Genomic DNA, 72,089 nt, shown 5'->3' with positions numbered 1-72,089 from the left:
CAGTATATTGACGACCTATTGGTGGCGTCAAAGACACATGAGGCCTGTGAAACAGACACCATAGCTTTGTTAAATCATTTGGCAGATGGAGGACTGAAGGTATCTCCAACAAAATTGCAATACTGTAAGAAGGAAGTGACATACTTGGGTCATAATATCGAAAAAGGCCTGAGAAAAGTAACCATAGACAGGATCAGAATCATTAGAGGAATGAGAGCTCCAATGACCCAAAGAGAGGTGAAAATGTTCTTCGGAATGGTTGGTTACTGTCGTCAGTGGATAAGTAATTTTTCCCTGATTGCCAAACCATTGGTGAAATTGACAAAAAGTGAGGTAAAAGACCCCCTTGAACTGAACAAAGAAGAATTGGCAGCATTTAAACAGTTGAAGAACAGTCTTTGTGAAGCCCCTGCGCTGGGTATGCCAGACTATGAAAAAGAGTTTGAGCTATATTGTAGTGAGCGAAACGGATGCGCACTTTCAGTGTTAATACAGAAACATGGAAGGCAAAGGAGACCAGTGGCATATTTCTCGTCAATGTTAGATCCAGTGGCGATAGGTCTACCAGGATGTCTGAAAGCAGTAGCGGCTACATGCCGAAGCCTAGAGCAGAGTGAGGGAATCGTGATGGGATATCCAGTAAGAGTGTTTGTACCCCATAGTGTGGCGATCCTTTTAACAAGGAGTCGAACACAGTTCATGTCACATAGTCGGCTGACTAAGTATGAAAAGGTCATTCTAGGTGCAACCAATGTGAGTCTGGAAAGATGTGTGAATGTGAATCCAGCTACACTTTTGCCTGATGCAGAGAGAGTGGAGATAAGAGAAGAGGTTGATCATGATTGTCTGGATGTGCTTGACTACTGCACAAAACCTCGACCTGATATAAGAGATCTGCCACTGCCAGAAAGTGATTATGTGTTTTTTGTGGATGGATCCTGTTTGAGAACAGATGAAGGAGTGTTGAGCGCAGCCTATGCAGTATGCACAGTTTCAGCAGTTATAGAAGCATCGCCTTTGAAAGGAGTTAAATCCGCTCAAGTAGCAGAAATAGTGGCATTGACCAAAGCACGCAAAATTGGGAGGAATGCAAGAGTGACTGTGATGACTGATAGCCAGTATGGCTTCGGAGTTGTCCACGACTTCGGCCAATTATGGCTGCAGAGAGGTTTCCTGACCTCAAGTGGAACTCCCATAAGGAATGCAGAAGTGGTTGGAAAATTGCTTGAGGCAATACAGATGCCCAAAGAATTGGCTGTGGTAAAATGTGCTGCTCATGGACAAGGTAGTGATTACATCACTACCGGAAACCGTTTTGCAAACGACATGGCTCAGTATTGTGCCCGAAACAAATACTCAATTAATCGGTCAAAAGAAAGGGAAATGTCTTCTTGCTCCATAATGTTTACTAACGTTGTGGGAACATGGGATGAAGTGAGGCAGTTGCAGGATGAAGCAGTTGATGAGGAAATGAGGCAGTGGGTAAAAGCAGGATGTGCACCCAGGGAAAAGGATCATGTGTGGGTCTATCGGGATGGAAGACCAGTAATGCCTGATAGCATGATGTCAACCATGGCACGGATGTATCATGGCCAAGGACATCTGGGAAGAGATGCCATGATAAGGGCTTTTAAGCAGACCTGGTACAACCCAAAATTCAGGTTGATAGCAGAAAGTCTCTGTCAGAGATGCCTGACATGTCAGCAGTACAACCCTGGAAGGAAAACTGTGGTGAGTCTAGGCACCATAGGCCGGGAGGGAGGACCTTTCACCAGAATGCAAGTAGATTTCATTGAAATGCCCCCTTTTAACAAACTGAGGTATGTTTTGGTGGTAGTTTGTCTGTTCTCTAGGTGGGTGGAAGCATACCCGACCAGAAGAAATGATGGAATCACAGTGGCCAAGCTATTGTTGAGGGAATTCATCCCAAGGTACGGGTTCCCAATAACCATAGAATCAGATAGAGGAGGTCATTTCTACAATGAGATCATGAAATTGATTTGTGAAGCATTGGGTGTACAACAAAAACTGCATTGTGCCTACCGACCAGAGGCTTCTGGTGTGGTCGAGCAAATGAATGGTACTATCAAAAACAGAATTGGGAAAATGTGTTTAGCCACAGGTATGAAATGGCCTGATGTCTTGCCTCTGGTTTTGATGACCATTAGGTCTACTCCAGACAGAACTACAGGTTTGAGTCCACACGAGATCATCATGGGACGCGCCATGAGACACGTGTTTGTACCAGTCAACAAGCTGATGACTATAACTGATGACATGATTTTGGATTACTGTAAAGGCCTGGCTGATGCAGTTCATTCTGTGTTTCACCAGGTTGGAGCGGATGCCACCACACTTGAAAAGAAACCAGCCCATGATTTGAGCCCAGGGGACTGGGTGAGGATAAAAGTCCACAGAAGAAGAAATTGCCTGGTCCCAAGGTGGGGAAGGCCAAGGCAAGTCATCTTGACCACAACAACTGCCGTGAAGTGTGCTGGACTGAAAAACTGGATACATGCAAGTCACACTTTGAGAGTTCCAAATCCAGCAGACGGCATTGGAAAAGAATACTTTGACGAATCAGAATCAAGTGATGAGTCAAGCAATGAGAATATAAAGTCAAAGGAAAATCCTGAAAGGGAGAAAATGAGCCAAGACTAGTTCAGACTCCCAGAGAAGAAATTCCAAGGAAAAGATTGCAGATTTCAGATGGTTCAGAATCTGGGGATGAGCAAAACGCCAATGGTGAACACAGAAAGAAGAAAAGAAAAGAAAAGAATGTCCAGTCAGAAGTAACATTTACACCAAAGAAGAGAGTAGAAGAAGTTCCACCTGAGAAAATACTGGAAGAAGAAGAAGGGACAGTCACAGAAAGAGAGGGACAGATTGCGGAAAAACCCCGAGGAGGTGTAGGGAACTGCAACACCCAGCTAGGTGAAGGGACAAGTAGTCAGCAGGGAGATTGCGTGCCGGAGACCCGAGGAGGGACAGAAGTAGGGCCAACCCAAGAGGTGGAAAAAGAGATTACTGAAAAGGAAAAGGCAAACGAGACAGAATCTGAGGACAGTGAAACGGAAATAGCAGAGGGTCGAGTTCTAAGAAAGAGAACTTGGATTGAGGAAAGAAACGGCAAAACAAGAAGAAATGCTAAAGGTGATCTTTGGCCAAACAAAATTAAGAAGCTGAGATATCGATTGACACGAGTTAAACCCTCAGAGGCTGAACAAGTGAATGAAGTAACCAGTCAGCATCCAGAGAAAGAGGGAGAAGCAGAAGTGTCAGAAGTAAACAAACGAGCAAGAAAACCAAACCAGAAGTATAAGTCGCCTGAATGGACGTACGTGGCACTGCCTGAACAAAAAGAAGAGGCAGATAGTCAAGGAAATCCAGAAGAGACTTTACTGAGATTTATAAAAGAAGAAGAAACAGGGGAAATCCTGAGAGTTATCTTATCCGACATTGGAGAAGAAGCGGAAGATTAGGAAATCCTGTATGTGGATGACGAGAAAGAAGTGAAAAACGATGAAAGGCCAAGCTGAGTAAATTAAATCGATCCTTGTAGGAATACACAGGATTGAATAAGAAATTGAAGTATTTAGATCACCTGATAAGGTCTTAGATCTTGTAGGAAAGCTACAAGAGGAGGAGTAGAAGAGGCTAAGTCAAAAGACACGGTTAATTCTAACAAGATGGCTAATATAGATGATAGCAAGAGTAGATGTACCTTCATGAGAAGATGGTGCAAGACATGTTGTTGTTGTACAGGACTATTAATGCTTCTTTGGAGCGTACTCGCTCTTTTGATCTCTTTCAAAGTAACTTTAGATACACTAGCAGGACATACTGAGAATATGACTAACATAGTGAAAGGCTCGCAAAAAGTAATACCAGTTAGAACAAGCACAGAGCATATGCATCAAGATAGGTCAATAACTGATTTTTCTAGCAATGTGTTTTCAAAATTATTGTATGAATATGTAAAAACAATGGACGTAAGGGATTGCTACGCATGTATGTAATTACCTGCATCTGTTTCAGAAGGGGTGACTTATCATCACCTCCCAGCAACTTATGGAATAACATGTAGCGTTTTAACTAGTATATTTTATCAAGTAGGAAAATTAGAGTATAATTTGTCTAATATAGATAATATTCTTGGACGATTGCCCATGAATAAAGAATTAAATCCAGCTAAAGATGCTAATGTATTAGGAGAAAATTTTATAGAAACTAAAGGTCTAACTCTAGAATATATTTTTAAGAACAATTTAACTTGCAGTTTGAAAACAGAAGAGAAAACATTTTTGGATATGGTTGAAGAGAGAAGACTAAAAATACACCAGAATGCAGAGGGACATAAAGAAGGGGAAAACATTTGGGAAATAGATGGAAAAAAGGAGACACAGGGTGGAGTTAGACCAACAATAGCTATAGACTCACCCCAGAAAGGCAAATTATGCATTATGAGGGAAAGATCCCAATATGATTATATTTATATAGGGACAAGTGAGTGTCATGATACATATTTCATTGCATCCGGATGGGGATTTAGAGGTGGAGAAGATCCAGTTTTCCCTGGACTGTACTATATTTGTGGGAACAAGGCTTACTACAGGTTGCCCGACCATTGGTATGGCACATGTTATGTTGGCCTGGTCTTTCCAAAGATCTTTCACATGGATAGAGTAGAAAACAGTGGACCAAATAACCTACTAATGCGTAGCAGAAGAGAAATTTGCCCGTAGGTACACGGGGAAAACGTGTGACAATTGAAGTTGCGCGTCGCATTGTCTGGGTTCGATTCGGTGACATCGCTGTGTGTTACCATTAGAGACACTTTCTGTGTGAGAGAAGTGCGAATGATAGCAAAGGGTTACCTGTGAAATTTTGGTCTTAGGTACCAGGAAACCAATTGGTATGCCGATAACGCTTATCACTGAAAAGGTAGCAGGTGTTCTCTGAGCTTGTTAGAAGGATGAAGTAGAGGTAAGCGCTGCTTCGTTAATGTATGTTATAATTCTGTAGTAGGACAGACTGATCGCTGTTCTCGGGAAAGCAGGATTCTGTGTGAATGAACTATATTTTCTTGTGTAAAAATGCGTGAATGAAATAGCATTCGGATTGATTGTGGAACTCTGGTTTTATATCTCAGGAGCATTGCGTTTCCACCTATGTGTTTTAATTCTGGAGAAAACAGTTAATTGATGCTTGAAAGAAGGGTGAAGTAGAGGGATTCGCTATTTTGCCAACGGGCGTATTAATTCTGTAGTAGGGCAAAGGTAAGCGCTGCTCTCGGGAAAAAACAGAATTCTAGTGGGAAAGGTCTTTTTCTATTCTGTGGTTAGCGGAACAGACAATGGAGATGTTTGTATGTTGTAACTAAACAGTATTGTAAAAATTGAAATCAATCAATCAATCAAGCCATTTATAAAGCGCACTACTCACCCGGAGGGTCTCAAGGCGCTTGGGGGGGGGGGGGGGTGCCGCTACTGCTCGAACAGCCAGGTCTTGAGCTTCTTCCTGAAGGAGAGGTGGTCTTGGGTCAGGCGCAGGTCGGGAGGGAGGGAGTTCCAGGACTTGGCGGCCAGGTAGGAGAAGGACCTTCCTCCTGTTGTCGCTCTTCGGATGCGGGGGACGGCGGCGAGGGCGTGGCTGGTTGATCGGAGATGGCGTTTGGGGGCGTAGAAGTTGAGGCGGTTGTTGAGGTAGCTCGGGCCTTGGTCGTGTAGGGCTTTGTGTGCGTGGGTGAGGAGACGGAAGGTGATTCTCTTGTTGACGGGGAGCCAGTGTAGGTCTCTCAGATGTCCGGAGATGTGGCTGCTTCGGGGGATGTCGAGGATGAGTCTGGCTGAGGTGTTCTGTATCCGCTGGAGTCTCTTCTGGAGCTTGGCGGTGGTTCCGGCGTAGAGGGCGTTGCCGTAGTCCAGTCGGCTGGTGACAAGGGCCTGGGTGACCGTCTTCCTGGTCTCGGTGGGGATCCACCGGAAGATCTTCCGTAGCATGCGCAGGATGTTGAAGCAGGACGAGGAGACGGCGTTGACTTGTCTGGTCATGGAGAGGGAGGAGTCCAGGATGAAGCCCAAGTTTTGTGCGTGGTCTGTCGGTTTGGGTGCGGTGCCCAGGGCGGGGGGCCACCAGGAGTCGTCCCAGGCGGAAGGCGAGGAGCCCAGGATGAGGACTTCCGTCTTGTCTGAGTTCAGTTTCAGGCGGCTGGTCATCATCCACTCGGCTACGTCTTTCATCCCTTCGTGGAGGTTGGCTCTGGCGGCGGCGGGGTCGTTGGTCAGGGAGAGGATCAGCTGGGTGTCGTCTGCGTAGGAGATGATGTTGAGGTTGTGTTGGCGTGCGATGGCCGCAAGGGGGCTCATGTAGACGTTGAAGAGGGTGGGGCTCAGTGATGATCCTTGGGGGACGCCGCAGATGACTTTGGTGGCCTCTGACTTGTACGGTGGTAGGCGGACTCTCTGTGTTCTTCCGTCGAGGAAGGAGATGATCCATTCCAGTGCCTTCTCCTGGATTCCGACATTGCTGAGGCGCTGCACTAGGGTGCGGTGGCAGACAGTGTCGAATGCCGCGGAGAGGTCTAGGAGGATGAGGGCCGCTGTTTCTCCGTTGTCCAGCAGGGCTCGGATGTCATCGGTGGCAGCGATGAGGGCGGTTTCGGTGCTGTGGTTGGCTCGGAAGCCAGACTGTGAGGGGTCGAGGGATCCATTCGTCTCGAGGAAGGCGGCCAGCTGCTTGTTGACGGTCTTCTCGATGACTTTGGCTGGAAATGGGAGGAGCGAGATGGGGCGGTAATTCTTGAGTTCGGTGGGGTCCGCTGTTGGTTTCTTTAGTAGAGCGCTGAGTTCGGCGTGCTTCCAGCTCTCAGGGAAGGTGGCGGCGTCGAAGGAGGTGTTGATGATGTCCCGCAGGTGGGGTGCGATGACAGCGTCGGCCTTGTTGAATACGTGGTGAGGGCAGGGGTCGGTCGGAGAACCGGAGTGGATAGAGTTCATCGTGCGGATGGTGTCTTCTGTGTTGATCGGGGTCCAGGCGCTGAGGGTGGTGGTGGGGGGCGTTGGTGCGGTCGTGGGGGGCGTTGTTTGTGGGATGAAGCTGTTGTGTATGTCCGCGATCTTGTTGTGGAAGTAGGAGGCGAGGGAGTTGCAGAGGTCTTGCGACGAGGTGATGTCGTTGTTTCCGGCGTTGGGGTTGGAGAGCTCTTTCACGATGTTGAAGAGTTCCTTGCAGTTGTGTGCGTTGTTATCCAGCCGGTCCTTGAATGCAGTTTTCTTGGTGGCGTGGATCAGTTGATGGTGCTTCCGGGTGACGAGCTTGAGGTTGGTCATGTTGTCCGGTGTTGGCTCCCTTCTCCAGGTTTTCTTGAGGGCTCGGCAGTTCTTCTTGGCGCTCTTGAGTAGTTTTGTAAAGGAGGAGTAGATTGTAGACAGGAGTTAGGAGCAGGAGCTGCTGCAGCGACTGTTGACGTCAGAAGGACCGCACTGGCATTGGACAGTTAGTCAGTGACGTAGACGCTCCAGGATTGGTGCGTTAGTGTGAGTCGCACAAGGATTGGAGGTTGTGACAGTGACGTAGACGCTCCAGGATTGGTGCGTTAGTGTGAGTCGCGCAAGGATTGGAGGTTGTGACAGTGACGTAGACGCGCCGAGATTGGTGCAGGAGTAAGAGTCGCGTTGCTATTGGACTAAAGATCGTACCGTTGCAGTAAAGATTAAAAGGTTCACGAAAGAAAGGAAAATGTATTATCATTCACCCGAAAAGAAGAAAAAATCTTTATTTAGTAAAATGAGGAATTGGTTTGTGAAAGACAAAGAGATTGTGACTAGGGAAGGACAGTTACTTCCCCCAGCGAAAACCCCCGCATCCTTCATGGTTGCAAAATATGGGTACCATACGTGCATCTGGTTAGACAATTGGGCAAAGTATACAAAGGAAGACGGAGTTCTAGCGTTTCCAGAGGATGGGTCCTTTAATTTGGCAATATTGAGGAACTTACGGGAGAGGATGATGAGCTTAGATCCGTGACCTAGGCCTACGCAGTTTGAGGCATTAATCGAATGGGAAGATGAGATGCATGAGCGAGAGAAACAGAGAAATGGCAGTAGGTATCGGTACATGTTCGGACGGCCAAATGATCGCGAAACTCATTGTGATCGAATGAGAAGGTGGCGAGATGCTAGTATGACTGAAGGATTGTTTCCCGTTAGAACAGAAGGAGAAAGTGGAGGAAGGAAATGCCTAGAAAAGAAAAATCATGTAGAAACCCGGACGTATGGGGCCAACGAAACGGACGACGATGTCCTAGATGATATATTTTACAAAAGTCCAATTCTATACAGGCAGGAACCAGAAACGCCAACCGCAGATACACCAGTGAGGGAGACTCTGAGAATCATTAAAACAGAAGTTGTGACTCCAGAAGTAAAAAGAAGAAATTCTCTTAAGGAAAAGGGAAAGGAAAATAGGACAGAGAGTGAAAATTCTAGGGAACTAGCAAAAACCACATTAGAACTGACAGAGAAAATAAGAGAATTGACGAAAAATCTAGAAGCAGTTACAGTCCCTGTGACCATAGGTCCTGTTATGCCCATCTTTGAGAAGCAGAAAGACAGTGAGCACGGACTAACAGTCCCGTATGTGAACAATAGACAGGAAGAACAACCCCTGATGAGAGCAAAAGAGAATTCCTGGGGACATACTATGGGTAAAGGTGAATTGCATGTGTCAAAGAATCCATATTATTGTCCTGATACTGCCGAGAGAAGCAGAATGGTAGGAGGATCAATATTAGAACCACAGAGATTGACAGAAGCAGGGAATGTAGAGAAATCAGTGAGCATAACTACTGAAGAATTGAATGAATGGCTGAAAGGCTTGCAGGATAAAGAAAAAGAATCTCATACCGTTGATGTGGCGAAATTACGGATGGTGTTAGAAGAGTTGATTGTAGGGACCATCCCCACAGAAAAGCTGAAAAAATACCAAGATGAGGAATTACTGTTCTTATGCAAAAGTGTCACTTGGAGAGCGAAGAATTTACATGACAGACTAGCAGAAATAGCGAGTGAAATGGGAATTGACATGGACAAGGTAAAAGCTTTACAGAAGCCATATCGAGTGGATTTCACAGAAAAAGACATTGAGAATCTGAACGCTGCAGGAGGAATAGGGCAGATTAGGGACATAATCACGGTATTGAGGAAATGGGGAGATGTGGACAAATGGAAGAGCAGGTGGTATAGGAAGCAGGATGACACCTCAGACAGAACATTTCCAGCGTTTCCTGTGAGAGAAAAGGAGAAGGTGGTGATGGAGTTCCCTATGAGAGAGATTCCAGGAGGGGGATATGTGCATGTCCCATGGACCAGACAGGACATTTTGTCATTTACAAATGACTTCCCTCGATTACGGGAAAAGCCGGTCGAGTGGTACAGACAGGTAGACAGATTTGTGAAATTGTCAAAAGTGCTGTGGATTGATCTGAATAGTCTGTTTGATATAATAGTGCCAGCAGACTTGTGGGCAGAATGTAAGATTGTCATAGATTGGCCAACCAAAGAATACCCGAGAGATCCCAAAACAGGAGCCCCAGACCCAGAGGTAATGAAGAAATATGAACAGGTCATGGTATTCTTGAAAAACAAAGTGCCTCCAAAAGAAACAGACTGGGTTAAAATAGATCAAACACATCAGGAAGCGAAAGAGTCAGTCCACGCATACTATGAGAGGCTAATTTTGGCTTTCAAACAGTTTAGTGGGGATGACAGTCTGGGAGAGAAGGACCTGAGTCATTTTGTGTACAGATTTGTGTATGGTCTGCGTCCCGAGATTGGGGACATGATTAAGCAGCACACCGTGGACTGGCAGAGCAAGAAAATAGATGAGATCCTGAGGCATGCTAAATACTTTAGTGATGAGATTGAGGCAAAGCAGCGAAAACTAAAAGAAAAGGCAATGTGGGCTCAAGTGAAGGTTGCAGAGAGACAGGAAGCTCAGCTGGTAGAACAAGCTAATAATCCAGGCATTAAATCAAGATTTGGCCTAGGAAAAGGAAAGGGTAATATAGAAGAAGCAAAGAAAAAGTTCCCATGTCACAATTGCGGAAGATTAGGGCACTGGAAATCCGAGTGTAAATATCCACCAGGTACTAACAATGAAAATCCGTCATTGAATCCACAGGTGCAGTGTGAGGGGAGTGGCCCATCGCCGCAACAGCAGAAGGCTGTTAATCCACAGAATCAGGTGCCAAAACCGCCCTTACCACAGAGCCGGAGCACACAGAAGTATAGTAAAGAGACGGGATTCTACAATGAAGAACAGGCAAACAAACCGCAACGCGCGAACGCTGTGTCACAGTATTGGCTGCAAAATGACGAAAGTGAGCCAGAAGAGATTTATTGACGGTGCCGAAAAAAGGAAGCAGGGTGCGTACTTGGCGCATCTCTAGAAATAGATCAGACAGGACCATTTGTGGATGGGAAAGTTAATGATGAAAACATTACTTTTCTAGTAGACACTGGAGCTACACGATCCACTGTCAGATCAGCAGATGTGAAAAATCTTCCTCTTTCGGATGAAATAATCCAAGTAGTTGGTGTGTCTAACACCCAGATTAAAACGTACCTTACTGATCCTGTAAAGGTCAGAATAGGAAAGTTTTCAGACATGCATCGATATGTGGTGTGTGACACCAGTCCTGTGAATTTACTAGGTAGGGATTTGTTGTGCAAGATGAATTGCACCATATTCTGTACACCAGACAGAATAGCCTTTGAAACACCAGATGAGGATGTTCTGTATAAAATGACCATAGCTAACAGAGAGTGTGAGGTTGCTGGAACCTATGCAGTATTCAATCCAGATGAATTGCCCCCAGAATTGAAACAGACAGTGAAAGCAGCAGTCTGGGATTTCACTGGAGAAGATGTAGGCCTGATGAGAAATGTAGACCGAGTGAGAATCGCTGTAAAGGAAGGAGCAGTTTACTCAAACATTCCACAATACAGACTGACACCTGAAATAATAGCAGGAGTAACCCCTTTGATTGAGAAAATGATCCAGCAAGGAGTGTTGAGGGAGATAATGAGCAGTCCATGTAATTCGCCTATCATGGGACTGAAAAAGCCAAGTGGGAAATTCAGGATTGTGCAAGATTTGAGAAAGATTAACAAGATTGTTGTCTCATGTTGTCCCATTGTTCCGAATCCCTCAGTAATTTTGTATCAGATTCCACATGATGCAGAATGGTACACAGTAATTGATTTGTGTCATGCTTTCTTTTCCATTCCGATGCATCATGACAGCCAGCCGCTTTTTGCATTTCGGTTTGGAGACCGTATTTTGGCATGGTGCCGAATCCCACAGGGGTACACAGAGAGCCCCTCCATTTTCAATCAATTGTTAAAGAAATCCCTGGAAAGTCTTACTATGCCTGAGAGTTCAGTTTTAGTCCAGTATATTGACGACCTATTGGTGGCGTCAAAGACACATGAGGCCTGTGAAACAGACACCATAGCTTTGTTAAATCATTTGGCAGATGGAGGACTGAAGGTATCTCCAACAAAATTGCAATACTGTAAGAAGGAAGTGACATACTTGGGTCATAATATCGAAAAAGGCCTGAGAAAAGTAACCATAGACAGGATCAGAATCATTAGAGGAATGAGAGCTCCAATGACCCAAAGAGAGGTGAAAATGTTCTTCGGAATGGTTGGTTACTGTCGTCAGTGGATAAGTAATTTTTCCCTGATTGCCAAACCATTGGTGAAATTGACAAAAAGTGAGGTAAAAGACCCCCTTGAACTGAACAAAGAAGAATTGGCAGCATTTAAACAGTTGAAGAACAGTCTTTGTGAAGCCCCTGCGCTGGGTATGCCAGACTATGAAAAAGAGTTTGAGCTATATTGTAGTGAGCGAAACGGATGCGCACTTTCAGTGTTAATACAGAAACATGGAAGGCAAAGGAGACCAGTGGCATATTTCTCGTCAATGTTAGATCCAGTGGCGATAGGTCTACCAGGATGTCTGAAAGCAGTAGCGGCTACATGCCGAAGCCTAGAGCAGAGTGAGGGAATCGTGATGGGGTATCCAGTAAGAGTGTTTGTACCCCATAGTGTGGCGATCCTTTTAACAAGGAGTCGAACACAGTTCATGTCACATAGTCGGCTGACTAAGTATGAAAAGGTCATTCTAGGTGCAACCAATGTGAGTCTGGAAAGATGTGTGAATGTGAATCCAGTTACACTTTTGCCTGATGCAGAGAGAGTGGAGATAAGAGAAGAGGTTGATCATGATTGTCTGGATGTGCTTGACTACTGCACAAAACCTCGACCTGATCTAAGAGATCTGCCACTGCCAGAAAGTGATTATGTGTTTTTTGTGGATGGATCCTGTTTGAGAACAGATGAAGGAGTGTTGAGCGCAGCCTATGCAGTATGCACAGTTTCAGCAGTTATAGAAGCATCGCCTTTGAAAGGAGTTAAATCCGCTCAAGTAGCAGAAATAGTGGCATTGACCAAAGCATGCAAAATTGGGAGGAATGCGAGAGTGACTGTGATGACTGATAGCCAGTATGGCTTCGGAGTTGTCCACGACTTCGGCCAATTATGGCTACAGAGAGGTTTCCTGACCTCAAGTGGAACTCCCATAAGGAATGCAGAAGTGGGTGGAAAATTGCTTGAGGCAATACAGATGCCCAAAGAATTGGCTGTGGTAAAATGTGCTGCTCATGGACAAGGTAGTGATTACATCACTACCGGAAACCGTTTTGCAAACGACATGGCTCAGTATTGTGCCCGAAACAAATACTCAATCGGTCAAAAGAAAGGGAAATGTCTTCTTGCTCCATAATGTTTACTAACGTTGTGGGAACATGGGATGAAGTGAGGCAGTTGCAGGATGAAGCAGTTGATGAGGAAATGAGGCAGTGGGTAAAATCAGGATGTGCACCCAGGGAAAAGGATCATGTGTGGGTCTATCGGGATGGAAGACCAGTAATGCCTGATAGCATGATGTCAACCATGGCACGGATGTATCATGGCCAAGGACATCTGGGAAGAGATGCCATGATAAGGGCTTTTAAGCAGACCTGGTACAACCCAAAATTCAGGTTGATAGCAGAAAGTCTCTGTCAGAGATGCCTGACATGTCAGCAGTACAACCCTGGAAGGAAAACTGGTGAGTCTAGGCACCATAGGCCGGGAGGGAGGACCTTTCACCAGAATGCAAGTAGATTTCATTGAAATGCCCCCTTTTAACAAACTGAGGTATGTTTTGGTGGTAGTTTGTCTGTTCTCTAGGTGGGTGGAAGCATACCCGACCAGAAGAAATGATGGAATCACAGTGGCCAAGCTATTGTTGAGGGAATTCATCCCAAGGTACGGGTTCCCAATAACCATAGAATCAGATAGAGGAGGTCATTTCTACAATGAGATCATGAAATTGATTTGTGAAGCATTAGGTGTACAACAAAAACTGCATTGTGCCTACCGACCAGAGGCTTCTGGTGTGGTCGAGCAAATGAATGGTACTATCAAAAACAGAATTGGGAAAATGTGTTTTGCCACAGTTATGAAATGGCCTGATGTCTTGCCTCTGGTTTTGATGACCATTAGGTCTACTCCAGACAGAACTACAGGTTTGAGTCCACACGAGATCATCATGGGACGCGCCATGAGACACGTGTTTGTACCAGTCAACAAGCTGATGACTATAACTGATGACATGATTTTGGATTACTGTAAAGGCCTGGCTGATGCAGTTCATTCTGTGTTTCACCAGGTTGGAGCGGATGCCACCACACTTGAAAAGAAACCAGCCCATGATTTGAGCCCAGGGGACTGGGTGAGGATAAAAGTCCACAGAAGAAGAAATTGCCTGGTCCCAAGGTGGGGAAGGCCAAGGCAAGTCATCTTGACCACAACAACTGCCGTGAAGTGTGCTGGACTGAAAAACTGGATACATGCAAGTCACACTTTGAGAGTTCCAAATCCAGCAGACGGCATTGGAAAAGAATACTTTGACGAATCAGAATCAAGTGATGAGTCAAGCAATGAGAATATAAAGTCAAAGGAAAATCCTGAAAGGGGGAAAATGAGCCAAGACTAGTTCAGACTCCCAGAGAAGAAATTCCAAGGAAAAGATTGCAGATTTCAGATGGTTCAGAATCTGGGGATGAGCAAAACGCCAATGGTGAACACAGAAAGAAGAAAAGAAAAGAAAAGAATGTCCAGTCAGAAGTAACATTTACACCAAATGAGAGAGTAGAAGAAGTTCCACCTGAGAAAATACTGGAAGAAGAAGAAGGGACAGTCACAGAAAGAGAGGGACAGATTGCGGAAAAACCCCGAGGAGGTGTAGGGAACTGCAACACCCAGCTAGGTGAAGGGACAAGTAGTCAGCAGGGAGATTGCGTGCCGGAGACCCGAGGAGGGACAGAAGTAGGGCCAACCCAAGAGGTGGAAAAAGAGATTACTGAAAAGGAAAAGGCAAACGAGACAGAATCTGAGGACAGTGAAACGGAAATAGCAGAGGGTCGAGTTCTAAGAAAGAGAACTTGGATTGAGGAAAGAAACGGCGAAACAAGAAGAAATGCTAAAGGTGATCTTTGGCCAAACAAAATTAAGAAGCTGAGATATCGATTGACACGAGTTAAACCCTCAGAGGCTGAACAAGTGAATGAAGTAACCAGTCAGCATCCAGAGAAAGAGGGAGAAGCAGAAGTGTCAGAAGTAAACAAACGAGCAAGAAAACCAAACCAGAAGTATAAGTCGCCTGAATGGACGTACGTGGCACTGCCTGAACAAAAAGAAGAGGCAGATAGTCAAGGAAATCCAGAAGAGACTTTACTGAGATTTATAAAAGAAGAAGAAACAGGGGAAATCCTGAGAGTTATCTTATCCGACATTGGAGAAGAAGCGGAAGATTAGGAAATCCTGTATGTGGATGACGAGAAAGAAGTGAAAAACGACGAAAGGCCAAGCTGAGTAAATTAAATCGATCCTTGTAGGAATACACAGGATTGAATAAGAAATTGAAGTATTTAGATCACCTGCTAAGGTCTTAGATCTTGTAGGAAAGCTACAAGAGGAGGAGTAGAAGAGGCTAAGTCAAAAGACACGGTTAATTCTAACAAGATGGCTAATATAGATGATAGCAAGAGTAGATGTACCTTCATGAGAAGATGGTGCAAGACATGTTGTTGTTGTACAGAACTATTAATGCTTCTTTGGAGCGTACTCGCTCTTTTGATCTCTTTCAAAGTAACTTTAGATACACTAGCAGGACATACTGAGAATATGACTAACATAGCGAAAAGCTCGCAAAAAGTAATACCAGTTAGAACAAGCACAGAGCATATGCATCAAGATAGGTCAATAACTGATTTTTCTAGCAATGTGTTTTCAAAATTATTGTATGAATATGTAAAAACAATGGACGTAAGGGATTGCTACGCATGTATGTAATTACCTGCATCTGTTTCAGAAGGGGTGACTTATCATCACCTCCCAGCAACTTATGGAATAACATGTAGCGTTTTAACTAGTATATTTTATCAAGTAGGAAAATTAGAGTATCATTTGTCTAATATAGATAATATTCTTGGACGATTGCCCATGAATAATGAATTAAATCCAGCTAAAGATGCTAATGTATTAGGAGAAATTTTTATAGAAACTAAAGGTCTAACTCTAGAATATATTTTTAAGAACAATTGAACTTGCAGTTTGAAAACAGAAGAGAAAACATTTTTGGATATGGTTGAAGAGAGAAGACTAAAAATACACCAGAATGCAGAGGGACATAAAGAAGGGGAAAACATTTGGGAAATAGATGGAAAAAAGGAGACACAGGGTGGAGTTAGACCAACAATAGCTATAGACTCACCCCAGAAAGGCAAATTATGCATTATGAGGGAAAGATCCCAATATGATTATATTTATATAGGGACAAGTGAGTGTCATGATACATATTTCATTGCATCCGGATGGGGATTTAGAGGTGGAGAAGATCCAGTTTTCCCTGGACTGTACTATATTTGTGGGAACAAGGCTTACTGCAGGTTGCCCGACCATTGGTATGGCACATGTTATGTTGACCTGGTCTTTCCAAAGATCTTTCACATGGATAGAGTAGAAAACAGTGGACCAAATAACCTACTAATGCGTAGCAGAAGAGAAACTTGGTTAGAAATTGTAGGTGATATTTTTGGAGCCTTGATACCAGCAGTGGGAATATTTTGGAATGCAAATAATATTCGGAAATTGTCAACCATAGTGGATCGCTTATCAACAAGCACCGCTGGTGGATTTCTCTTGGTAAACACTGAGCTGGTTGCCATGCGTGCTATGATTATGCAAAATCGACTTGCCCTTGATATATTATTGGCAAAAGAGGGTGGAGTCTGTGGAATGCCGAAAGTTCAACATTGTTGCACTTACATTCCTGACGAAAGCAGAGATCTAAAAGTCTATATAAAGAATATTACAGAATTGCATGATGAAATAAAACCACTGGAGGTTGAAAGTATCTGGACTAGAATTAGTAATAAAATGGCTGCTATTAAAGCTTATCTAGGTAAATTAGGTAGTACAATAATAGGGAAAATATTATTCCCGTTAACCTGTGTGATATTTGTATTATTAATACTTAGATTAGGATGTATGTGTTGTAGATATAGAAGAAATAAAAAGAAGGTTAAACGAGAAATTTACAAAAAGAGGGAAAAGAAACCAGAAAAAGATCTCAATGAAATAGAAATGGAAGAGTGGAAGGAGAGTATGTATGACAAAACAAAAAGAGAAGATGAAAGGGAAACAGAATTTTAATTAAGCAAGAAGACATTTCAAATTTTCTGTAAAAGGGGAAATAAATTTGATTTTTTGTGGGTTTTTTGTGGTGATAAAATCACCAAAGGGGGGATTGATGGAGCGGGTAAAATAAAAATTTTTTAGTATACCCAATCCATTTACATATGTCATATTAAAATGAATAATATTTAATTCTAATGAATAATGGAGTGTTGTGATATTAAATTAATCAACCTTATTAACCAAGAGAATACACGTGGGAATGCATTTGCATGGCTAAAATAATAAGTGAACTAAGATTGTACGCATATTAAATTTATATGTTTGGCTTAAGCAGTGTTAATGTGATTTGCGCTTAAATAAACCAGCATTAACGGCTTTAAATGTTGCATATGGCTAGATAAATGCATACACATAAGGGTATTAGTAAGGGAATAACACTGTTTTAATCATTTCTATGTATTAATTACGATTTTGTGTTTCTTTACTTAAAGTTGACTATTTCGGCCTACTAAAAGATGGCTGCCGACTGAATCCTAACCAAAGTACATGACTTCATAATTTGAGCAATGGAGAAGGCGCCTGCACCGACTTCGTCGTGGCCTTTCCATGAACTATCGAACCAGGTCCATGAAGACTACCCTGGGCGAGATGCCAATGTCCCTGAACATGGAGCAATTGTTGCCATTTGGGAACCAACAGCTACCTATTCACAATAGACTGATACTTTCCTGACCTGGGATCAGCCTTTCCCATGCGCCTAGTTTATTCATCATCCGTATGTGAAATTTGGAGAATGTTTCTTAAAGTATTGGGACGTGGCTGATTTCAGCCAATCAGGGGCCTGGAAATAAAGAAAAATGTTACTGTTATATAAAAATTTGGTATAAATATTAGTAGTCTAGAGGGGGAAATGGCGCTATTCCCTAGAAGCTAGCAGAACGCGCTCTTGACCCTAGCTGATCGATGCTACTCTACGCGACACTTTATGCTGCTCTTCGCTAGGAGATCTTATGCTGACGGAAGAGGACAGGACTTTAGGATTCAGATGAACTCTCTGAGGACTGGTGCTGACTTAGAAAACGACAAATAGCCAGAATAGGTAAATATGACAAAAGATAATATGGCATTGTTAGGATTTAACCTGCAATTTAATTAGATAAAGAAAAAAAAATCATTATTTGAAGAACTGTGTCGGGTGATTATTTCTTGTGATATTATATTGATTAATATGAGAGTTAAAGTGATTTCCATCAAATTCCAAATCAACTAAATGATCTATTTGACCTCCGGATGGAGGAACTGTTAGGGTAAGTCAATAGATGTGTTTCCTCTATCCAAAGTGAATAGCTGTAGTTCGGGATCAGGATATCTCCTCTGTAAGTCACGGATAGTTGATGAGAATGAATGTTGGTGTTATGGGCCCCACCAGCGTGTGATGTGTGTATGTGCGTGTGTCTGAGAAATCATTCTGTCCGTGGAAGCAGGAGGAGATTTTGTGTTCTGAACTGCACCAACGGCTCGGAAGGGGAGCGAGGAAATCTTGCGTTTAACATCTCTTAGTTCAAAGAGGTCCCGACAGAATCTTGAGAGCCCGGCCGTCAAGTCCCGGTGAGCCCGAGTGGGAGCATGCAGAGCCAGGACGAAGGCAGAGACAATGTACCGGAACCTAACCCCCCATGCCCCCTGCCTCCCAGTTCGCCTCTAAATGGGCCTTTGGTCAATGAACCTCCCCTACACAGTCAACCTCATCGGTACAGTTTACGACCCAACCCTCGCCCTAGCCGACATCTTCAGGATTTTGCATGTTAACCTCTTGAGTGCCCATGACGAGATGGTCTCGTCATGGGCCGCGGTTGCGCTGTGCCCATGACGAGACTATCTCGTCATGAACCCCGTCCGCTAATGAAAGGGCCGGCACAGGGCGGGGAAAGGGCGGGGCACTCAAGGGGTTAAGGCTCTAAAGACTGATTCAAACGAACTGTGTATGTTAATTGGACGTTTAGAAGTTTTGCTTCAAGAACCAAGTTGGAGAGGGATGTAATGTTTAGAGTGCTGGCGGTCTAGTCCGCCAGCAGGTAATGTGCACACGTCATCCGCAGGCCAGGCGTGGCCTGCGGGGTTATAATAAAAAGGGGAAACCCGCATTTGGGGTCATCTCCCATACCCTGTAAAGCAGTGTGAGCGTCCCGTTATTTCCGAGGCTCCCAAAGAGTTAACTAGATTAGGCCCGCCATGATAGCACATTGTCAGGCCAGCACACCTGGGACAGGGAGTCTCACCAGGACCAGGGCAAGGTAAGCACAGCAAAAGAACCTGGCCCCCGAGGAAAAAAATGCGCCTCGGTATTCACACAATGGCGGCAGCAGCAACATTACTAACCGTAACCCCTAGGGCTGGTGAGGGAGTTAAGCCCTACAGTAAATGTGGTGCAGCAAACAGCAGTCGACTTACCTCCTCCCCCCCAGGTCTACAGGCAGCTGCCTCCACGACACACTCCAGTCCGTGAGCTACCAGGGCTAGGGCTGTCAAACAGCCAGCTTTCCCCCTACTGCCTCCGCTTGAGCTCTGGAGCCCGGGAGTTTGAAGTTTTGAATTTAAGATTGGAGATGAGGGTGGGGGCGGGGCTGGGGAGTAAGTCTAAAGGCTAGGGGTTGCCTGCTCGGCTCAACTGTGCTCTACTCACAATGGATACCCCCAGCATCCCCCTGCAGACAGGGCTCCCCCTTTCGAAGGACTGGCAGATGAACACAGGGAGGCCGCAAGGGAGACTGCGCTGATCCCAAGAGTAAGTACAGGGCAACACAGCGCACACCCGCGCCATGTCACATCACACTACCGCTGCTGCTCACCACCAGACCCCCCTGCCGTAAGCCCGTACCTACCCACCTACCCACCTCCACGACCTGGCCGGGCACAGTGATGATAATGGGAGCGCAAAATAGCCGCAATGATGCAGGTGACGTTTGTAGTATCAGGGTCTCCGCTCGCATATACGGTAACAGCAGACTACAAGCAGTTCGGGGGTTTTAGGCTTAAATTAGAGACATCCCCCTAGCGAAACGCTGTCCAGCTCTCTCCTGCTCCCCGCTGGACAGTGTGCAGTGGGCACGAGCACGGCATGGGGGAGGGGCTAATAACAGCATCCTAAGATTTGTTGATAGACGATATGTGGAGGTATAAAGGACGTACATGTCTAACACAGAGCGAGTTACACACTTTGAAGACCACTGCCCCTTCAGGCCTCAGTAATGTTTAATTCACAGTCTCACAATTTCAGAAGTGAAACACTTTAAATTTTATTTACAACAATATTATGGTTGTTACTTTACTTATTAATCTTAAACAACCATTGACAAAGCCAATAGTTCTGGGTGATTTTGGGTGTATGTCAGTTGTGTTATGCATTTGAATACAATAAATCCCAGAGCAACCAAAAAATCAGTCAGGCAGCACACCATGGGAATCAAAAGAATTTAGTTTATGCCCTTAATTACATAGGCCACGCCCCCTAGAGAGACTCCAAACTTTTTTCATCCCTCTTAAAGTCCTGGCCAGATGACTCATAACTTGCCAGTGTTTATGTATGTGGCTCCTCTAGTTTAGAGCTCAAGGCCTTTGCTCCCCTCACACTGCACTAGGCTCAGTTCCTGGTTTGGTCATGCCATCGGCTGCTGTTGAGTGGCATTTGCAAATTGTGACTTTTACCCAAATTACAAATTGTGATTCAGTGTATCACAAATCAATCAATCAATCATTTCCATTTATAGAGCGCGCTACTCACCCGTGAGGGTCTCAAGGCGCTAGGGGGGGGGGGGGGGCGCTGCTACTGCTCGAAGAGCCAGGTCTTGAGGTGCTTCCTGAAGCTGAGATGGTCCTGGGTCAGTCGTAGGTAAATGGGGAGGGAGTTCCAGGTCATCGCTGCCAGGTAGGAGAATGATCTTCCCCCGGTGGTGGTTCTGCGAATCCGTGGGACGATGGCGAGGGCGAGGCTGGTGGAGCGAAGCTGGCGGGTGGGGGTGTAGAACGAGAGGCGGCCGTTGAGGTATTCGGGGCCCATGTTGTGGAGCGCTTTGTGTGCGTGGGTGAGCAGTCTGAACGTGATTCTTTTGTTGACGGGTAGCCAGTGGAGGTTCCTCAGGTGGGTGGATATGTGGCTGTGGCGAGGGATGTTGAAGATGAGTCGTGCGGAGGCGTTCTGGAGGCGCTAGAGGCGATTCTGAAGTTTGGCGGTGGTTCCTGCTTATAGGGCGTCCCCGTAGTCCAGCCGGCTGGTGACGAGGGCCTGGGTGACTGTTCTTCTGGTTTCTGTGGGGATCCATCGGAAGATCTTTCGAAGCATGCGCAGGGTGTTGAAGCATGAGGATGAGACGGCGTTGACTTGTTTGGTCATTGTGAGGGAGGAGTCCAGGATAATTCCCAGGTTGCGTGCGTGGTCCGTGGGTGTCGGTGCGGTGCCCAGCGCCGAGGGCCACCAGGAGTCGTCCCAGGCAGATGGGGATTGTCCGAGGATGAGGACCTCCGTCTTGTCCGAGTTGAGCTTAAGACGGCTGTGCTTCATCCATTCTGCTACCTCTTTCATACCTTCCTGAAGGTTGGTTTTGGCGATGGCTGGGTCCTTGGTGAGGGAGAGTATCAGCTGGGTGTCGTCAGCGTAGGAGATGATGTTGATGTTGTGTTTTCGTGCGATGGTGGCGAGGGGGCTCATGTAGATATTGAAGAGCGTTGGACTGAGTGAGGATCCTTGAGGCACGCCGCAGATGATCTCGGTGGCCACGGAGCGGAAGGGGGGGAGGCGGACTCTCTGGGTTCTGCCGGAGAGGAACAAAGTGACCCATTCCAGGGCCTTTCCTTGGATTCCAGTGTTGTCGAGGCGGTGTATTAGGGTGCGGTGGCAGACGGTGTCAAAGGCTGCTGAGAGTTCTAGGAGGATGAGGGCGGCTGTTTCTCCGTTGTCCATCAGGGTTCTGATGTCGTCAGTGTCTGCGATGATGGCGGTCTCGGTGCTGTGGTTGGCTCGAAATCCGGACTGGGAAGGGTCGAGCGAGTTGTTTGCCTCAAGGAAAGCAGTCAGCTGTTTGTTGACGGTCTTCTCGATGACTTTAGCCGGGAAGGGGAGAAGAGAGATGGGGCGGAAGTTCTTAAGGTCCTTGGGGTCCGCTGTGGGTTTCTTCAGGAGGGCGTTGATCTCTGCGTGTTTCCAGCTCTCAGGGAAGGTTGCTGACTTGAAGGAGCTGTTTATGACGTTCCGCAGGTGGGGTACGATGGTGGTGTCGGCTTTGTTGAAGATGTGATGGGGGCATGGGTCGGAGGGGGAGCCGGAGTGGATGGTGTTCATAACGTGGATGGTGTCTTCACTGCTGATGGGGGTCCAAGAGCTGATGGTGGTGGTGGGGGTCACTGGTTTGGTGTCCGGAGGTGGAGTTTGGGGTCCGAAGCTGTCGTGTATATCTGCAATCTTGCGGTGGAAGAACGTGGCGAGGGAGTTGCAGAGGTCTTGCGAAGGGGTGATGTCGTTGTTGCTGGCGTTGGGGTTGGAGAGCTCTTTGACGATGCTGAAGAGTTCCTTGCTGTTATGGGTGTTGTTGTCCAGTCGCTCTTTGAACGATGTCCTTTTGGTGGCCCGAATCTGCTGATGGTATTCGCGGGTGGCATTTTTGAGGGCTGTCATGTTTTCTGTTGTTCGTTTGTGGCGCTAGGTCTTTTCGAGTGTACGGCAGGATCTCTTTGCGGTTTTGAGGGCGTCTGTGAACCATGAGGGTTTTCTGGTAGCGGTCTTGCCGTGGGGGTTCTTCAGTGGGGCGAGGTCGTTGGTGCAGTTGGTGATCCACTGTGCGAGGTTGTGGGCTCCGTCGTTGGTGTCGGGTATGTTGGTGTCGGCTGGTGGGTTCTGGGTCAGTGATGTGGTAAGCTGGTCTGTGGTGATTTTGCTCCAGCATCTGCGGGGGATCTGATGCGTGAGGTGGTGAGATGTAGTCTTCTTGAATGTGAAGTGTATGCAGCTGTGGTCGGTCCAGTGTAGTCCGGTGGAGTGGCTGAAGGTGACGTGGTTACTGGCGGAGAAGATGGCGTCGAGAGTGTGGCCAGCGAGGTGGGTGGGGGTGTCCACCAGTTGCTTGAGTCCGAGGTTGGCGAGGTTGTCGAGCAGGGTGGTGGTGGTGCTGTCGTTGTTTTTCTACAGGTGAAAGTTCAGGTCTCCTAGGAGGATGTACTCTGGTGAGGCTAGGGCGTGCGGGCTGATGAGGTCGGCGATGGTTTTGCTGAATTGTGTACGTGGGCCCGGGGGTCTGTAGATGAGCGTTCCTCTGAGGGTGGTCTGGGGGGGTCGGTGTGGATCTGGAAGTGTAGGTGTTCGGCGGTGGAGAAGGTGTCTTCGGTGTTGGTCGTGACGCTGATGGTGTTTCTGTAGATGATGGCGATCCCTCCTCCTGTTTTGTTGACGCGGTCCTTCCGGGTGATATTGTAGCCGTCCGGGATGGCTATAGCGATGTCGGGGGCTGAGGAGGCGTTCATCCAGGTTTCCGTGAGGAAGGCGACGTCAGGTGCTGTTGTGTCGAGGAGGTCCCAGAGTTCGATCGCGTCCTTGTGAACGGAGCGGGTGTTGAGGAGGATGCACTTGAGGTGGTTGTTGTTGTGGTTTGGCGGGCGGGGTGCGGGGTCGGAGGCAGGTGAATTTGCAGGCTTGACAGGTGAAGGGTCCGTGGGTGCGCCTTGGGGTGGCTTGATAGCAGGCGGGTGGTCGTCCGGTGTTGAGTGCGTTGAGGGCGGCTGTGTCGTACTTCAGTCGGGTGTCCTGGTTCCTGCGGGGGCCAGGGGTTCTGGAGCTGGGCGCGGTCCAGGCGCGGACGGGCACAGACGGGCTTGCCTTTGGCGCGCCTATGGCGCGCCAGCTGCGCGCGTCCGCTGCGTTTCCGCGCGGTCTCCTCCATAAATGGCGAAGTGGGAGGGAGGAGCAGCTGGGAGGCGGGAGCGGGGCGGCGAATGGGCGTCGGGGAGTGGGTACAGAAGAGAAAAAGGGGCAGGGCCGCCGGGGAGCAGCGGCAGGAAGCGGGAGCGGGGGGGCACAGAGCGGGAGAAATACAGTCATGGGGAGTGGAGAAAACAGAAAAGAGCTAAACACAGGGCACAAAGCAAATACAATAATGGGCACAGTAAAAAACACAAAATACTCAGAGCAGACGGAGCACAGGAGCAGCGGCGAACTCGCGGCAGCAGCGGTGAAGGTCCTGGTCACACACGGGGAGCCGTGCGGTGCGTGGAGCGACCGGCCCTACAGGTGCACTACAGGTGACATTAGTGCATCTAAATTTGTGAATTTCCACTTGGAAGTTGTTCTTTTTTGCAAATTTTGATTAATAAATTAAGACGTGATACATTGGGGCCAAAGGTATTTAGTGGAACACTTGCTTTTAGCCTGCCTGATATGCTTAAGCCTTCATTTTGTTTGGGGAAAACTGTGCAAAGCAGCATATCCAAATGCCTAGCATTTGTAGGCGCCATTACCTAATGAGGCATCTCCAATATAAAATGGCGACTCCCATTACCTAGAATGTAGATAATGGCAACTTCCATTACCTAAGATGGATTCTGGGCCTACTTAAAAATGGAGTCAGACCATAGGCCTTTACGTCATCCCTGGCTTGTACGTCTGAATGTGACGTCAGAGCGGAATATTTACTATATAGGGATTTAGCTAACATGAATGGGAAATCTATGCTCTTAAATTACTAGGATATAAAACACCTAAAACCTGATAAATATCTAAACACAATACAAGAAGTGTCATTGCCTAAAAAAGCAACTAATAGGATATATATTTATGATTACATAAAAAGATTACTTATTTAATGAACGAAGCAAAGTATAAATACTTTTAAGCCTTGCATTTGTTTCAAGCACTTCATGATTATATGTAAAACGCAGTCTGTCTAAAGGGTGTCCTAAGGAGAGATGCTTGTTGATGATTTAACATACCAGTGATACTAAAAAATAGGCCAGATGAAAATATTTAAAAAATGAAATAGTGTCTTATTTGAAGACATTCTTTCAGTTCATGATTGGTCTGGTATCTAGGGTGAAGATAGGACGTTGGTTGACTCTCTTATTGATTTCAATTCGCATTAGAGGCCATGTCGAAATCTTCCAGTTCACACATAACGTAGATGTAGTCCAATAGAGTCCTGGTAATGCACGCTCATCGTCATGAGTCTGCACATTTGAAGAACCAGCAATTGGTTTCTTATCTGAGTCACTCAGTGGGGATACTCTTTGGGAGTCTCGAAAATAAACTGTGAATCAAGCTGTTCATCAAGAGCTGCGTCAAAATGTGCCACTGGTGATATTGCCACTAGGGGCTGTTCCAGCTGTAAGTCCAAGATGATTTTAGTCAGACAGTGTATGCACCAGAACACAGGTTTTACTTGTGTGTGATCCATTTCGTGAAACAAGAGCATCCAGTGCTCACTGAGTTCAGATGCCAAGCATGTACCATGTAGTGTGCTAGAGTCTCTCTGCACACTTGTTCAGCTTAATATATATCCTGCAAGTTCTTGATTTCCTTTTCAGAACAGGAGAAAGATGATTAACAGTATGATGGTTGGGAATCCTCCATAAAGGCTGGAGAACAAAGAGTGGAAAAATGATGGAATCAGTCCAAATACTGCCTTTAATCCAGTCACCAGATCGAATCCAATGTTCTAAAAAAGATGCACAACACCAGTCGTCAAAAACAAATTTGCACAATATTGGCAAAATGTGTCAGGTACTGCGTGTATAACATCCTCTTAATTTCTGAAGCCGTTCTAGCTGTCTGCAGTTTGTAGGTTTCAGCCGCTGAAGTCACAGGGAATTCTTTTTGTAATAAGACAAACAATAGTTTGCTTAGATCATCAAAATGCATAACTTTCATATCTATATTAGGCCAAGGGACGCTTCTAGTTATATTTCGAGGTAGCCTGTACAAGGTCCTTCCAGAACACTGTATCGTTTAGGAAATAGTTATCAAGTATGGCTGGCCAAGTTCCAACCCACAGTAAGTGACATTTGTTAGGAATAAATTAGAACCATTATGTAGATGTTCATGGTGTGTGTGGATGGATGCAGTGGGGGAAACAGATAAAACACAGCTTAACCATGGCATCAACGCGCAACGCATTTCATGCAATGATATAGTATCACACAGAAGGGAGTGTCCAAGGGGATCCCTACAATTTGCTGTACTAATGTATACATTAGCATCTTCATTTTAAGTTAAACAGATGTAGGAAAAAAGAAACTTCCATGAATGGAACAATTGGGAATTGTGCATAGATTAATTTCAGCAAATTGATTTATATTTCTGGCAATCATGAAAATGAAATTAAGTAAAGAAATGATGCCACATACTAACCAGGTAATAGGCAGAGTGTCACTAACAATAAACTGTACGTCTTCCATTTGTTTATGCACAGTAGCATGTATATGGATTCTTTCTTTGCCATTATTTTCTGGGTAAGTATCACATTATACAGTTCAAACATGGCTGTTTCATTGATAAGCTACCAAGGTACAAACCAGATATAAGTGTTTGTGTTGCCCAATTCAATTGCATCTATGCTCTTAATTTAGCCTGACAATATTGTAATAAACCCAGGTCTCCTTTTATGAGGTCTAAGGCTGAGAACATAATGTGATTTAATGAGTACACTCTTTAAGAAAGCTTGTGCATTCAATTGTCGATAACTTTAAAAACTGCTTGCAGATGTTCTTGAAATATTTGCCTAATTCTTTCTGCAGCTTCTTTTTGCGAATATGTATTCAATTCATTAAAATGTCATATATTCCTGTCACCATGAATCTTTAATTTCTTTTAGGATGTGGTCCCAGAAGAAAGTCAGAACAGTCCATGTTTTTATTAATTAATGCAAAATGTTCTTTTACAGCTGGAAGATTAAAATATGACATCCATCATTGGCATAGCTTACCCACACTATATGTGGTATCTATTACGGGTGTCTGTGTGTTATAATGTAAGTCAGGACTATTAGCTTTAGGTCCAGGAGTGTTTTGTTTATGTTTGAATCTGACATATTTATTTGGAATGGGCAATTGCTGAACAGAGTTAAATTGACTTTTGGCATAGAAGGTTTCTTTAAGTCCTTAATTGTTCCATATCCCTGACAGGTAATCTGTGGGATAGTTCTGTTCCGAAAAAGAATTTCTTTCAGTATTATGCATGCCCCAAATAAGTTTTCTTTTGGATCTGCCAAAATCTGGTTCCCCGAATACTTTTCTCATCAAAATTTGCTTTTCAATACTCATATCCCTGGATAGAAAGATTTTGACACAGTAGAATAAATCAACTTGTCAGCAGTGATTAGGTCTTTCTCAAGCAGTTGTGGCTTCTGTTAAAAATAAATGGCAGAAGGGTGTAATCTGTCAGCGCTCTGAATTTTTTTTCTCATCTTGTATAATTGTAAATTTCTCTAGGATAGTTCTATATATATGAAAGTGTGCACAGTGATGGTAACAATACATTTGCTTGTAATTACCTACATTTAAATAAGGGTCTTCATTATTCAAGGTAACATATGCCTGCAAAACAGACATCATTCTTTTGACAGTCACACTGTTCCAGAACTAGAACCAGGTATACCATTGTTATTCATTGAAACTTTTAACACAGATGATAATCGCAATGCATAGGCCCCTAATCTGGTACAGGACTTTCTCACATACTGTTCCCTGTCCCTCAGGAACAGAATAAGCTGTGATGTTCACAGCATAGAAACCTCTTTAGGCTCTGTGGGATGAAGAATACAGTTGTAGGTTATGAACCACAGGTGATGCAATTGCTCTTCCAGGGGCAAAATGTTCATTGTGTAGCAGTAGCAGTAGAAAGACTAGTATTGTTGACAACCACATGATGAAAATAAAATTTCCCAATATGATCCAGACATAGGACCACGGAAGAATCAGGTACTTGTCACAAAACCATTATCAAGCACAAAGCAGTCCCTGGCGATGAGTAATTGTAGAAAGGGTTGAAACTATTCTGTAAAGTATCTAGAGTCATTCTCAGTATTGCTGATCTCTTGAGGTTCTCGAAAGGCCACCATTTCAAATGATGCGGCGTCAGGTGGTATTTCATAATAAGCCATAAAGTTGCATTGAACAGTAGCAACAGTGGTGATGTCAACATCAGGTGCCTTTGTAGAACTCAGTGTTCTGCACAGAGTGTGGTGCTCAAATATTCTTGACTGGGACCTCAAGCTCGTAATGTCACTGGTTTGTTCAAAAGATAATGTAGTCAGAGAAAGGAGATGCTGGGGGACACTACTCTGAACCCTAGGTGTTTGCGAAGGTCGCTGTAGAGGACTGGCCATAGAGTGCTTTTTCATGTGGTCATTGGATGCCTGTCTATTTTCCCTTGAGTCAGGCAAAGGAGGAAGGATAACAGCTTTAATGCCTTTCATCCCCAAAACAGTGACAGGTGATCTGTCAGATGGTTGAAAAGCTTGCTTGTCTGGGATTTAGATCACAAACTAGGTCCCCACCCATTGGCAGCAGTGATGACCTTCTCTTCACAGGAGGCGGCATCAGAGTGATTCACGATAGACAGCTTGTCTCTGACTTATTAGCTAGTCTGTAAAACATTCAAATGTTTCTCCAAGTCAAATTTACCCTCATCTTCCATCTTACCACTATAATTCAAGCCAGGCACATACATAGGAACTCAGAAGAGAACCTCATATGGAGCACGTCCAGGCACGTTTTTCATTGCTCTCTTGACTCCATATAGATTATGGTACCAACTAAGACCTGAACATAGTACCCTAGCTGTCAAGCCGTGTTTAATAGTGTTGTTAGCATGTTCAGCAATGCCGTTCAATTCAGATTTAAACAGGTTGCTGAATTGCAGGCTAACTCCCAGAGCACACATTGAATCATTTTAAGCCTTGGAGGCAAACACAGGACCACTATCTGAATGAAATGAATATTGCTACAAGACACTGTAAATCTTTTACTACTGCTGGCAGACTTGCATTTCCCTGTGCCAAACCCATGGGGATTGTAGTGTAGTTCCTATTTCCCTAATAGGCTCTGCGCATTGGAATAATATACCCTATCGATTTGGCATAGGACTGAGGTCAGTATGCCCCTATCGAGTATATTAAACTTAATTACTTTGTGCCAGCTAACTCAGAGGCCACTAGAAACTCCTTGTAAACAAGAAGGGAGTAGTTTCTGGCAACCGCATAAACATGACAACTTTGTTTCCCTTTAGAATCGGAACACTCTCAGAATCGTGGAAACAACAGATAACAGTTTCACTCAGCTAATCGTGCATGCTTAGTTTCTTCAGAGTTACACAGAAAGAATAGACAGGCGTTTCAATAAAAGGAATTATTGAACAGTCTTGTTTCTCGTGTAAGAGATATGAGCTGTTACAATCGTAATACAGTATGCGAGATATATTATGTACAGCGTAAGCAGTAGAAAGAAATATTATTGTGCTAGCATTATCTTTTAGCTGTGACACATATATTCATATACATAAATAACATAAGCTAAAAATGCGAGTACTCATAAGATGCTTCTCTAACTAGTTCTACCCCAGTGTACCTAACCTAAGTGCAATACAAGGTAAGAAGTAGGTGATGTATTCTATAGTATGGTAGGCTATAGTATGGTATGCTATAGTCTGGTATGCGAAGAGTCCCTCTAGGTTCTAGTCAGCTCCATAACTTGAGAATGAGAGAGGTGGGAATCTCTTTCCGGGTGTCTAACTCTAACACCCTGCGAAGGGAGTCAGAACACTGGAAGCTGGATTCTCTGCGAGCAGAGATGACAGCGTCTTTTGTCAGTGCATCAGGCCAGGACACCAGCTCCTCTAAAGTCGAGGTCTCCTCCTACTTGCTTGGGCAAGGGAAGGTATATTTATATATGGTAGGTGCCTTGGAATGTTAGCATTGACGTAAAGTCGGGCAGAGGAAGACGTCAGGAATGAACCCTTAAGGAATAGCGGTTCATGCATAATAAATGAGTTCTTGGAGAAATCAATAATTCTGTGCTAGGGGAACTCCCAAGAGCTTAAGGGTCTGGTTTCTAAGAACTCGTTGGGACGTTGGGGTGGACTGATGTAGGTGACCATGCCTGTATTTGGATAGCATGGCTAATGTCTAAATAAGGACTGGGATCTTATGCCTATATAAGGGCAATGCAAACTGTGCCTATATAAGGACATGTTTCAGGAAAACCTATATACAGACATCTAAAGTGGAATACAACACCCACTCCACTTTCGAATGAACGATAATACTAATTGCTAAACATTAAATGCTAAACATTAAACTGAGTACCACATGTTGTAAAAAAACCATTTGTAAAAGCATAGTAAAAGAAGTTTAAAAAAAAAAAACTTTTGCTAAACATGTAATGATAAACATGTAATGCAAAGGTACTGTACATTTTGAAGCAGTTTTTCATTCTAAGCATATATCAGAAATAAATGCAATATGAATGAATAGAAATATGTACATATGACGAAATGGTTGACAATTATTCAAAAACTAAAGCCATTTCATAACATGGTACTAAATAAAATAGTGGTAAATAAGGTGACAATGTTTCCCATGAAGTATTCAAAGAGGTCCGTTCTATATGAATAGTTCTACTGTAAGCAGATTGAATTCCATGTATTTTCAAATTTAGAAAGAAAAGTCAATTTTAGGAAGAGTTCCAAGTTTTGTTCTGTTTTGAAAATATGGAGGCCAAATTCATAGCTTCCCCGGTACACTGTGAGCCGAATCAAAGTCAGTGTATGGGTCTGGTGTAAACATGAAATCATCTACTCCTGTAGACAAAGGATCGTCTACCGATGTCGGTGACAGTTGGAACACCTCGTTTAGAAGGTTAATTGCACAGGGATGTGAAGCATTGCCTTCAGCGTGGGATGCCACAGCAATGTTCGCGTCTGTTGTTACCTGTGTGCCTGTTGATCCATCTCGTACCTCAGGAGCAGCAGGAAGCATCTGTGAGATCTTAATGAATGCCGTCATCAGGATTGGTAGCCTCTGGGGACAACACAGAGCATGGGCTGTTATCGGGTCCAGCAGAGTATCGATATCCGTTGGCATGACTGATGGGAGTGTTAGACAGATGTCTAGCACTCATTCTTCACTGCAAAGCAGGCAGCGTAGAACAGGTAAGAGGCAATCTTGCCAGATTGGTCTAAATGACAGAAACCATGTTGTATTAAGTTCCCGTAGACGAGGTATGCCCAAATGTTGCACTATGCGCTCACTGCACTTCCGTTCTAGGAGAGCTTTCTCCAAGTTGCTTGGAGTGACGCCGGTGGATAGGCTTACCATAACGTAGTATTAGGAATAGAAACAGGATTCCTGCAATGAGTGCTAGAATTAATGGCAGACCACCAAACACCGAATGCACGAAGTTTGGAATGATTCCGAGGACTGCCTGAAAAGGTCTTAACAGTCCTGAACATATGGTCTTAAATACATGTACAATTCCGCTCGTATCAGACATGTTTAAGATACGTCCCATCATTTCTACGAAATGTATAGGGCAGTAAGTACGTATTAGAGCCTGTATCTCAGCCCAAGTCCTTGCAATTTGTAGAACATAGGTTTCTTTGGCCGACGTCAAAGGCACGATCTGTTGCAAAAGCATGGCTTTCATTCTGCTTTAAAGTATCAAAACGTATAAAAGAAACATCCAATGAAGGCCTAGAGGTGACTCCCTGACTGTGTCTATTTGGGGGAACAATACTTGCATACAACAAGTAACCCTGGAGCTAACCGTTACCAGATATGGGATTCCTGGTAACATGCCACAGCAACTTTGATCATTCAACATGAGGTAAATCCCGTTAGAAAGTTGGCCAAACGTTGGATTAATCACAGCAGCTGGTGTACCCTGCAGGCGCCAGGACAAGTTTGCCACAGAACCATTACAAGCCCCTTGTAAAGAAATGTCCTGACATATGAGTGATCCGCTCGGTGTATTTTCACAGTGTGTACCGCTTAGAAACACTTCACGACCTCCACTCCAACATCTGTATTCATAAGGTAAATCCCGGGATGTCTTAATGTATTCTTTACCCAACCTTTCATATTTGCCTGCTTGCATTTGTTTGAGGCAATACTGAAAATGAAAAGTAGTGACAGGCAGAGTTATTTTTCCATGGATAAGCCATTCTGTAGCTGGTTTTTCTGCTACCGTAAATGGTAACTTTTCTAGTTTTTCAATGCTCAGCACTGTATACTTTGCTCCCCTTTGTGCCAGTTCGATCTGTTTATCCATGCGATTGTATTCTGAAAACAGAGACGACGTGTTGATAAAACACCAAGGCACATAGCCTGCACGCAAGGATTGCAGCATCCAGCCTAATAACATAATAGAACGTAACTGAGAGTGGCCTTGTTGTAACATGGCTAAATCTTGTTCCAGTATGTCAATAGCACAGGATACAATGTTGTCCAGTGAATATATTCAGGATGAAAAAGTTGTTAACCCATTGTCGACCACAGTGAGACATTTCTCTAAGTTAATACATTCAAGCTTATGTATTCTTTCTGCGGCCTCTGCCTGTGAAACCTTCCATATTTCATTATAAGCAGCATAAATGCCGGCATATATGAAATGTTTTTGACGCGTTTTTCTTGGTCCTAACAAGAAATCCCTAAGGTCTGCGTCTTCTTTAAGTGTTGTTTCACATCCTCGAGTGTAGATTTTTGTAACCAGTCGAGGCACGATTTTCCTACACTGTATGTTGTTACTACCCCCGGGTGCTGACGTTGAACATAACGTGGGTCTGGCCTATGGATAGTAAAGCCCTGTATTCTGTTCAGGAATCTTTCTTGACAGATGTTTGTGTCTGTGGGCCAGAGCAAACATTTTTTCCAATCAGGATCTGATCTGTTGTTTCGTAGTATTGTGTCTAATGTGACCGCTCCCTGTGTATTGCTATTACTTGCAGGTGTTGGTACAGAAGGTGTGTACATGTCTTTGATCTTGGCTAATCCAAGGCAAGACATTTGTTGCATGTGTCATTCAAAAACATTTGCTGTGGGATGATACAGGCTCTCAACAAAGCTTTTATCCCCTGCACTTGCCAATCTTTAGAGCCCCAGACACATTTTGTGTCAATTGTGTCTTTCCAAAAGTCTAACCCTTGTCTAGACAGTTGGGCAATAAAGGCTGCAGAATAAATCTGTTTTGTATTAGTTAACATATTTTTCTGTCCTGTTTTGTTTACATTTCTATAGAAAAATGTTTCTGGATCAGATGTATTGTACCCTGAAAAATATGGAAACTTATTTGCAAACGTTTTTGAACTACCCTTTGGTGGTGTAGAGCAATGTTCCCATTGGTTAAACAAACACATTTCAAGGTGTTGCAGATTTATGCAAGAAATGATGACCATAGTGGTTGTAACAATAAAGCTGTTCGTAGTCTGATGAACCCTCTAAGTTTTCATTGTTAGAGAACGCAGCAGACCTTTCTAGATCAGACATCATATTAGTAACAGTCTCAAAGTCCCAATCATCAGAATTGGTACTGGAGGTAATAAAGTCACTTAATGAAATTTTAAATAAATATGGAATCTTCAAAAGTTCCGTCGGGCTGAATATGTCGAAATCGGTTTTGTCCCAAACTATGCCATCCTGTAGAGGAAAGACTGTGATGTTCACTGCTGACAAGTCTCTTGCTTCACGATGGGAAGATTTGTGTGGCTTTAAAAGTAAGTTCACATTTTTACTTTCAGTGTCCAAACTAATGTATCTGCCATTCATAAGCATGCTAAGAGTCATTACCAAAGCTAGCCAAAGCAGAAAGAAAAATATTCCAGAAATAATCCATAGATCAATCCATGGTGAAACCAGATAAGTGTCTTTCAGAAAAATCTTGTACTTGTTTGAAAGTTTATAGGGCTGGCGTCGTTTCAGGCTCACTTGGATCCTCAGAAAACATATAAAAGTTAACGAAGTAGCCAGAAGCAGTTCGGTCAATTGTTGGAATTGCATCAGGATTCGTCGAAATCGCTAGGACCAATTGATCACGTGTTACGTTGGTGTAGACAGGTGTATCTGGACAAACTGTCACTTGAGTTTCAAGAGGGATGAGTTCCATAGCATTGTTGCTTAGTCCTTCATCTCGTACTGCTGAATTCTTGATGGTTATGAGTCTTTCTGTCTGAACCTCTTGGATAGTAGCGAGAGGAGGGCGTCTGCTACTAGGTCGGAGTCCATGAGGCCTACTATTTAGTATCGGCCACATAGTGTGGTTTGATGAGGTCGATTGACACAAATCTTTTCTCCTTTTTTCCAGCAAGGGACGGCAGAAGTACTGTTCTTGTTCAGTGGACGGGTAGAACAGGTACAGGTTGTCTGTAAGAAGGTTCAAATTCCTTCTTGTCTGCAATCTTCTCTCTGACTAGATCCCCAACTTTTGGGATCCAGACAGGCCTTGCTGGGACTGCCGGTTTTTCCCCAGTGGTGGTTGGCTACAGGAACACGTTTCTTTGTTTCGATCTTAGTTCATTTAGATCCTGTAAAACAGCCAAACGATCTTTGATATCAACGGGTTTATTTTCCACCACTGTGCCTTTACATTCGAGAACAGGAACCCACATTCTTGTCCCAAATAGGACCTCATATGGAGTGACCCCCCTAGAGAACTTCTTGGCAAATTATTTAATGAGCATTGGACCCCATAAAGAAGTTTGACCCACCCATCATCTGAACCTAATACTCTAGCTGTTATAGACTGCTTTATGTCCTGGTTTTTCCTCAATACTACGCCCAAACTGGCCATGGCTTCTTTGTAGGCCCGAGAGATAAACACAGGGCCTGGGACAGAATGTAGTGTGCCAATTGCGTATGTGCCGATAAAGACTTGCAAATCTTTTATAACAGTTTGAGCATCAGCCGAGCGCTGAGGACACATCCATAGGAACCTTGAGCATGAATCTACTTTGACCATTATATATTTATAGTTACCGTCCCTTTGCAAAGGACCGCAGTGGTCCAGGTAAACACAAGCTAATGGTTTGTCTGAAATCAACAACGGTGTCTGCGCAAGACATTTTACTGTGGAGACTTTCATCTGTTGGCATATTTCACATTCCAAAACATAGTTTTTGATCTGTTTCCTAATGCCAGGCCACCAATATCTTTGTTTTAGTACAGATACTGTTGCAGAAACACCTGAATGGGCAGAGGCTATCCCTTCATGTGCTGCTAGGATCAGTCCTAATTTATGTTCCATGTTTGGAATTACCCTATCCCCCACTCCAGGGATTCGAGCAAAAGGAACGTTGTTCGCATCAATTACATAAGAGTACTTGAGTGGAAATTTCTTTGGTAACGCTGCGCCGCTGCCTTTGCTTGAAGCATTGACAGCCAACAATATCTCACAGTCTATTCTCATTTTTGAACGAGTGATCGCAGCTACAGAAGCCGTCTGAACAGCCCTCTTTGCGGCTTCATCAGCCAATGAATTCCCCGCAATGTGAACGCCATCACGTTGATGACTAAGCGTGTGTATCACGTGAGCTTTTGGTAGTTCGTTTCTCAACTGAACTACTTGTTCCCAAAGCATTCTATGCTTTATTGTGCCACCTTTTGCATCTTTGAATCCGTTTTGAAGCCAATTCTGTAAATATTCATTATATGACTGAACACAGTAAATGTAAGTTCTTCCGCAATTTAGGAAACCCAAGATGGATTGTAAATTTTTCAGCGTTTTTGGAGGTTGGAGCAGCGCACACTTTTCTAAAAAGTTAGCCGCCAGGCTTTTGCCTTCACTTGAAAGCTCATATCCTAGGAAAAGGACATTGAGATGAGCAATTCTGGATTTTTTAAAGTTGAATTTATTGCCCTCAGAGGCGAAGCCCAGTATAATGGTACTCACCCTGTTCAAGTGCCTATCTAGGTCATCGTCTGTCAGATAGATGTCATCGACATATGACAATGCCTCGTCATCATAAATTTGTAGTAACTCTGTTACCCTTGCTGAGAATAACCCCCGGCTGTTTTTGAACCCTTGTGGGAGTTGACAAAATTTATGCTGGGTCACCATTATTGAGAAAGCTGTTAAGTAACTGCTTTCTGGTGCTATGCTTTAACAAAAGAAACCATTTGAAATGTCCAATGTGGTTTTATATTTTTTATACACAATGTTATTCATTAATGCTGTACTATGTGCATTTTGCACAGCAAATGTTTTGGAACAAGTGTTCAAATGTCTGTAATCCAAAACTAGGGGCCTCATGTAGGTAAATAAATTTTACCGGTTCGTAAATACCGAGCCGTACCGAATCGGTAAATTAGAATCGGTAAGTTATATGTAGGTAAAAATTCGGTAACAGTTACCGATTCGGTAACATTCGGTAATTACGAATCGGAATACACCGAATCGGTAAATACCGAGGTGGAATCCACCGATTCGGTAAATACCGAGGCGGAATCCACCGATTCGGTAAATACCGAGGTGGAATTTAGCGATTCGGAAAATACCGAGGATACTACCACCTACCCTTAACCAAGTAGCCAATATCACAATCATGCCATCATAGAAGGTCTCTCAGGCTTGAATAGGGGACCCCATACCTCAAAGATCAGCTCAGTGAAATCACATCACAGGAGCATCAGGAGTCTCCTCGCAGGAAGGCTCGCCTTCGGTCTGAACAATAAACATGATGTCTGTGATATTAAAAGCACCAACTTTCAGGTATGTGCAGCTGCGCGTGTGCCATGGCTAAATCGTGGGTCGAACAACCCAGAGTGGAAAACATGCATTGTGTAAAATTCCAGACTGTGTGTCACAGCATGTACAGACCAAGGTCGCTGCGCAGTGCTTGGGATGGGAACAACATAATGCACTCGTCTGAAGGAATTTTCGAGTCATCAGTTTATTCAAGAAAGAACATGTAAACGCAGTGTCGTGTGCAAAGACACAAATATGGCTACATAACATTCAACGCGGTCATGCCAACTGAACAATGCATGTTCGTATGCAGGGAGAACTCACTACACGCCCCCTTGAGCGAAGCAATATGTAATAGGCAAGAAAAGAGAGAAAGCAGAGTTCAGTTTGGTCAGAGCAGGACAGGGCATAACCAATGCAGCGCCAAAGTCCTACAGTCCAATTAATTGCAGCATACAATTTTAAAAAACACAATGCATATATAGTAAACAACTCAAGCAGACCATCAGGAAGAGAAAAACGAGAAATAAAAGAAATGAATGTCGCGCCAGGGTGCTGTCCAGTAGCACAGGCGCAATGGACGACTATCCAGTCAATCCATGAATGTATAGGCAGCATATGTGGCCACGGCTTCCAACAGCCAATCGTTTTCAGGGCCACTAAAAGTCTCAGCCATCCAATTGAGTAAAGAAAAGGAACATACGTGTGCTCCAACCAACGGAGCCTCTAGCACGATCTGAGGGCACCCGGAATGTTCCTCCAAATAGCTCATGGACAAGAAGTCGTAGGCTGCCGCTGAGATGTCCCAATTACCCAGGATACCAAGCGCCGCTCCACACTCCATGATCCGGACACCATAACAGGACAACTCGTGAGACACTAAGGGCCGCATCAGTCGATCGAAATCCGGCACCGGAGACAGCATGTTGGTCAAGCACAAATCCAGAGGCCATTCAAAGGGACAATCCAGGCAGTGCAATACAGGTTGTACGCAGGTGAAGTAGGAATACCTGAAGGATAATCCATAAGCCAGGCTCAAAGTCGCCAATGGCAAAGTACCATAGAAGTCAAGCATCCTATCACGAAGAAGATGCAGACGGGACAGGCGCTCGTGTGGCACAGAAGGAGCAGCCATTCCGTAGTATGAAAAGTAAAAGCAGCACACCTTCCACCAGCGCCAGATGCAGCGGAACACCTCCAAAGATGCTCGGGAACAGTGAATGTAAAATGCCGAAATTACACAAATTATAGTGTGGAAGGAGGTCACGAGACCCGAGCCCCACATGTTCACACAAATTGAGCCAGGCCGGTCGTGGACGAGGCATTGATAATACATTGGATCAAAGAGCCGAAATGCAGGGGGAGGTCAGTATTCAGAAGCGCCTGTTCCTCAGTGCGCGTAGTAGCAACGTGAAGGACAAATATTTCACGAGGGAAGTCAAAGGCACCTGTTTGTGGGACAATGGCGCTCTATTCTGCTCAACTAGTTGGACTCTGCTTTCAAGGTTGGAATCGAAGGTCAGATGGAAACATCCCGCCGCCCATGCGGGGGTGGAATAAGAACAGTATTGCAGCAGACAACTTCATGCGAGACAGTTATGTACGGGATTACCACTCACATCCCGCAGCAAACATCATTTATCATATTTAAATGAATACCGTTTGCAAGCACAGTGAAAGAAGGTGTAATCACAGGCACTGGGATACCTCGTAGGACGCACGCCGAAATCGGGGCTTGTACATTGCATGCGCCGTGTACTTGCATGTGCCCATTGTCTCATGCATGAATCCTAGGAGTGAGAGTGCTAGTGCTAATATCTATAACGGCTTAGGCCTTCTCCATGTTCGCTTGGTCAATGGCTCTCAGTCTGGAAGCCGCCTCACTGTGCGACAACTTGCAGACCTCGTTGTAAATAGCATACGCGCACCTTTTGGTTCTGCCACCCACGGGACCTTTCACAATGACATTCCATTCGGTATGCACATTGATGGAGTGGGTGGACTTCCTGATCCTGTAGATGTGCTCTGTGTCAGCTGGTGGACAGAGTGGGATGTGTGTCCCATCAATGCAGCCAATGTAATGGGGGAATGAATTCCTGAAGGAACGGGACAGGCAACTCTGGGATACACCACCCATCGCAGCTGTCACCACCTGCGAAATGCCGGATGCCAGCAGATGTGGGCTGCAGAGCACCTGCACATGTGGGGGTATGGCGTGCGCCCTTCTTATTGGCTGGTCCAGGAGTGGGTGTAGGTCCCTGCTTAAGTCCATGATGGTTTCGGGGTGTAGCCTGTACCTCTCATGTATCTCTGCATCAGTCAGCTGGAATGGTGAGATGCGCTGTCTGTGGATGCGTTCCTTCCGTCGCCAAACCCTCAGTCCTGCTGCCTGTAGACGTAGGCGCATTGCAATGACGTGCATGGCTGCCAGGCTGTCCACGCTGTTGCATTTTGGGATTGCTGAGCTGCACTGCTGTTGGTTACCACCTGCTTTCAATCCGTGTTAATTACCGACTCTTATTTACCGATTTTCCTGGATTTCTTATTTACCGAGTGCTCCTACATGTCATTTTAATTATTTCCACTTCATATTTACCACTTCATGTTTACCGATTCGTTAATTATGTATTCGGTAACTATGAATCGGTATTTACCGCCTCATATTTACCGAAAAGTGGTTTTTGGACTCCTACATCTCACTTGTCTGTATACCGGTCGGTAACGGCATATTTACCGAAATTCGGCCGTTACCGACCGGTATTTCGCTACCTACATGAGGCCCTAGATGTTATGTATTGTCTGGTTTGGATACAGGAAACAAGGGATTATTCATTGAGGAGGTGCATGTTTCAATCACCCCTTGGTATTCAAGTTGATCTAAGATCTCCCTGACCTGTTTTTTTAGCTTCTTGCTTTATTGGGTACTGCCTTTGGGCAGTAGGTTGATTTTTAGCTGTATTTTGTGGTGAGGTGAGTCCTCATTCTATCCTACATGATTTTTGTATAATGCTGGGGCCTGGGCAACTGCCCATTTCCTGACATAAGTATATTTTAGGTGAATTGGAATATGGTTGGAGAAAGCTGGCATAATGATGTCCTCGCCATGTGGGCACTCCCTGACAAATTTTGGTGGCCAGTCCTGTTCTGCTAGAAGTATATCATAACCCCTTGAAAGTTTTTCCCAAAAGACTGCTTTCACTTTTCTTGGTATGTCTCCCTCCATCCGGAGTGTTATTTCATATAACATTTGTGGAGTACTAACCCTGGTGTCTACAGTCTCTACTGTGATGTACTCATTCAAGTCCACTATCTCCAGAAGTTCCTTCATGTTCTGGTGAGCTATTGTTACTTCTGCTGCACTGTCCAGCATTGTCTGAGCCCATTCTACGTTTTTGAGCTGTGTTCTCAGTATTCTCAGCATAACTGATCTTCAGACCTGCTACCTTCTTTTTGGTGAATTGAGGTTTTGATTTAGTTTTCTGAACGTGTTGATTGTCTTTGGACTTCACGCATTCTTCTTTGTGATTTGACTATCCTCTTCTTTCTGATGTCTGTGACGATATCTGAAAGGTACGAGAGGAACGTGTATCAGTATCCTGATACCTGTCAGGTTTTCTTAAATTATCCCTATTCCTGAGGTTACACCTCCTTTCAGAGGGCTCCTTTTGAGGAGACCTACCTTGGGATTGAGAACGTTTCTCGTTTGAATTTTGTTTATTAGTTTGTGGTAAATTTAAATTACCTAGACTTAATTTATGCGGTAAAATTCAAGAAGAATAACTCAGTAAAAATAAGAGGCAGAATCCGTGGTATTTGAGGTTATAAAAGGGAATTTATTCCTTACAAAGGAATGATGATGGTTCGAACCAGGCAATCGAGTTCCGTCACCACGAAGGTTCAGGAAGGGATCAGCAATACATTATTGACAGGTTATAATATATATAGTCAATGCATTACAGTAAAGACAGATGCAGGAGGCGTAACAGCTGATAAGAATACACATACGTAATGGAAAAGGCGTTACAATAGGCGTGCATAAAGGCGTATACTAGAAACGTCATTAGGATGATGACACAAGTGGGTGGATCCATAAGAGAATCCTGCAAAGTCAGCAGAAATACATAGCAGAGATGCGCGCGCAGCCGCATGACGTGTGATTGACGTGTGACTAGAGGGTGAAGGGAACTTGACATTTAGCCCTACATGAGGAGACAGAAGTCTGGGGTGTCAGGACAACCTAGTCCCAAATCATATCTAATATCTTGTGTTTAAGGAACTATATTATCTGGAAGGAAAGGTCTTTTCGGACAGAGTCTATTCTATACTGACTGCTAGTGCGTGTACAAGCGTCTAAGTGTCTACATGAGATGCGAGGGGGCATGGGCCTACCATGGTAACGAAAGTCATGAATTACTTGCACGGAGACAGTAAGGCCGGGCCCTTTGCTCTGCAGCTGGAGGGATGTTTACCTAAACTACTAGACAGGAATGCATTTCTTGAGGAGCGGAGCAGATAACTTGAAGGCTGAATACAGTTTTGGCAGGCAACAGGCCGGGCTAGGCACCGTTAGCCGCGCAGGAAGTAAGACAAAGTTCATGGATACGGATGCAGGTCCAGGCTGGAGCATTCAGAGGCAGAAGCAGGAAAAGCTCGATGGCAGAATTCAGGGCCTACCTTGCCAGAGCTGGAAAACGTGAAAAGTATACCATATAAAGACGGTGGCAAGGCATACTTAGGAACGGAATATCTGACCCATTCATGGCAGATCTGAAAGAGGACATATTAACGTTGGACACAATTGTATTTGCGTCTTCATAGCTTGAAGTGGAGGGAACATACATGTACTTGTAGCATGTACATGGAGCCGTTGGGGTCTAGATAGGGGACACAATTGACCATAAAAATTCATATTTCCTCATTCCCTCCTTGTCCCCTACGGACCCTTCATGAAATATCGATCTTCAGGAATCCATCAATCTGTTCATGTAACATCATTTGCTCTTCTTTCTTCTTCCGGGACCTTGAATGAAAACTTGAACGTGGAATACACGATGTGGCACACAGGCCGCAAATCGCTGGTCCACATTGTAGACACAGGCAACAACTGAATACTATGAGAAGGCCAATACCTAGGAAGGATAGGACTTTCCATCCCCAGGCTGACAACACGCTCCAGAACCAACCGGACCATGTCCAGGTGCCTGGATTCTGATGTATCTGGTTTGCAATCTTGTGAAGACGAGTTATGGCTTTATATACGGATGGCGCGTTTTCTGGGATGAAAACACAGCAACTTGATCCGATGACCCTACAAGCTCCGCCCCTATCGGCTAGGATGACGTCAAGGACAAGACAATTTTGGAGAACGACAATCCGCATCGCAGACTGCTCCTCTGTTAAGTTGCCTAGGGGAGAGGTAGTTTCATTCACTACTGCTTCAAGGGTTCTGGTTAATCTACGTATCAGTTTACTATTTGAGACAACACCTATGTAAGGAAAGAGACCTTTATTGAAGTCTGTATATTGTTCCCATGCTGTTTCAGTGTAGTCAACAATCGGGATATCTCTCTGGGGTCTATGGTGTACTAGATTGGTATTTCTATGATAATCAGGAGGGGCTAGGAAAACAGGTGGCAGAAGGAATGCAATGTAACAGGTACCATCCCAGTCTGGAGGTAGGCGTATATATGCGGTATGACCACATATGAAGTAGGAATGACGGGAAGCTCTAAATGTAGACTTGCCTTTATCACTGAATTCGATCACAGTAGTACATTTACTATGACCCAGGTGTACTGAACCATTCTTTCTTACACAGAATTCACCTTTGACTGGTAATACTGACATAGCAGGCAAGACTAGTGCAGCTTCGGATTCAACATTCAGAATCATGAGGTTAAGTGTAAAATTACCTAATCCATATACTTCATTTTCTAGATCAGTTCCTGTTCTTTTGGGAAGTCCCTCCTTGTTAGGATAACAGGCTTTGAGCAAAACTAAGTTCAGGTTTCCCCATACCCAGTTGCTCTGGTAAACTACAGTATTTGAATCTAAAGAATGAATCAAACTAAACCATGCTCCACAGGAACCATTGTGTGTGAACGGGTACGGAAAGAGAGGCAGAACTCCTTTGTACTTCTGATAGGGAGGGAGTCGGCCACATATCCAACAATTTGTAGCATTGCTGGTCTGATGGGAATGATGTAACATACTAATGAATGTGTTGTTGCGCAGCGCAAATCTATAGGACAACTCAAGTGGAGGTAGTTCACTAAAAGAATGTTCGGCAGTAACATTGTAAGCAGAATAAGCACGCTTGAAAATAGGATAGTACATGTGCAACAGTATACTTGCAGCAATAATAAAAAGACTTAGAAAAAACATAATCAACAATGTCACTATACAGTGACTATGGAGTGATTTACAGTATGCATGTTTCTTGAGCTGTTTCTGTCTATTTCTCTCTCTAATTCGGTCTAGAGGATACATGTCAAAGACTTAATTCAACCGATTCACCTTGGAGAGGACTTAAACAATCGAATTGTCTGACTTGCTAGACCTTAGTTTCAGTTTATAGTTTTGAGATTCGGTCTTTTCAACCAGGGGGAGTTTTGAATCAGTCTCTGGAAGGGGGCAGGGCTGAGAGTTCAGATCAGATGGTAGTCCATGAAATTTTTTGATATGGCTCGAGTGTAACCAACCCTTGCGACCCTCGACCTTCACTGCTGTCCTCGTCGTTAGAAGCACCAGTTTTGGTGTTTGCCAGCGAGGCTCCAACGGGCTCCTCCTGTCGAAGTTCTTGATGAAAACAAGGTCTCCAGGAACCACTTCATGGGGCTTTACCTCGGTGTTGTCGGGAAAGGCTGCAGCTACCTGTGAACGGCAAGATTGTAGTGCAGACATCAAGGAAGCAAGGTAATCTGTCAACATATTACAATCAACATCAGTGATTTTACGAGGTATAGGCGTCCCCCACATATTTGGCGGCCTACCGAAGACCACCTCGTACGGGGATAGCCCTGTGCGAGAATGTGCTACCATTCTCATGTAAAATAGTGCAACTGGTAAGGCTACTATCCAGTCGACACCTTTCTCTCTACATATTTTAGAAAGTCGTATTTTCAGTGTCTGATTATGACGTTCCACGAGACCTGCTGCCTCGGGATGTCGGACACAGTGGAATTTCCATTGGTAGCCTAACAAGAGTGAAATGTGTTTCATTAGCTCGGATGAGAACGGCTGGCCATTATCTGAGTACACGATACGGGGCAAACCATACCGTGGGAAGAATTCACGAACTAATTGTTTGGCAGAAGTCGGGGCAGTGTAATCTGAGACGGGATATGCCTCCGTCCAACGGGAAAGAGCGCATACAACTACGAGGACATATTTGAATCCTCGACATCATTCCATCTGGATATAATCCATCTGGAGGACTTCAAAAGGGTGATCGGGAGGTTGAAATCCACCCTGCTCTACAGGTACGCCTTTACCTGGATTGAACTGACAACAAATCATACAAGTTCGGACTTTCTGTTTGGCTGCAGCTCGTAAGTGTTTGTTGAACCAAATGTGTTGAATACTGTCTAACATAGCTTTCTCTCCTAGATGTGCTGGACTATGTATTGTGTTAATGATAACTTGAACCATTGAGTCGGGGAGAAACCATATAGATTTTCCCTTCGTCATCCATCCCTGATCTGTTTGGATCCCTCCTAATTCAGTCCATTTCTTTATTTCCTCTGGTGTAGCATGTGTCTGTATGTCAATTACATCAAGGGCGGGATCCTTAACTGTCATGCAGTGTGTCGGCGCCTGAACTATTGTCTTTGTCAAGTCAGTTACATGAGTCCTATTCTGTGCTGTTTGCTTAGCTGTTCGGTCTGCTAGGTCGTTACCCTGGGAAATGATATCGGTGACTTTTGTATGGGCCTTACACTTCATGATAGATATTGAAGTAGGTAGATGTATTGCATCTAACAGAGCTTGAATGAGGGGACCGTGTTGAATGTTGGCACCGTGAGAAGTCAAATAACCTCTCTCTCGCCAAAGGACTCCGAAGTCGTGTACAACTCCGAATGCATAACGCGAATCTGTGTATATGTTAACTTTTCTATTCCTGGCTTGAATACAGGCTTGTGTCAGAGCAATAAGCTCTGCTGCTTGGGCTGATAATGTGTCAATACAATTTGTTTCAATGACTTCGGTGTCTGTCGTGACTGCATAAGCGGCCACTAACTCTCCTGTACTTGTTCTCATACATGAACCATCCACATAAAGTGTCAGGTCTGGGTCTAGTAATGGGACATCTGTCAAGTCTTGTCTGGGTTTCGTCGTAATAGTAATGACTTCAATACAATCATGTGCCAGTGGGTCTGTTCCACTTAATGGCAAAAGTGTGGCAGGATTTAATGTACTACAACGTCTGATTTCTATGTGTGGCTGAAACAATGTCAGTTCGTAACCTGTCAGTCGTGCTATAGTCAAGTGTTGTGTTTGTGTCCGGTTCAAGAGAACCTCTACTGCATGTGGTACTTGTACTGTCAATTGATGTCCTAATACTATGGAATCGCTTTGTCTGATCGCTAGAGCTGTTGCTGCAACTGATTTCAGGCACGCAGGAAGAGCTTGAGCTACGGGATCTAATGTGCTAGAAAAGTAAGCACATGGCTTGTGTGATCCTGCTTGTTCCTGAGTGAGTACTGACAAAGCAGTACCTTCACGTTCTGTAACAAAGAGTGTAAAAGGCTTACTGTAACATGGTGTCGCTAAAACAGGTGCTTGGCATAAAGCTTTTTTTAAGTCTTCAAATGCTTGTGTATGTTCTGGAGTCCAAGGGAGGACAGTCGATGTCGCTGCCTCCTGGGTTGTCAACTGAATGAGTGGTTTTGCTAGAAATGCATATTGGGGAATCCACTGCCTGCAGTACGAAGTGAGGCCTATGAAGGCCCGTACCTCCTTTTGTGTTTTGGGTGGTGGCATGTTTATAATTAACTGAATGCGGTCAGGTGTGAGCTGTCTCCCCCATTTGGACAGCAAGTGCCCTAGGTACACAACTTGCTGGGCACAGAATTGCAGCTTTGAAGGGGACACCTTGTGCCCCTTGTCGGCCAGAAAATGTAAAACCGTCAGTGATGCTTTTTCACATTCGGGTTCGCTTCGGGCGGTGATCAGCAGATCATCGACATACTGAAGCAGTGCAGTGTTAACTGGCATGTGGATACTGTCAAGTTGTCTTTTTAGTGCTTGGCTGTAGATGCTAGGACTTTCTGTAAATCCTTGAGGTGCGCGTGCGAATTTAAAACTTCGTCCATTTAAACTAAATCCGAACAAATATTGGCTTTCCGGATCGATTGGGACGCTAAAGAAGGCGTTCTTGAGGTCAATTACAGTAAAGAACGTTGCCTCTGAATCAATAGCTGTCAGTAATGAGGAGATATCGGGGACCACGGGATATTGTGGTACAATGCATTTATTCAATTCGCGCAGATCAATAACTAATCGATATACTGGGGGTGCTTTTGGATCAGTTCGTTTAAGAATCGGGATGATCGGAGAATTACATGTATTGGAGTCGGTTTCTACAACCACTCCTTGTGCAATGAGCTCGTCAATGATTTGCAGTAAAGCCACTACAGCATCTGGAGGTAACTTGTATTGTCGCATTCGTGGTAGTACCACTCCTGCTTTGAGTGTGACTCGATATGGTGTAATGTGCATACAACCTACATCAGTGGGGACTTGAGCCCATAAATGTGCAGGTAGATTCTGTAACCGGTGATCCATGTCTCTAGACACGTAGTGACCTTTAAAGTCACGCAAAAATAGTCGTACTCCGTCCGGAGAACAACATATTATAGCTCCTAGAGCTTTCAATGTTTTAATACCTAACAAGTTTTCTGGGCATGATTTTGTAAGCAATAGATCTGTAGTCCGTGTCAATGGACCAACTGTAAATGCAAGCGGTTGCGATACTTCGTTAATAGTAGGCTTTCCTGAAAAACCAAGGGAAATATTTTGTGAGCCTGAGAGGGGTGCCCCTGGGACTTCATTGTGACTTATAGTTGTTCTGCTTGCCCCTGTATCAAGTAGAAACTTTCTGTCTTTCCCTAATACTTGACTCTGTACATAAGGACCCTCTTGATCTACAGGAACCTCAATAAGGGGTAAGCCAACTTCCCTCTCTAGGCTATTTCATGTGTATCGCTGATACTCTGGATAGTCATTTTGTGCATACTGGTACATCTGTTGCGTCGTGTTTTGTGTTGTGGCAATAGGCTGTGACTGTGGTACCGCTACGGTCTGTTGTGCAGCTTGCATAGGCTGTACATTCTGAGGTGCTTGTTGTTGGATCTGATCCTGTCTAGGCGGACGTGGTCTCTCCTTGGTTTTACCCGTAGAGATATTATGTTTCAGAACTGCACAATCGTTTATATAATGACCTGGCTGTTTACAATAGTTGCATGTCCCTTTAACGGGAACCGCTGAATTACTGGACTGTGTCGCACCCTTTTTATGACCGTCAGCTGGAACTGACTGAGAGACGAGCATTTTCATTTTCGTGTCTTTCATACGTCTTTGTTCGTGTTCTTGTTCTTCTCTAATTCTATTCTGGTGATACTGTAACATTTGTAACATTTGTGAAGGAGTGTTAGCTTGCCAAGTGCTCTCAACTTTCAATACTCTATTTTTAACCTGTGGCAGGGAATTCTCGACTAGTTTTGTTACAAAAAGATGTGGATATGAATCGCTACTTGCTTTCAGGCCGCTATTAATACCAAAACATTTTTCAAATCTGGAATAAAAATCACTAGTGTCTTCATCGGGTTTCTGTTTACAAGCTGAGATTGCTCCCCAGTCTTCCTTTTTCGTAGTTAATAAACGTGGCAATACCTGTACTAATAATCCTGGCAATGCTTTTGTTCTGTCCCCAAGCCCTACGCCTGCAGTTCGGGCATTTTCTTCGTTTTCTAATACTGTCCAATCAATCTTTTGGTCTCCCACTTCCCACTCTTTTTCTTTGAGTTTCTCATAAATACCGGCAGGCAATAATACTTTCAATATTTTCATAATGTCAGGATAGGTATAATCACCCATGAGTAACATGTCCTTTAGTTCACGGTGAAAACCTGCTGGATCTTTGTCATGGCTGGGCACTAATTTTTTCATTTCCAATAGTTCTATTTTAGTTATGGGCGTGTACACGAACACGCTTCTAAACGTATTGTCATCATTTCTAACTGGGTGTACTTCGCGTAAGGGATTCTGTCTGTCTAAGTAATACGTTTTTCTCTCCATGGGAGGAGCTGGATCATGTTCTGGACACAAAAAGGCACTATATTTATGTCGGTATTCTAGAATTACTTTAATTAGATCGGTACCTAGACCTCTCCATTTGTTCAGGAGTAGTTCTATCAGTATGTCAGGTAGGGGACCAGGATCGGAGTGTTGGCCTTTATATATTATAAGGAGATGTTGTATCATGTATATACTAGCTAAACGCTGCTCATCTGGGGTGAGATTCAGAAATGTGTGTGCTAGCGCATCATCACTGTATTTTTCAGAGCTGTCAGCCCATTGTACTGCTGACCTGGCTAATTCTTGTTCATCCATAGAATCGAGCACATGGTACCCTCTTCGTTCTCGAAGTAATTTATCCGTAGCCTGGAATAAGTGTTCAGGGGTCCTTGGATTTGAGATAACTGTTTGAAAAATTCTGTTACATTCTGGATGTATCGGACGTATTGTTTTATTAAAAGATCTTCCTTTTCCTACATAAGCTATCGTTTGTCTAGCTGGTAATTCTAATTGTCCTGCGTTCATTTCTGACTGTTCCTCCTCCTCTTCCTCTGATTCAGTTTTATCTGCTTCTAATCTTCTTTCATGTATTCGTTCTACTTCTTTTCTGATTTTTCGGCACATGACTTCTATATACTTCTGTTTATCATGTTTTCCGTCCGTTATATTCTGACCCCATCTGGTAAGTACTTGCATTTCCTCCGGATCTACTTCAGGCCTATCTCTGTTTCTGATCAAGCAGTTTATGAAAAAGCGTAACAATAATTTCTGCATGTCTACTTTCTGGTATTCCATGGCCTCGCCAATACTTTCAGGACCTTGCCCTGTCTGAACAAAGCGATATATTCTGTCTAGATGTTCAACCATTCCTGGTAATGTCATTAAATAGTTTGCAGCTCGTCGTAAACGTACTGAAGATAGCAACATTCTGTCGTGTTTACCTGGCACTGGATCATATCTACAATCTGTAAGAGGCTCATTTAATATATTGTCATTAGCTCTTTGGGGTGTACGTTGGTGTGCTAAATCCCTATAAGTCAATCTAGTTGCTGGCGGTGGCGTGGAAAACCCTCCTGTCGCACCTCCTGAGGTGCCAAGTCCAAAAGGATTTGTTGGGTGTAGGGTAGAGAGTGTGGGTGCAGGAAGGACTGTAGAAACAGATGGAATGTTTAGAACGTGAGGAGTTTGTTGCTGCGGAGGTGGGTGCAGCTGATCTTGGGGTCGAGCGTCGTTAACAGGTGGTGTGCGTTGCTGCGCACCATTAGCATATTCGGGGGCTGCATCATCTAAATAGGAAGAAAGGAAAATGTCCTTTGCGGTCTTGGGATGTACTTTAATCGGGAGTAATGGAGGTGGCAGATCTTTTGGTACCTCCAGGGTGGCCTTAGGTAAGCCCTCGGCCAGAAGAGGATACATACCATTCATAAGAGTGTTTCGTTGTCTGTCTACTTGTTCTGTTTTTACTCGGATACCTTCGTCTATCAATATGTTTTCTCTGGCTCTTTCTGAATCTTCCCTACTTTTCTCTTCCTTTCTGAGCGCTTTCTCTGCGCGTCTATGCGATTCTTTACGCCATAGTTCAATGGCATCTTTCTGTGACTGTCTGGCTTTCTTTTTCCATAATACTTCTTCTATTCTCATGATGCAGTCTGCATCCCATGTTCCAGTAGCGGGCCATCTCTGACTCTCTGCTAAATCCTTGGTGTAGTCCACCCATAGATCAAGATATAATACGGCATCTAGGCCATGTTTATGGTACATAAAGTACCCTGGAGTGTCCCTAGGTGGAATGGGAACAGCTTCCTCGAGTATCCCCTTTCTAGTTTTTATCTGTCTTAATTTTGAAAATAACGGCATCTTGAACCTTGCTACTTAATTCTTACTTGGTCTTGAACACAATTTATACAATAAACACAATAATGAAGATCGAACAGTCACTCATACCACGACATTTAAAACATATCAAAACATTTTAGAACGAACAATAATAATTAGAATAAAACTAGTTAACTGCATAATACTAAATATACTGTATGTACTGCTAAACAGTACAGATACACTGCTAAAACAGTGCAGACCAGGTCTGTGTACCCAAACCCGTCTTGACCGGCACAAACTAATGTGCACGTCTAGATGCGTCCCCAGCAACGGTACTCACCGGGAAGCACGGAACGGAAGGCCTCGGAAGTCTGGACTGGACTAGACCAAACTGGACTGGACTCGACTCGTGACTTAGATACTTCGGAACTTCGGAATCTGGTGGGCCTCTGTATACCTCGGATCTTGCTCTCTCAGCTAGGCTCTGGTCGGGATTCTCCGCACTCCTCACCGCCTCGTCTGGGTGTTGATCGCAGCCTCAGTCGCCCCCGTTGGCCTGAGGGAGATACAGGAAATCCTGCGGGTACGCGTAATTGTCCGTCCGGCTGTGGCAGGAGACCGGGTCTGCAACGCACCTCCGGCGCGTGGGGTGTGAGAGGTGTCCCTGTTCGGGCGCCAATTATGTGGTAAATTTAAATTACCTAGACTTAATTTATGCGGTAAAATTCAAGAAGAATAACTCAGTAAAAATAAGAGGCAGAATCCGTGGTATTTGAGGTTATAAAAGGGAATTTATTCCTTACAAAGGAATGATGATGGTTCGAACCAGGCAATCGAGTTCCGTCACCACGAAGGTTCAGGAAGGGATCAGCAATACATTATTGACAGGTTATAATATATATAGTCAATGCATTACAGTAAAGACAGATGCAGGAGGCGTAACAGCTGATAAGAATACACATACGTAATGGAAAAGGCGTTACAATAGGCGTGCATAAAGGCGTATACTAGAAACGTCATTAGGATGATGACACAAGTGGGTGGATCCATAAGAGAATCCTGCAAAGTCAGCAGAAATACATAGCAGAGATGCGCGCGCAGCCGCATGACGTGTGATTGACGTGTGACTAGAGGGTGAAGGGAACTTGACATTTAGCCCTACATGAGGAGACAGAAGTCTGGGGTGTCAGGACAACCTAGTCCCAAATCATATCTAATATCTTGTGTTTAAGGAACTATATTATCTGGAAGGAAAGGTCTTTTCGGACAGAGTCTATTCTATACTGACTGCTAGTGCGTGTACAAGCGTCTAAGTGTCTACATGAGATGCGAGGGGGCATGGGCCTACCATGGTAACGAAAGTCATGAATTACTTGCACGGAGACAGTAAGGCCGGGCCCTTTGCTCTGCAGCTGGAGGGATGTTTACCTAAACTACTAGACAGGAATGCATTTCTTGAGGAGCGGAGCAGATAACTTGAAGGCTGAATACAGTTTTGGCAGGCAACAGGCCGGGCTAGGCACCGTTAGCCGCGCAGGAAGTAAGACAAAGTTCATGGATACGGATGCAGGTCCAGGCTGGAGCATTCAGAGGCAGAAGCAGGAAAAGCTCGATGGCAGAATTCAGGGCCTACCTTGCCAGAGCTGGAAAACGTGAAAAGTATACCATATAAAGACGGTGGCAAGGCATACTTAGGAACGGAATATCTGACCCATTCATGGCAGATCTGAAAGAGGACATATTAACGTTGGACACAATTGTATTTGCGTCTTCATAGCTTGAAGTGGAGGGAACATACATGTACTTGTAGCATGTACATGGAGCCGTTGGGGTCTAGATAGGGGACACAATTGACCATAAAAATTCATATTTCCTCAAGTTTCTCACTTCTTTTTAGAAGATGTAGGATTTTGTTTAATAGAGTCCTTCTCAGGACCTTCAGACAGTTGTGGCTTCAAAGGTTTTCCACCCAAACCGTCTCTGCCTAATTCAGCATAAGATTTTTCTATTATTCTGGTTAGTTCTTGTTGATGTTCTGTTACATCAAATCCCCTTATGCGTTGGGGGATCGCCACTGATGCTGCCTCCCCTTTAATATTAGATAAAATATTATTGTTGAGACCTGGTCGAAGTTTTTCAATAATTTCATACCTAAATTCAGAGCAGGCTCTGCCCCGTATTCGTTTTGAATTTGTTTCAGGACATCTGGTATTACTGCAATTGACAGAACACCATGTGTTTTAGTATAGATGGCAGCAAAGACTGTGCCCCAAGTGGGGCAGTCTTCCAGTTGTGGTGTGATCCCCATTGGTAAACAGATTGTTAGGATTCTGTGTTTCTCATAAGGGCTAGTATTTGGAAATACTGCTTCGATTTGAGTAATTTTTTGAGCTATGCAGAATGGAATTTGTTCACGTTTTGTGGGAATTTTACCCATGACTGCGTGTAGTCTGTGGAGTAATTTTTAGTGTATACCTCTGATTTGATTTGGAATGGTCATTGGTGGTTGGACTGTGAAAGTCCGCATAACATATTGGACTACTTGTCTGTAAATTTTATTAACTCTTGTAGTTGAGTGAGTAATTCCTCGTCTGACATCTCTTCGATGTCAGGATGAGGCGTGTAGCCGGCTAGGATCGGCCATGTTGCTCCTGGTCTACCTAGTGGACCGAGCCTGGTAATGTTTTTTTGATGTTTTAGGGCGCCTTTAAACCAGAGATTATGCTCCTGGTATGTGAGTGGAATTTTAATATCCTCGAAAGGAATATATTCCTCAGGTGGTTCATCTTCTTTAAAGAAATGAAATACTTTTGTTACTGGATTTGATTCTGGGATTACAATCCATGAATAGAATACCTCTGTCTGAAAGGATTTGTGTGCCTCTATCACGAAAACTGCTCTACCACCTCTCGTGTTAGGCCGTGTTTTATAAGTTTTAGAGTGATGGCTCTCCTTAAGTTTGGAGGGATGTTTATAACACCTTCATCGGTTTCATTTAAACCTGTAAAATGAAAAGCTGTTACGACTGGGTCAGCTGCAGCAACACCGTTCTTGGTGTTAGTATCCCCGTTAAGGGACACTGTTTTAAAAAAATGTAGAACAAGTTTCAAGGAAACAAAGATAAGGTGAACAATATTTTAGAACACTGTATCCTTCAACGATGAACAAACTAAACAGCTAATATATAGGATTTTTGTCCTTTTCAACTTTGGCGGATACTTAACCCTACCCATTTCAGACGTCTTATGGAGTATGTGAGTAGGGGTCTCTGAGAAAAGCACAACTGAGTTACTCAGTATCTAGCGTTAAATTAGTGCCTTACCAAATGTCGGGCGCCATGTAGTGTAGTTCCTATTTCCCTAATAGGCTCTGCGCATTGGAATAATATACCCTATAGATTTGGCATTGGACTGAGGTCAGTATGCCCCTGTCGAGTATATTAAACTTAATTACTTTGTGCCAGCTAACTCAGAGGCCACTAGAAACTCCTTGTAAACAAGAAGGGAGTAGTTTCTGGCAACCGCATAAACATGACAACTTTGTTTCCCTTTAGAATCGGAACACTCTCAGAATCGTGGAAACAACAGATAACAGTTTCACTCAGCTAATTGTGCATGCTTAGTTTCTTCAGAGTTACACAGAAAGAATAGACGGGCGTTTCAATAAAAGGATTTATTGAACAGTCTTGTTTCTCGTGTTAGAGATATGAGCTGTTACAATCGTAAGACAGTATGCGAGATATATTATGTGCAGCGGAAGCAGTAGAAAGAAATAATACTGCACTAGCATTATCTTTTAGCTATGACACATATATTCATATACATAAATAACAAACTAAAAATGCGAGTACTCATAAGATGCTTCTCTAACTAGTTCTACCCCAGTGTACCTAACCTAAGTGTAGTACAAGGTAAGAAGTAGGTGATGCATTCTATAGTATGGTAGGCTATAGTATGGTATGCTATAGTCTGGTATGCGAAGCCTGGTATGCCAAGAGTCCCTCTAGGTTCTAGTCAGCTCCATACCTTGAGAATGAGAGAGGTGGGAATCTCTTTCCGGGTCTCAAACTCTAACACCTCGCGAAGGGAGTCAGAACACTGGAAGCTGGATTCTCTGCGAGCAGGGATGACAGCATTTCTTGTCAGTGCGTCAGGCCGGGACACGGGCTCCTCTAAAGTCGAGGTCTCCTCCTACTTGCTTGGGCTAGGGAAGGTATATTTATACCTGGTAGGTGCCTTGGAATGTTAGCATTGACGTAAAGTCGGGCAGAGGAAGACGTCAGGAATGAACCCTTAAGGAATAATGGTTCATGCATAACAAATGAGTTCTTGGAGAAATCAATAATCCTGTGCTAGGGGAACTCCCAAGAGCTTAAGGGTCTGGTTTCTAAGAACTCGTGACGTTGGGGTGGACGGATGTAGGTGACCATGCCTGTATTTGGATAGCATGGGTAATGCCTAAATAAGACTGGGATCTTATACCTATATAAGGGCAATGCAAATTGTGCCTATATAAGGACATGTTTCAGGAAAACCTATATACGGACACCAAAAGCAGAATACAACAGGATCCAGTACATCAGTTGCCACCAATATGTACTAATATTGGTTAAACGAGTGAAGTGGACCGATGTAGTTCAAAACAATCGCCTTGAAGAGGATGTTAGAGGTAGTAAGGGAATTGGTGAGGGTCTTTTGACAGGTGGAGCATTTAATCTGCTGACAACTATCACTCTGTTGGACATAACTCCTAGTCTGTTTATATAAACCAGGAAACCAGTAGTGTTGCTGTAGCATTGCTACTGTTGCGCTGACCCCTGCATGAGCAGATGCCAATCCCTCATGGGCTTCTCTGATTAAATCTAATCTGGACAGTTCATTAGGAACTATCCTGTCTCCCACTCCTGATAGTTTGGCTAAAGGAATGTTATCTGGATTAAGGGAGTAGGAGTATATGGGAGGAAAGCCTGCAAGGGGTTTCCCACCTTGCTTGGTTGCATTTATGGCTGTTAAGATATCTGTGTCGATCTTTGTTTGAGATCTGGTTAAGACTGCTACCCTAACACTGAATTACAGCCTTAGCAGCTAAATTAGCCGCACATTTTCCTTTAGAATGAACACAATCACACTGATGCCCCAAAGTATGCCTCACATGGACCATGGTAAGCTTATGTTATGAGACAGCTACTTTTCCCCAAAGCTGTTTATTCTTTATAGGTTTTTCCTTTGAATCCTTGAATCCATTCAAACGCCAATCCTGTAAATCAACATTGTAAACTTTCACACAGAAGCACAGAAGAATAAGTCAGATACAATAAGTGTGGGAGATGACCAGTCAGCCTTTTGCAATGCAAGTAACAGGGCATGTAGTTGTGTATGTCGTGCAGTGCCACCACCTAGGATTTTAGTGTGTGTGCGCTGCAGACATCTTTCACTACACGTTGCACTGCCAGGCAGGCTCCGGAGTATTTGTAATTTGTTCCTACTGCTGGTTGGGCAGAGCCATCTGTGTAGAATACAGTCTGGTAAGACTCGATGGGAAAGGTAATTGGAGCAACATGCTGTTCATGTTGGAGAAAAGCTCGTGTACGAAGAGTGGGATCATACTGAGACTTTACAACCACTGCACTTATAGGCGATGCCCACTGCATTCACGTCGAGTAAAGTGTGCGGTCATTGGGAATGCTTGCATTAGTGGCCACCTCTAATGTTGGTAGACACAACAATAATACGTTTTTCCTGCATCAAAGGTCGCTCTTTCAGGATAACTGCACAGCTGGAAGGATTTTTCAATGGAAGCAAAATATTCTTCAGCTGAAGAATACAAGTGAGACTTGTAAGCAATAGGAATGGTCTATCCCTCTTTGCTAGTCATATAAGTATAACCCTAATGACTGGGTATGAATCTGATAATGAGGTTCGTCTTATTGTCCCAAGTCTGTAAACATTTAGTTTCAAGCATGTCTGCTTGTAAAGCACACAAGATATCAGAGTGTGTGCTTGTCCATTGTTCGGCTGAAAACATGGAAGAAATCAGGTTATACAAGGCATGACGCTCTCAGCATAGTGAGGCAAGTAAGTACGTCCAAAGTTGAGAAATCTCAGAAGGGATTCTAACTTCTTCAGTGTATCAGGTGGTGCAAGGTAACACACTTCTGAAGAAAGTCTAGAGCTAGACCCTTGCCCTCAATGGATAACTTGTATGCTAAGAAGGTCAGTGTCAGGTAAGAAATCTTCAAATTATTATAATAAATTATGTATCCATGTGATGTTGATATGGTCATGACTCTGTCCACCCTAGTAAGGTATAGATTTAAATAGTTATCAGTAAGATAGATATCTTCAATGAATGACGATACCTTGGGATCTGGTTGTAAAATCTCCATGATGTGGGCTGAGAATAAGCCAGGACTATTCTTATAGCTCATAGGCAAGAGTCAAAATGAAAACTGCACCCCGTCGGAACTAAAGACGGTTAATTATTCCCTTTCAGGCACTAAATTTTGACTGAAGAACCCATTGGAAATATTCAGGATTGTTTTGTATTTTTTACACACCAGTTTGGTTATTAAATCTGTACTATGCGCATTTTGCACAACGTAGGTTCGGGTGTGTGAATTTATATTCCAATAGTCTAAACCTATCCTATAAGAAACATCTAGTTTGAAGATGGGAAAAAGGGGTGTATTTATTGGTCACAAACAAGGTGCTGGTATTTCAACTGATCTAATAATGCTCTTGTACCACATTTTGGTTCTGGCTTTCAAAGGTTTTGTGCTTGAGGTCTGCTGCGTAAGGGAATGACATGTAGATTTGAGTGTTTATCCCACCCCACTTGATGTCTATATAAGACTGGAGCCTATCTTACAGTCCATTCACTGATGTAAATGTCTCTGATGTTTTTAGATACTATGGGAGAGAAAGCACACTTATAATTTCCTTCTCCTGGGTGCTTCCCTAATGAAGACTGAAGGCCGGTCTTCTTCAGCCAGGATAATGTCATAATCATGGATAATTGTGATCAGAAGACTGCTTTAATGGTACATTCTATATCCCCTTCAGGAGGATTTAAATTATAACCCTGTCAGGGGGATTTAAATGTTTATGTGGAGCCTTGATTTGTATAGATTCACCAGTTGAATTTGCATCCAGAAACCTCTGAAACTCCTGCTGCACTATTTTGCCTTCTGCTGCGCTGTCTAGAAGCACTCTCGCCCAAGTCCTGTTTCGCAAGAGGACTCGTAGATATATGGGCATGTTTCTTAGAAAATCCTGCCATGTTCTTCTTTAATGGGGTTTTATAGTTCAATCCTTCTTCTCCATCTTTTCGCTGATGTTAGACTTGCGTCCTATGTCACCTTTTCTAGTGTATTCCTTCTTTCTTCGGTGCTCGGATTGACGACTTCTCTCTGTGTGTTTACCGTCAGTGTCCTGAAAAGAACATGAAGAGCGGCTATCAGAATACTGATACCATTCAGATATTTAATTTATTTTGCGGTCTCTTAAGTTGCAACCACCCCCACTGCATTCCCGAGAAATGGGTGATCCAGTCCTCCTTTCCTCTTTGTCACAGTTTCTTCTTCCCTTCCATTGCAGATTTCTCTTTAACGGGATGATCTTAGGTTTCAAATGTGGTTTGATGGTTTGTGTACCCAAGGCATTATGCCCTACAGAGGTATAGACTTAAGGTGATTATTTTTAGCTGTCTTGAACTGGAACCCATACTTGTCTCTAATGTATAGCCAGAACCTATGCTGCTCTCCTAATGTTGCTTAGAATGATGTTGGAAACCACGGAGGAGTTCCCTATTACTTCCATTCCTAAGTCCTAAGTCCAGAGCTGGTGCAGCTCTGTGCTCATTCTGTACCCGCTTCAGTACGTCAAGGAGAACTGCCAATAATGCATGCAAAGGTGCTTCCCCAGGTGTTACACTCCTCTACGGGTAGCACCATCCCAAGAGGAAGGCACAAAGTCAATATTTTATGTTTGTCTTAGGGTATAGTATACGGATACACTGCTTCTAACTGGTGGGTCTTGTGAGCAATCCAGAGAGCCATTTTGTCATGCTTCATAGGTGCTTTTCCCATTATAGTGTTAATAGTCTAATGGCTAATAGTTTGTACTTATGTTGGATCAGCAGATCCTGCTGCGAGAGCAGGTCTGAAGCTCAAACTTTGTTGTCCTTACATTACTAGTCTCCTGTATAAGACGACAGTATAGTTTAAAAACCCAATCAGTTCAGTGAGTGGTAGACTGTAGGGACAAGGAACAAGCGTGTAGCCAGCCAAGACTGACCATGTAACCCCTTCATTGCTTAGACCCCAAACAGACATTTCTGTGCATGTGTGGCAATTGACCAGCAAACTAGTTCTAGTGTTCCTGGTAAGTCAAATCCATTCCCAAATCTTGATAAGCCCTATAATGTGCCAGCGGGTCTACCGCTGTGTAGATACAAAACTGTCATGAGGCAGCATCGATAGACAAAAACTCCACCCATGAGTAAAATGTCTCAAAGGTATAAGCCGCTTGTGCAGAAAAAGTAACTCCCCTCCCTCCTTCATCTGGGACACATCAAGCTTTGAGATGCTAAGTAACTGCTTCCCTGGAACTGGCTCCTATCATAATACGTGCAGCCAAGGTGAAAAACGTCAATTGAAGTTGGAATCAAAGAATCAGAAAACCCACAGAATGATGAATAACCTTTAAAAATTTAAGCTTGACAAACCTACGGAAATAGGTGCTCCTTTATCCCCAATAGGAGGTAACCATGATTACTAATGACGTCTCCATAATAACGTTATAATGGTTGATGTATGAGGTGCGTGGCCAACCGCCTAAGATGGCGGTCGCGACCTGGTGAGGCTCCGGACCCTGGGGGGGACAATATCCTGAAACTCACTGTGCTGCGGTCTCACAGTGGGGCCTGTGGGGTTCCAGAACTTCCCCAACGTAATCAGGCACCAGAATCTATCCCCGGTATGATGCGGCAGCTGAGGAGTGGCAATCGCGGATGCTGGAAACAGAGCGCGGGCGTACGGCCTGTTGGTGGAGCCCTGGGAGGGCTACATGACGGACTGAGGTCCACACCGTCCCCGATCGGCTTCGCACCTGGAGGGCGGGATTGTGACTGGAGGCCGCTCCGGATTACTCGTGTGCAAATACTCTGAGGAGCAGGACTGGGAGACCGGCAGCGGATTAAGGTGAGCTGAGCACCGACGCAACAACACAGCGCGGTGGGAGGCACGGAGACGGTGACTCGGGCTGGGAGCGGGCGGCTCTCTCCACCTCTTATTTACTCTCCAAGGCCTGCCGGAATCCAGAGGGGCTGCATGGCGGGGGAGCCGAATATGGAGGCTGGTATAGATTAAAGGCACGGCATGATGGAGGCTTCTCGGCGGTGATGCCGGATGGAGTGCTGAGTGCGGATTTCCCCCCCCACACACACATTACAGGGTAGGCCTGGGCTAAAATTCCGTTCCGCTCGTGGAAATTGCGATAATTTGACATTTTCGCGTTCCGCGGAGAGCGCGAAAATGTCAAAATTTCCACAATCTGCATTTTACCGGAAATCTTTTGCTTGCTCGCGCTGTAAAATAATACATTCTCGCGTGCGCGCGATCGCCTTACCTGAATCCCCGCATTCGCCGACAAGTTTTCCCGATCCGGTCGCGTTCTCCACGAGTTGTTGGATTGTTGGTAGCCATTTGCGCTGTCTCGCGACAGTTCGCGTCCGCAGTAACGTCATTCGACGCGCGATCACGTCTTTCTTCTCGCGCTCATGCACCGCGAGACAAGTGAAAACAAGATGGCCGCGCCCGCGAGCAACCGCATGGGTAAGTTGGCGAGCCGCGACCATGCAGAAAATACCGTGAACAGGCGGGAAAAAAACTTCCGCATCTTCGCGATATTTCCGCGTGTTTGCGGAGATTTTTAACATTTTCGCGATAATTTGCGAAAGTGAATTTCGCAAATTCCACCCACCCCTATTACAGGGAGCGACTTAAGGCACACGCATCATTTACAGAGCTACACCGGAGCCGATCAGGACATGATCGGAGGGTGTGCAGAGGACGCTTGCTGAGGCGGATCGGGACGCAGTGCCGCAGAAGGCAGCCTGCTGTGTGACAGACCCCCGGGGGCTGCGGAGAAAAGTAGGATACTGCGAGACAACGAGGGTGGTGATACGAAGGGGAAAGACCTTGTCCATAGACTTGAGGACGCAGCGGATCACTGCCTGGTGAAGAGGGGAGATTGCAGGCTTGGTCTCTGCCAGGTGGACTGACTGTACGCGGTGGGGGCCCATAGCACCAGTATCACAACTTGCAATTGATTGGATTTCGCGATGGGCAGACTCAAGGGCAAAGTTTTGGACGTTGGCTTACCAACACGGGGGGCCCCATGAACCCGACGACAAAGGACCGGCGCCAGGCACTTCCACCACTGACCCTACTGAGTCCCACTCGAAGAAACTGGACTTAACACTGAAAGAAATCAGTGACGCCAAGAAGATGATGGAACAGCAGATAGGAGCCCTCACGACCGGCCTTACTCTGCTACGGGCTGATCATGGAAAGCTCGCTGAAACAGTGCGGGACCATGAAATGGTGCTGACAAGCATAGACCCCCAACTCAAGGAACAGGCGACGCAAATAAAACAATTACAACACCAAGTTACTGGACTCCAGGACCGGATTGAGGACGCAGAGGGACTCAACCGACGTAATAATGTTCGTGTTATTGGTCTGCCGGAACTAAGCGAAGGAGCGAGACCAGCGGATTTTATGGAAACATGTCGCCCCTGAAGGTCTATCCCCATATTTTTGTGAGGAGAGAGCGCACCGGATTCCAACTAGCGCACCAAAAGTGGGTGCCCCCCCGCGCCCTTTGATTGTCAAAATTCTGAATTACGGGGACAGAGACATGCTACTCCAAAAAGCAAAGGAAAAGACGAACATCCAATTTTAAAATCAGCGGATCTCATTATACCCGGATTACACGGTCAAGGTACAGCGACAGCGGCCCTCTTTTCAAGCAGTGAAGAAAAAACTACGGGCGGCTCAACTTAAATATGCCCTATTGTTCCCAGCCAGGCTCAAAGTCATGCACGACAAGAAATCTTATTTTTTTTACAGCCCCACTGATGTGGAAGAATGGCTCGAAGTAATGGAATTAGACCATAGTCAGGAGAGACTGTCTGGCTCGGTGCGACACAGCCCTGTACAATCACAACAACAGCTGCCCAGAGGGCGGGGAGGAGGCTCGAGGAACTCTGCAAGACTAGGCCCGACTCCAGCCCAAAAGAGGATTGACAGAGAGGAGGCATTGGCAGTCGCTGGATCCTTCCGCGAGGACAATGCAAAGATTTTGACGGACTCGGAGGACAGTACCATACACTTGGATTCGGAACATAGCATAACTCTTTTCCCCTCGGCGACGCCCCAAACGGGAGCTGGCCTGTTGGACACCTGAGGGACGGTCAGGAACTTTTCCCACACCAGGCTCACATGGGAATGACTGCTTGAACACGGACACAATATCAACCGTTAGACAGTATCCTTTTTGATTGAACTGGTGGAGTTGTGCATTCAACAATGTATATGATGCCTGTAGTATGTCCGTTCTGTTAAGTCTTCTCATTAGGTGCACACTGATTGGTCATTTAGCCTAGCAAGATTCCACAAGTTCGTGACTAACCCCAGGTACTCGTAGACAGCATATTATAGCGGACCCCCTGGTCTCACACACGGATACCTTTACTATAAAATGCACTGATGAGTATAGCTTGAGAGGTGCAACCCCTCCCTTCCCGGGACCCAGTAGAGCCACCGGAGCTATACACCCATATAGACAGCAGTATGGTTGGCTACGCTTACCCCCCACAAAGCGCATGCACTGTTCTATGCTTTTTGTATGTTTTCGTTTTTGGTTTAGTTCAGCATGGTTTATTGGCTGCGCCGTTTATAGTTAGTTTGCAAGGGTTGGGGACTTCCTGGTCTTCACATACTCATGGGCTCCGCACTGCACATAGAACGACACAAGTAGTACATATATGTCTCATAAACGAACCGGCTTAGGCGCATACAACCTATTGACCTGGAATGTACGGGGGTTAGGGGCTGTGAGCAAAAGGCACAGAGTACACGCTTACCTTCTTAGGAGGAGGGCACAGATTGTGTTTTTACAGGAGTCCCATCTGATGGAGGCGGAGGTGGTGAAAACTCAGAAAAAATGGGGAGGCCGACTGTATACCACCAATTATTCGGCCTTTGCTAGAGGGGTGACCATTTGGATCCACCATGGAGTCCCGTTTGTAGAAGTGGATCGACATATAGATGACCAGGGGCGATATATATTTTTGAAGGACACTTTAGATGGTCTGCCTGTAATCCTTGGTTGTATATATGCACCGAATTTCGATCAAGACAAATGTTTCTCTGATCTGGGCAGAGCCTTGATGGGGTGGGATGCCATTCCCTGGATCCTAGGGGGAGACTGCAATGCGGTCCTAGACATTAAATTAGACAGATCCCATCCACCACTACTCGGGGCCAGTACACACAAACAGGCTGAATTTCTGAACACTTGGATGCAGGGCTGGGCTCTCATAGATGCATGGCGCATGCTTCACCCTACACACAAGGAATATTCCTTTTACTACCCTGTTCACCAGATTCATACTAGGCTTGATAGATTTATTTGCTCCCACTCTATAGCCACACAAATACATTAATCAACATACCTAGCCAAAACATTTTCAGACCACAATCCCTTAGAAGTTACTCTAACATGGGGCAGGGTTCCGACCCCTGTGCCGACTTGGAAACTGTGGCCCCAATTCCTAGAGGATTCCCCCTTTCGGACCACATTATTAGATACCATTAATAACTACTTCACAGACAACTGGAATACAGCCTCCTCCAACCTCATAGATTGGGACGCGTTCAAAGTGGTGGTTTGAGGCTTGGCAATTAGTGCTACTGCAGGGGCGCGCCAAGAAGCACACAAAAGACTTATAGATACAGAATCATTGATGACAGAGTTAGAGCCAGCTGCAGTGACAGATGATGACAAAAAGGCATCTTTCCAGGAGGCCCGTATTAGACATGCAGAGACTCTGGAAACACTTAGACTCATGGATTACTGAGCATGTACACAACTGAAACACACGGACGCTGACAAATCAGGAACATTACTAGCACGATTACTAAAGGTAAAATTGGAAACGCATTTGATCACCTGTATCCGTTCACCACAGAGGGGACTGGTTCATACTCAAATAGAGATTAATGAAGCATTTTGTAATCACCTCAGTACTTTGTATGCGGCACCAACGCATATTGACGATGGCCTAATAGATGCCTTCTTCGATGGCTTACAGTTTCCCAAGATCACGGAGGCCATACGGAAGAGCCTTTTAGGCCCCATCACCCAACATGAAATAAGAGCAGCGATCAAAGGCCTTAACCGCAATAAAGCCTTGGGCCTAGACGGCCTACCCGTTGAATTTTATGCGACGTACTCTGAGGTTTTAACGCTTAAGCTAGAGGAGCTATATAAGACGGCTTGGAAAACCGGTAGATTACCGCAATCCACGATGCAAGCTATGGTGGTGTCACTCCCCAAGCCTGGAAGAGACAGCACTGAGTGTCATGCCCCGCGGTTAAGCCCCTACAGGCAGTGAGTATTTAAAGGGCGAAGGGCGTGTAAACACCGCTTCGCGTTCTAGCATTGAGCCCCATTTCCGTCCCGAGAGTTCTTGCCTGACTTCCTGTTGCTGTAGTTCCGGTTTCCTGTTGCGAGTCGCGGATGATTCCCGGCTCTGGTGTTGGTCACGTTGTGGATCCTGGTGGAGCGTGGCGCTGGCGGTGTTCTCTCTCTACAGGAGCTATTCCGAGTGTAACGCCCGCTCCCTCTGGTTGTGGTACCAGTCAAGTAAGGTCTGCTGGGTGCTAAGTTGTGCGGGAGTTTCCTGTCTCGCGTTGCTCCTTACCGGGGAGTTAGAAGGAGATCGGTTCGTGAACCCCCTTGCCAGCGCTTTCTGTCTTGGTGACTTCAGACCAGCGCTGCATTCCTTAGAGAGTTCAGACTGAAGTCTTATCAGGCGTGTGTGTAGTTCTGTGGTCGCTTGCTGTTAAGGCGACTCCAAGGTTGTGTATGATTGGAGTCTTTCCTTTGTGTCTGCATCACGCCCCCAGTATCGTTTACTTCCCTTTACGTTCACCAAGTATATATCCTTTGGCTTCATATCCATCCCCTACGTCCTCCTGAGCTGATATCAGGAATTTGGTGGTGATTACTGCGAGGACCATTGAGCAGGGGGTTAGGTTTCCCATGCTCCATCACAAAAAGCACGCTGCCCGCAAAGGAACTACTTACCTAGAGTAATACCTGCATGTTCCCGCAGACTAATACCCAAGCAGCTGATGATACTCCTGGTAGGTGTTGGGGAAGTACAGATAAGAAAGATCACGGGTGGCGGTACAGAGATATCCCTATAACCATCTTTGTATTACAGCTGGGAGGCCCTCTTATTCTTCCTGCCAAGATCCATCACGCTCCTGCTGTTCCTCCTGCCAGAATCTCCCATCAAGACCTACCGGTTCCCCCCAACTATCCTTGTTTTGTTTCCCTGTTTTCCCCAGTGGGTTCTCCGCACTATAGAGTTTGATAGAGTCGGAGGAACGCGGGGGACGACTGTGGACTTTCTTCACGACTCCAGACGCTCCTGCAGAACATCCGCGATCCTTACACTGAGATGTCCAACTATAGACTGCTGTCGTTACTGGCTACCGAATATAAAGTTCTTAGTAAGGCCTTAGCCAACCGTCTGGTCCCCGTTCTCCCCACTCTTATACACAGTGACCAATGTGGGTTTCTTCCTGCACATAGCACTTCACTCAATACTAGGAGACTCCACCATATAATGAGGGCTGTTCCCAGTGACTATGACAAGGCGGGATGTCTGGTGTTAGATCTATGTCAGGCGTTTGACTCCATAACATGAGAGTACATGTTTGCAGCCCTATTGCGTTTTGGTCTCCCCCAAGATTTTTTGAGGTGGATACGCCTACTCTATGTTCAACCTACTGCAAGGGCACGTACGGGGTGGTATATATCCCCAGAATACGCGGTACGAAGAGGTACTAGGCAGGGGTGCCCACTTTCCCCTCTCCTGTTTGTACTTGTGTTAGAACCGCTGGCCATAGCTTTGAGGCGGTCGTCTGGAGATTTGGGAATTCCCATACAGGATAATACCCACCTTGTCTCGATATACGCAGACGATATCCTCATATATTTGCGTGACTTGGAGAATGGGGTGAGCCCGCTCCCTGTCGTCTTCTCCGCCTTTGAGACTATATCGGGGCTGGCGATTAATGCAGGAAAGTCTCATGCCTTTTATTTCCAAGAGGGTCTTCGTCCAGACATAATCCGATTCGGCACCTACCAGATTTCTGTGGCACTAGACACATTTAAGTACTTAGGCATTAACGTGTACAGGGCTCCTTTAGACCAACTAGAAGGTAATTTAATGAAGGCCATAGCTTTGCTGCCCCGAGCATTTCCTTCTAGACCTCCCTGCCGCTGTCCGTGTTGGGAAGGATAGCCATCTACAAGATGGTGATGCTGCCCCGGGTAAGGTCCTTCTTTGTTAATCTGCCCCTGATGGTGCCCCAGGCCACATTTCGCACTCTAGACACACTCTTGTTGGAACTCATATGTGGCGGAGGCAGGTGCAGAGTAATTCTCAAGAAACTGCAGTTGGCATCGAACCGAGGAGGGCTGGGTGTCCCTGATTTCCAAGCATATTATTATGCCGCCCAATTACAATGGCTGTCTTTCTGGACGGCTGGCAGAAACTTACAAGAAATAAACTATTACGCACAAGAGCTGGACAGGGTTACACTACATAGTATGCTGCTCCCAGGGGCGAAACGGCCCTCTGACGGCCCACCGCTGTTAAAAGCGGCACTGCAATGTTGGAAAAAGGCCCTACAGTACACGTCGACCGCGATTCCCTACGCATCTAATGTCCCACTACTAGGTCTGCCAGTCATGGGTGGTAGGATTACAATGGCTAGGATACAGGATTGGATAGATGCGGGAGTAGCAGAGGTGGGTTCATTCTTCGGGGATGGTGTGCTCCTAGATCATGATATATTTGTGAGGAACACTGGGGCTCCTGACCGCCTTTACTTGCTACATGCAATGACAACACATTACATCAAGACGACATGGGCACCCCAGCGTAGCGAGCCTCCACAACATGACCTGGTCCATCTACTTTATTACATGGGGAGGGGTGGCCACCTAGTGAAGTGGCTATATACCGACATCCGAACGCAGGCCTCCATCTGCCTTACGGACCTCCGTGGGAAATGGGCAGAAACTACAGATATGGTAATCACAGATAAGGCGTGGGAAAGCATTTTGGAACACCCCAAGTGGGACTCCCGAAATACCAAGCTCATGTTTATACAGTATATGGTTCTCCATAGAGCGTATTTAACCCCGAAGCGGATACACTGTATGTTCCCGGAGGCCCAGAGCTAATGCCCGCGGTGTAGGGAGGAGGAGGCTGGATTTGTTCATATGTTATGGGCTTGGCCACACCTTAGGGAATATTGGGGACACATTCGTAATATGCTGGGAGAAATTACACATCTCACAATGACAGACAACATATTGGAGGGCCTCTTGGGTCTACGCAAGCGCACCAAAGCCCAGAAGGTCCACCTGCGTTTTCTAGATCTAGCGCTAATATTGGCGATTAGAGCAATTACAATGAGGTGGAAATCCCCTAGGAGCCCCCCACTACATTTATGGAAAGAGGAGGTAATCAGGTGGGGCAGCGCAGAAAGAGCGGCACTCAGGCGAGAAGAGGCAAGGGAAACGTCCCATCTCCATGGAATGGGACATCATGTTAGAAGACCTTACACAATTGGATATCCCACTTACATCTCTTGATCCACTCTCCTGATTCAGTCCGCCATTTAACACGTATCCAGCGACAGTTAGGGTAGGCTATGAGGGAAGGCCCATGGTACTCCAGAGGTATAGGTTGGAATCCATGATTTCTCAAGGATATGATGCGGAATAGATGGAGGCACACGGACAGACCAGGAAGGGGGGAGGGAAAGGGAGGGGGTAGTTAACTTAGTTTAGGGACTAAAAGTACAAATACAAGCCAAGATACATTGGAGACGTTAATAATTCATATGTATGATTCCACATGTTACATTCATTGCATTATAACTTCCATGCTTTGTAAATCATAGATACGAGGATTGAAGTATGTATATTTACTTATGGAGAAAGATGAGTCAATACTACACCTAAAATGAAAAATGCCATGAATATTTGTTATAATGTAATGTACCCTGAATAATGGCTCAATAAAGTTTGTTAAAAAAAAAATAATGGTTGATGTATGTGCGAATAGTGAAAAAACTACTCCAGGTGTAACCGGAACACACGGACCCGAAGTTGGCGTAGTCCTACAATGGTTTACTTTCCCAACCACGAGTGACACAGGTGAATTTTATTCAGTGCACCAGCACTGAATGTTAATGACAGGTTATTGTAGCCCAGCATAACCCCACCCAATACATTGTTGAAATAGAGATATTGCTTTCGGAACTCTAACAATCCCTACAATGAGATCAGGTAAATTGGGGAAACAGAAACCAATACATTTTTTTATTCACTCTATTCAACAAGCACTTTTCTTAGAGCATGCTAGCTTTGTTCACTGAGCTATATCTATTTATTTTATTCTGATGTCACATCCTAGTTTCCACCGGTATTCACAACAGTTCGTATTCCGTTCTTACCATCTCATGAGTCACGCTCATTGACAGAGAAACTGAACTTTTTTTTTTAGGATGACACAGTATTTTTCTCGCTTAATCATCACCAGTTCACAATTTTCATTTGAATCACTTGACACAACATTGTTCAAGGTGTATCTGTCACTACTGCACGTGCACTTCTGGGTTCCATCGCATATACATTTCCTTTTGAATTATTGCATGGGTAGGTAACCCAGTTTCATTTTGCACTTCATTTAACAGAGATTACAGTTTCTCTGATGAAGGGCTAAATCCAGCCCGAAATGCATTGGGATTGATAAACTGCTATACCAGGATTGATGTATTAAACTCATTGTACATGTGGAACTGTTCTCAGCAACCCAACTGAACTATATTTGGATTATATTTGGATGATAAAATAAATCTAATTTTGATTAAACTTCAACCGCAGTACCTTTCGTTTGGATGTTAACAAATGAGATAAATCATTTTTTTGGATAACAATACGCTGTGCATCAAGGGGACATCTGCCCGGTGAGGGGAACACATTTGGTTATTAGTTCGACACGCCCGTGGACCAGAGGGCGATACCCTTCATAGCACGTTCAACCTGATTACTATCTAAACTATAGTTTATTTGGTGTGCAAGTACCATCTTTCATTTGTTATTCACAATATCACACACACACTGCACTAAGAAGAATGACGCTTTTAACTAAAAAGCATTTATTACAACAGGACGAATCTGTTTTTCAGTACATCTAAAATAACTACACAGGATATCATAAAAACAGCAAGAACGCATGTTGTGAGTAAGAAGAATAAAATTAACATTTCGTACATGATTAAAATGTCATCTAAAACCTAACACCCTAAAACCTACTTCTATGTGCTACCCTAAAACCTACATAAAAGAGCATGGAAAGTAGAGCAACTTGTGGTCTCAAGTTTCTTAAGGAAAAGAAACGCACTGCATACTTGATTGACAGAAAGAGCTGTACTTATTAGCAGAGGCATGAAAGCAGTGTTCTCTGCAAAGTGCAAACATGCACTGCGGTAGAAGCCTTTCTTCAGTACTCAGCAGTTTTATCAGCAGCAGGCAAGATGTAACTTCTCCGAAATACACTAGTTGTAGGTGAGACTGTCTCTAGCAGAATCTTGTGTGATTATCTGGGCGAAAGACCACTCCTGACAAGTTGCAGCTCTTACATACTAAATCTTATCAGAGACTGGAATATCTGACATAAATTATGTGCATCAAGGTGTGCGAACCAGATGTTTCCTTATTAAAGTATAAGATAAAAGGACGTCAAGTCAGACTACACTATTTTAGTTATATGTCTGTATTTGTTATTATTTGACCTTAACATGGTGATAAATAGACACTTGTCCCAGACTGATGTTGCATCAGGTGTTCTATCTATGTCATTATCTGGATGACTTGACCCTTTCACTGTTCTTAAAACGATACGTTCAGTTGACATCTGCCTCAATGGTGGACATGACAGTATTCAGTATAGAGGAAAATCGCGACTCTCATTACCTGAAATTGAGAAGATGGCATCTTCCATACCCAAGATGTGTTAATATGGATATTGATGTGTTTGTCAACAAAACTGAACTATCGTCCTTATCAATAGAATCCCCCATCCCGAACTCCACATGTACCTTGACATGTAAGTATGTAGTCAAGCAGGCCCTGCAACCTAGGCCTGGGATCACAGATTGATGGGTCACAGGTGGAAGGGTGCAAAGCTGGCAGGCAAATCCTCGGGTAGGAAATTCTTGATCAGTTCCACAGATAGACGCAGCGACATCACAATGGTCAGGGAAGTTTGCCCCTAGTAAAGCACAGATGTCCCGAGGGAATACGCACGCTTCAAAAAGCACAATAAAATCAGATGCCACATGAGTCAGGAATATATAGCCAATCAGGAGCTAGCACACGTAGAGATCACACTCCCCATGCTGGACATCTGGACATTCACCACCGGCCACACTGTGTACACGCAAGGTCAAGACCAACCTGTAGTAACGTTTGACCCCTAGGCAGCAACCAACATTCCTCACCATATATGGGATTCCGAATGAGTTTATGGCCTGATGAGAAAATGTATAAAAGGCTAGCGCCAAACCAATGTAAAATGAGATTGTCCTCATGCCTGTAACTGTTCTCCGGGCCGAATTGTTTAATTAAGCGAAACTGTTCCTGTTTTGCCACATGCCTCTTGTCTTCTGTTTTTACTATGCTATTGGAACCCGAGCAACAGATGAATTCAGGGACTACTTTAAAATGGAGTCAGACCTTTAGGTCATGAGGTACCCTCTCTCATATTTATGATATGCTGACAATATTGTTATTCTCAATCTAACCCCACAGGGTCTTAATAATGGTTTATCCCTGCTTCACCAGTTTGCGGTTTTAAACATTTTTTTAATTGCTGTCTCTAAAAGCAAAATTGTTATTTTTAAGAAAAGTAGGCCAGGGAAACTCCTGCAAAAATTGGTATATGAAAAATGTGTATTTATGGAAGACTTTCCCAAGTAATTTTCCTGATAAATAGCGTATATAGCAGAATTGTTAAAGAATGCAGAAAATGGATTATGAGTTTTTGATATTGATGTTGGCCATATACACTATTTACACCTGTTATCTGTATATAAAGCCAAAGTTCCCCCATGCTTATTGTATGCAATAGAAATTATTGATGTTAAGAAATTGGATTTTTTAAATAAATTGGAAGGTCAGATTTCAGGACAAGCTGTAATTTAAACACATTAGCAGCAGTTCAAGGTATATGGTTAGAATGTGGAATAACCATTGCAGACGTGCAAGGCCTAGCTGCAGTGCTCCATTGGGGGCATCGGATTTTCTTACATGAAGAAAACTATTTAGGGTATTTATTGCGTAATTAAATTTTTTAAGCGCAGAATAAAAAGCTGGTATTTGATAAGATTTTTATTTTTGCTTTGAACTCATTTAATCTAAGGCAGTAAACAGTTTTCTCTTGGTCAGCTAGTCAGTTGAAACGTTTTTTAGAACAACATTTTGGGAGGGCAGGTTTTTCCAGGGATTTTGAATCTTGTATGAAGAAGAGTGGATTTGGTGTAATAACATCTTCATGTATGGTGCGGACTACTCAAAAATGTTTATTATGGAATATGTAGCATTGAGCCCGACGCTTCAAGATGTTAGTCGGATTGAATATGCTACCTCTGAAATGTACAAGAGCTGCATGTCGAAAGTCACAGGTAAAGGAGGGAGTGTCTGATCTTTGCCATCAGGGCAAGCATGATATGGACCATGTACTTTTTATTTGCACAGCTTTAAACCATCAGCATATTTATTTGAGACATTTATTTTTTTAAATCATAATGTACGCTGAGTAGTGGAAGCTCATACTCTGAAAACTGCATCAGTAAAATACATGTTTTATACAGAATGCACACATTTCTAAATGTTTTTTGAAGTTATTATAGAAGGTCTCAGATCTTTTATTGTAGGGAAATTGCTAGTATACGTTTGTATAGGTTCGTATGCCTTACTTTGGTGTTGGGGCAGTAATTACTGAACTGTAAAACATTCGAGCACGAGCTACTGATTTAGGGATCGCTTATGAAAATGTCCTCTTGCTTAACTGAAATTGTACTCCTGCGCTATTTTGCACTTTAAGTATGGCACTTTTTGGGACTAGCAGTTTCTAAGGTTATATTGTAGGGATGGTAATTGTACCTCTGTTATGAAATAAATTGTTCCAGTTTAAATATGTTATTTGTAAATTGTTCTTATTTTGTAATGGAAAATTGTTGACCTTTTATGTGGCCTCGTTCGAGAACCAAATCTTTAATAGATAAATACAACTGGGACCTGTGAGCCCCCATGAGGTCCTGTGGCAGGCTCAATTCTTCCAGTGCCCACCCAATAGCAGCCGCGGCCCGTAGACTCATTTGCGCACCCCTGCCTGGTATAAAGCCACACTGGTTCTCCTTGATCAGGTGGGTGACCACATGAGGCAGCCCGGTCGCTAGAGACTTTGAGAGAATTTTTTTTAAAAAAAATACATTTTATTGTGGTTGTGTTTTTAGCACATCAAGGCCCGAGATCTGCACATATAAATGTAGACAGCATTGCAACAGGTCTTAATGATGCCAATATTACATAACTTCATAGAACAGGCACAGACCAGCGACCACCTCCCTGAACCACCTACCATATTAATGTCTATGGCACATGTGTCTAGCAAATGAGGGGACTCTAATATGTTTCGGACCTATACGATTGTATCTCCATCTCTAGAAGGGTTTCGGTAGACCACACAGCGGCCAGCTCAATTAATCTGCCCACTGCTACCAGATTTTACCATGCAAAAGACTGCTATTTAGCCACCTACCGAAAGCAGAGACATTGAGAGAATTTGAGTGTCAACATTTATCATTGATAACGGAATATATGATCCTGTGTCCCTAGGGTCATTGCCAGGTTTTGGGACTATCACAATTGATGCCTCTCTCAAACTCAGGCAGTTTGCCGACTGCTCACCTACTGGACTGTTCCAAGAGCTTGGGAACCAGGAGTCTCCTGTATACTGGTAACATTCAATTGGGAGTCTGTCTGATCATAGGCCCTCCATCAGTTCCTCCCG

This window comes from Triturus cristatus, chromosome 7 (assembly GCF_964204655.1).
Source record: "Triturus cristatus chromosome 7, aTriCri1.1, whole genome shotgun sequence".
In the NCBI taxonomy this organism is placed as follows: domain Eukaryota; kingdom Metazoa; phylum Chordata; class Amphibia; order Caudata; family Salamandridae; genus Triturus; species Triturus cristatus.
The sequence above is the reverse complement of the archived record's forward strand: the minus strand, read 5'-3'. Positions refer to the sequence as shown.